The sequence below is a fragment of the Vigna unguiculata genome, chromosome 5 (genome assembly GCF_037176805.1).
Source record: "Vigna unguiculata cultivar grain cowpea cultivar isolate G323 ecotype 2 chromosome 5, ASM3717680v1, whole genome shotgun sequence".
In the NCBI taxonomy this organism is placed as follows: domain Eukaryota; kingdom Viridiplantae; phylum Streptophyta; class Magnoliopsida; order Fabales; family Fabaceae; genus Vigna; species Vigna unguiculata.
This window is the reverse complement of record NC_140796.1, coordinates 16739957-16812045: the sequence shown is the minus strand read 5'-3', so window position 1 is coordinate 16812045 and position 72089 is coordinate 16739957. Positions and strand designations below refer to the sequence as shown.

Genomic DNA, 72089 nt, shown 5'->3' with positions numbered 1-72089 from the left:
TTCTTTATAAATTATGAGATTTTGTGCGTAATATATGTATTTGTATGTGTTATAAGATTGTGTGTACTATGAGACTTTGTACATAATATATGTTATATTATGTTTTGTACGTACTATATAAGTTTTTTACCTAAGATAAGATTGTATATTTAATTTATATAATGAATCCTTTTACTTATTTTTATTGCATTATTAACAATGTTGATGCACATATTTATTTTAATTGTTTGAAAGGTGGATATAATAAATTAGAGACTAGTCATAACATATCTGATCAAAGTGATATTTATAATAATATAATAAATATTAATTGTGTAATTAATTATATGTGATGTGATGATTTTTTACTCACATAAGCTTTCTTACATCTATATGATTAATTATGGTGAAATATTGGATTATATTTCTCGAATTGTCCATAACAATTGTAAAAAAAGGAACATAGTCTAATAGTTTTATCATTCTATAATTTATCATTTGATTATATGAGTCTAACTGAGTAAGACTTTAGTCCACAAACAAGTTTTATATTAATATATTCATTCGTTAAAAAGTGTGTTTGCTACAGTAAAACATGATAATATAATAGTTTTATCATTTGGTTATATGAGTCTCATTGAGTAAGATTTTAACCCATAAACAAGTTTTATGTCATTAGATTAATTTAATAACACATGTGTTTGTATCGATAAAACATAATAGTTTTATAATTTGGTTATATAAGTCTAATTGAGTAAGACTTTAGTCCATAGGCAAGTTTTGTCTGTGTCACTAGGTTCATTCATTAAGACTTGTGCTTGCATTTATAAAACATGATAGTTATGACGCTAATTGAATAAGCATTTAGTCCACAAGCAAGTTTTATGTCACTAGATTCATGCATTCTTATATGTTTGTATTGGTAAAACATGATGTTTGTTATAGTCTCAAACTATGATGATGAACATGTATTTTAAAAATTTGTAGTTTTTCAATATGTGAATATTTCTAATATCCATTATTGTATTTCCAAACTAAAAGGGGGATAATTATAAGTTTTGGAAGGAGAAATTTATTCTCCATTTGGGTTAGATGGACATTGATTATGCTATTAGAAAAATAGAATCATCGATATTATTGAGACCAACACTCTAGATGTTGTTGATCACTCTAGATGTTGTTCATCTCTATGAAGAGTGAGAGAGGTTAAATTGTCACCTTGTGACGTTAATAAAGATCATCTTTTTGCTCGTATTCAAGGTTTTGTTGATCAACATGACAATGTGAGAAATTTACTAAAGGTTATTGATGAACAATTCATCACATTTGTTAAATCTCTTTGCCAACACTACTATCATGTATTTTTTTTCATCATTAAAGTTCACTAGGATTGAAGGAGTGTGTGATCACATCATGCGCATAAGGGACATTATGGCTCAATTGAAGGCCTTAGAGGTTACCATGTCTGATTCCCTTATAGTACATTATATTTGTATATTTTACCTCATCAATATGCAACTTTTAAAAGTACTTATGACACATATAAGGATAAATAGTCTATTAATGAATTAGTGACCTTGTGTGTTTACGAAGAAGAAAGATTACTAATAGAGGAAGGAGAGATGGTAAACTTGACTACTTCTGTTAAGAATAAGAATAATCAGGTTAATTAGAAGGGAAAGATGTTTACTAAGTCAGTTATAAAGAAGAAGTCCAAGTGTTTCTCCTATCAAGAAAAGAAGGGACAAATGAAAAAGGATTTCCCCAAAGTTTAAGAATTGGCTAGAGAAGAAAGGTAATTATTTTGCTTTGTTTGTTATGAATCTAACATGACTAGTATTAATCATAACACATGGTGGATTAATTCTTAAACTACAATCCATGTTTGTAATACCATATATGGTATGCAAAACATAAGGAGACCAATGAGAAATGAATATTACTTCTATTCAAGAAGTAAGATGAGTTGATATGTGGAGGCATTGGGACATGCAATTTAGTTCTAAGTGGTGGTTCTATTTTGTGTTTAGAAAATGTCTTTGTTGTAAGATCCGAGAAATTTAATTAATTAATTAATTAATAAATGCGGGTAGTGAGAGACTTTATGACAATTAATGCTAGTTCACATGATGTGGAATAATATTAGTTTAAGTGGTTGAAAATACTTGATTGTGTTAAGAGAGTACTTATGTATGTCATTTGTGTGTTATTTTAACCTGATTATTCTTATTTTATATATATATATATATATGTATATATATATATATATACATATATGTATACATATGTATACATATATACATGTATATATGTACATATATATACATGTACATATATATATATATGTATACATATGTATACATATATGTATATATATATATATATATGCACGCGTAACAGCAGCAAACACGAAAGTCAGAAAAATAAAAAAAATGAAATGGAAAAATAAAAGCAAGATATAATGTTTAGTAAAAGGAGAAAGAGAAGAAGGGAATGCGTACGCATGAGGGAACAACGAAAGAGGGAAAAGAAAAGGGAGCAGTGACGCCGCTGAACCAGAGACCCGACGGAGCTGCGACGCGAAGTGATCGGAACTGCGACGTGGACGAGCGGAGCTACGGCGTCGAAGGTAATGAAGATCAAACTCAAATAGGCCAACGTTCGATTAGGGTTTTCCGTTTGGGATTTGGGTCTCGATCTCTGCTTACAATTGGATTTTCGATTTGAGTCGTTGGGGTTTTAATTTGGGCTTAAAATCTGAATGCCAACAACATATTTTTCTGTCATTTCATCCCGTTTTTTGAACTCGGTAACTCGTTCTCAAACTCACGAGTCTGGTACGAGTCAGCGAGTTAACTCCGAGTTTACTCCGAGTTTGACAAAGAACGAGTTTATATGCGAGTTAACTCGTCAACAGTGTCATGACTCGCAGACTCGTACGGGTTTACGAGTCAACCCGCGAGTTCGATAATCTTGGTTACAGGTATACGTTTACAAATGTGATAAGGTTTCATTCAGCATTAATTAATTAATTAAAATAAAATTAAAATTTAAAGTCCTTATTTGTAAAAAAAGAAAAAGGTAAACTTTTGTTTATTTGATTTTTCCTATTAGCAGAAGTTAAAACGCCTCTCTAAAACACGACGAAACAGAAACTGAGTTTTTCCTTTAAGCAGATCTAAGTCTAACCCAATTTTACAGTTTAAAGAGGCTTGCTTTGGCACTATTGAGGCCTCTGACTCTTTCGGATTCAATAGAAAACACGCAAAGTGCTCCCATCGAAGGGTTTTCAGTGTCTCAGTTTTGTTTCTCGTAGTTCGCAGGTAAGCGCTGAATCGATTTTCATTGTTCTGCTGTGGATCAAAATTGACTCCAATTGATAACGTGTTTTACTTTTCATGGATCATTTGATTTCGATTGATTCTTAAATGGTTATTGCCACGTCGTTGTTGAATGAATGAGAGTGATGTTAGAAGGATTTTTCCATTTTGGTGTTGGTTGTCATGTACCGAGGATTTCATGAACATGCTGTAATTGGTAGTTGTAGGTCCCCACTTGTGTGGGCATTTCCTCTATGCAATTAAGTGGGTTTTTGTTTTTTTAGCTAGTCACCTGTGAGTGTGTGTGTTTTTAAAGTGTAGGCTTAAATGGCATGCAATGTGGCTTGGGTGGGTTTTGGATCCCTGAAGGAACCTGGTGCTGCTTGAATTGCTTCTCGTGCAGTTCCATCTTTTAATAGGGGAACTTGCATTGTTCTTTGCATAATTTACTAGGAAAGTAGGGTTCTAGTCAAATTAAGGATTGACAAGAATCAGATATTCCTTCAATATAAATCTAATTTGTTTTTTTTTTCTGAAAGTTTCTGTTATTTTATTATAAACCTGTGTTTCTTTATGCTGAAGAGTGTGGATTGGTTCATTCGGTGATAATATTCGTGTAAAATATCGAGAGATGTGAGACTATGCATATGAATTTGTTGCTTAGTTTTGTTGATATAATGAAATTTAATTGATGACTATTGATCCTAATTTTTCATCATATGTACGCTTTGTTATCAATTTAGTGACACTGGTTTTTTATATTTTCATTTTTTCTCATTGACATGCAGGTGAACTTACTTGACCAGAGCTTGACAACTGGCAGAAAATTTTTTCGAAGTCTCTGTCTGGTGCGATGGTTTACATTACTGAGTGGGACAAATTTGTGGAGCAATCCATTCAGTTGTTCCGTGCTGATCCTGATTCTGTAATTCTATACCTTCAACTTTTTCTCGTTTCTTAAAGTAACAGAAGCCTGACAAACATCATTCAGATTTTTGTTTTATTTTACGATTATAAAAGCCTGTAATTGGTGTATTTGCTCTATTTTTCATGTTCAGTTGTGCAATACTCAATTGATTTTTTATAATTCAGTTTCTTGATTGTTCAAGTTATCCAATTTCTCCGTGTTGTTCTATTAAAACGTACTGAAAAATGAAATTTGTTCAATTGTATTTGGAGCAGACACGGTATGTCATGAAGTACAGGCACTGTGATGGCAAGTTGGTACTTAAGGTCACTGATAATCGACAGGTAGTAGTTCGTTTTTCTAGAACAAAACAAATATATATTCAATGTATTTTAATTTTTAAATGCCAGTCTTTTGTGAGTGTTTGAGATTGTAAATGTGGATTGACATGTAATCATAGTCTGATTCTTCTATATAAAATGTGTTATTGGGTTTAAAGTGTTCAGCCAAGTTTATCCGCTGAGAGATAGAGTTAACTCTTTTCCTCAATCCAAGATTACATGACAGTTTACTAGTTAACTAGAGAGTTTGACAATCTTGCAGTTCATGGTTGTCTATTTTTTCTGCCAACTTGATGAATGACATGATCCAATTATTTTTTTTCCTCCCTTATGAGTTGTGTGGCATGCTGAATTGCTTCCGTGGGTGAATTACTTTGGATTGTTACTCCAAGGTCGTATCACCCATTTTGATAAAAATGCCCTGCTTGCCTGCTGCACGACCCTTTCCTAATACTTGATCCCTCTACGCCTTTTCTTGTTCCTCTCTTCCCTTGTAGTTCTCTCTCTCTACTCTAACCCACTGGATCCTCTCTTTCCTGTTGTTTCGTGCTCTGTCCTCCTACCAAAGTTACTGTAAATGTTAAAAAGGTGGAGGTGCTTGTACAGTAAATTACACTAATCAGTCTTAAGGTTTTTGTGAAATTACACAAGCACCTTCTGCATTTTAAAACATTTACAGTAACTTCCTTATAGGGGTAGACGGTGTTATGTTTTTCAAACAATTAGGGGGGTTACTGTAATGCATAAAGAATGTTAGTATAATGTTTTTTAAACAATTAAGGGAATTGTGTAGGGATGGAAAAAATCGGGAATGTTTTTGTGTTTTCATAAAACTTAAGAGGTGGTTAGCGCAATTTACTCTACTATTTATTTTGTTGTTGATGTGATTTGAAGTTGAGGTTTGTATTCTAGTGCTTTATTTACTATCTGACTATATTACTATCTCACTTTATAACTTGTTTGGTTTTGATAGAGGATTAATGAACTGCTCTTCCTCTAGGGCTATAAACACCTTATTCTGATTTGCTTTAAGATTAAATTAGTTTTCTTGTTTTTTTTAGCATTAATAGTGAACAATGCCATTATATTCAATAGTGAGCATTAATGTCATGAACAATGTCTGATTGTGTTTCCAAATAATTTGGAATGAAGATTGAGTTTAAGGCTGATCAATGGCCTGACTGGACATTATGTTAATGTTTGTTGGATGTTCCTTTCTCCTCTGGCGTTATATAATTTAGATAATTTTTAGAGAAATGTTAGCAATACACTAAGGTATTCAACTTGGGATTCTATTCATACTTGGAAATGGGATACAAAATCGTAAATCATGGAACTGCAACACGATGCATAAGGTTCTATAAGATATATAAAATTCGTAGCAGCAGAAGTAGAGCAACCAAACAGAGAGTCTACAACCTCAAGCACACAATGAAGAGGCTCTGGTGAGGTGGTTCATGCAATACATTTTGGGGCCTGGTAAGAGATGACACATATGTTGAGATAGAGTTTGAAGAGGATGTAGTGATGTCAGGTCAATGAAGGTGTTTTCCTCTATTGCTAGTGGGTTATAGAGAGGTTGGTTTTGGGGCTTGGGTTTTATAGGCTTAGGTTTACAAAAGTCCAAAATGAAAAAGAAACTCGACCCAATTCTGAAAGTTGGCTCTCAAACTAGATCCACACAAACTTAAAAGCTTTCTGATTCCACTTTTTTACAATTCTACCTGTTCTGCTCCACATCGATTCTAAGCATGGACAAACTCGTTAAGGCATGATAGAGTTATACGATCATATGTGATTCTGTCTACCATGCAATGCACTAACAAATTATTTCATTACACTCTACAATTTGCTAAAAATTATTGGATCTTAACTCTCAATGACGAGTCTCATTAATTTTATAATGATACAAACCCATTTATAGGTGTACATCTAGCTGCTTAAGCTTTTAAGGGAATTGGTTCTTATTGGTATTGAAGCCTTTTCAGCCTGGTGGTCTAAAGTTAATCCCTTCTTTGCACCCTTTTATATTTATGTTGACTTGAGTTCAACGTGAAAAGGGCTTGTGCATTCTCTACACTTGTCCAATGGTCAATTGCATGAGTGGCATGTTGGAGATATCTAACCATTCAAAACCTTCCAGTAATTGAAATCACCAATCCATTAATAGCTTGGATATTGATAAAATTGTGAGGAGATTCACTACATTGGAAAGAACAATGTCGTTATGGAGTTCAACATGTTCTGTGTTGGGGGCCTAAATGAAAGAGGTATCAAGGAATCCTTGAATCTACTAGATTATCTTTAACTAAACCATTAAGAGGAATAAGGAAAGAGAAGAACAATAAGGCATTTAAAATCTATTACAACCAATAAAAACACTTCTGTAAGATAGCAATCCAAATCTAAAACAAATTCTAGTCTTCAAATGAAAATAGTCCTTGCTGTCTAAGGTAACATGCGTAGACTACATACCATATAAATGACTCCTCATGAGCAACAAATCCAGGAGAGGTTGCTCCATGTAGACTTAATAAAGATCACCATGTAACAAGACATTTTTGTCAAACTGAAATAATCTAGTACTGAATGGCTGTAATGGAAAAGAGAAGTCAAATAGTTGTCATTTTGGTAATAGGAGAGGAGGTGTCAATATATCTTCGCCATAGATTTGTGTGTAGCTTTTGGCAACCAGTCAAGTTTTATAGCAATCAATGGTACCATCTGGTATTGCTTTAAGAGTTTACAACCATTAACAGCCAACAATTGATTTGCTAGCTGGAAGAGGAACCAACTCCTAAGTACCACTACTTTGAAATGCACATATCTCCGTCAATCATTGGTTGTCTCCACTCTGGTTGGGATAAAGTTTCGCCTTGTGACTTAGGAAAATGAGTAGAAGATAATGAGAATACACAGGCATAATGTATGGTGGAAAGTTGATGATAACTAAGGTTTGTATGGTATGGAGAAGGGTTAATGATAGAATGTGTACCTTTTTGAATAACAATAGGTCAATCATTTTTAGAGGAGACCGGATCTAGTAGAGGAGAGGGTGTTGGGGAATGATTAGGCATGTCCACCACTATATCATTATCCATCAATGATGGATCCTCGTATTAGAATATCAACAAGTCATGAACAACATGGTACTCATGAAACAATGGTGGAGAAATATATTGTGTTATGGTACATACATTTACTAGTATTGAAATATAGAAAAGATTTTTGATCAATTCATTAACCAAGTCCAAGTACATCTAGAATAACCATCAATAAAGGTAACAATATTTAAAATCAAAAGGGGTAATAGTATGGGAAGGAGGCCAAATATCAGAGTGAATTCAAGGAAAAAGAGACAACTTGTTTATTAAGACGATCAAGAAAAGATTGATGAATGTTTTCTTAATTGACATGATTCACATTTCACAGTATATACATCGCCTTTTGCAATATTTTCAACTTGGGATGTCCTAATTGTTAATGAATCATCACTGGAGGGATCACCGGTGCACATAGCCATGGTGGTGGGGAGAGGTAGTAATAATGCTACAAGCTTGTGTTTGTGAACCATTGGTTGCAGTTATAAAAGGAAAATTGACAGCATAGTAAAGGAGGATAATTAGTACGTGATAAATTGTACGAGAGTCAATGACCCAAGGACCAAGGGAAGGAGATTGAGAGAGGCAAGTAAATGAATTACAGTGTGTGCCACCAAAGCAGTGTTACTACAGGATTGGCATATTGCATACCATAAAGGGTTTGAATGTTGGTGTAGATAAATCAACCAATAAGGTAGGAGCAACAGGTGACTTAATAGTATATGCTTGGGCAATATTGTGTGAATGAGGAGTGTTTCCCATTTAGCTTCCAATACCTATCAATTGTTCGTTCAATGCTACGACAATTTGCACTTTGGATGATTTTTAAAATTACCTGTGAGAGCGTCCATAATTATTACTATGATGCAAAGGCAGTGTTTTCACCTATAGACAAAGTATGGTCTCTGTTTATCTTCTGAGTATGGAGGAGCTTAGATGATGAGTCATAGTAGGATTTACTGGTGAACCCAAAATCTGATCACAGGTAGCAACATACTCTTAGGGCAAGCCATACATTCCCAAGGTCATGAATAATGTATTGTGGTTCTCAAGTTCGTTTTTCACTTCTGCAGATTGTGGAAGGAGCTTATTAGAATCATTTAAGGAAATTTGAGACCCAAGATAAGCAAACATAAGACCCTAAAAATTTATTAGACCAAGAAATGTTATGAGATTATTGGTATGGAGAGCATTAGCGTCACTCCAAATTGACGCACACATCTTGAGTGGACAAAAAATAGGTTTGAGTGAAGTGTGAATAGTGGATTTAATAACACTACAGAGCTCAGCATCAATCTTCATCCACTTTTCACTATTTTATGTAGGAAAAAATTCAGTTGTGGTAGTGAGATGGGATTTGTAGCCCAACTCTCTTAACCATAACCCAATTTAGAAGCCAAGTAGAATAGTTAGATGTGATTATCTTCTCAATACTAACAATGTGGTTAGAAAAGATGAGAGAATCTGTTTTGGAGAGTGGAAGGTAGATAGAACTACCAATCAAACTTCGATGGAGCCACCACCATAGGGGTAGGAGTGCATGGAGGAGGTGATCTGAGTGAAGGTTGGTCAGTTGTCAAGTGACGCTGTGTGCCAATTGGAGTTGTCTCTGCTGTGGGAGAAAAGTTGCGTGTGAGGGTGCATGGATGGGTGGTTTGCCTTGGTGTTTGTATGTTTGTGGATGAATTGGCAAGATGCGATCACAACCCAATGTTTGCTGGAAAAAGTGGTGGTTGTCAAAAGAAAATCCTTCCAAGACAAGTGGGTCTACCTGGCCAACACATTTCCGAAAAAGACACCAGATACTATTATAAACCTTAGAAAAGAGAGAAACATTGAGCTGAGACAACTTGGATGTTTCAATTATATCTATCTAGAAAAAGGAATGAATGCAATGAATAGAGGAAATTTGATATCCTCAAACAATAAATATGTGATACGATAATAAATAAATAAAAAATCCTAATAATACGTATATAATCTAGATATTGTTGATTATATAATATCAACTCCTTCTTTAACTACAACAATACACGTGAAGTTACCCATTAATGTTTCAGTTGGGATGCCCCTTTTAGTTGAGGTGGTACATAACTCTGCCAATAAAATTATCTATCAGACTCTATGAACAAGAATATAATATGCATAAAAGAAAATGATATATACTTATAAAATTCTCATGATTGTTGTTGGTGGTGAAAATTTAATTTAGCCGCAGTATGAGCTCTCATTTTAATTAGCAGAACAAAATCTGTTACATATATGACCGGTGTGAATTCAATGATTTGTAATAATTATATTCCTAGCAATTAGCATCATTTTCTATTGTTTTATGATTGACTGCCTCTTACATTATTAGCCTCGTAATCTTAATTTTTAATTGTGAATTGTTGTACTTTCTACAGTGTCTAAAATACAAGACAGACCAAGCACAAGAGGCTAAGAAGATGGAAAAACTGAACAATATGTTCTTTGCTTTGATGGCCCGTGGTCCTGATGGTACGTCTTACTGTAAGCTGTTAATGTGGTGATGCTTTAACTAAAAAGACTTCTGTGCAACATTCGTGTTCTCTTTAAATGGTCAAAGACTTTTGAGAACAAGAGACCACTCTGTACAAAATTCGTTTATGGTTTACATTGATTGTGTTTTGGATATTCTTTCTTGTCTGGTGCTGAGATTTCTTTTTACGTTCTCCACTACTTGTAATTCTGCAGTTGATCTATCAGAAGTCACTGGAAAAGAGCAAACGGATGCTCAACCAAGCAAGAAAGGAAGAGGAAGGAAGCAATAACTTGCTCATTGCGAGACATGATGGTTTTATGAGTCAGAGGACTTCCTAAGAATTTTAACAGTTATACTTTTTGTCGACCTAATGATTACTTCTTCAGATTCTATGATGAAAGTGGTTTGTATATTGAAGTTTTGAAGTCTGAATTTCTGATCTTTGGCAGTCTTGAGTATTACAGAATTTAGTCATGCCACCAAGATTCGCCGTGCATCGTTATCGTTATTGAATCCTTTTATATATCTGATAGGAACAATTGATTTTGAATCCGATGGTGCAGCCAAATCAGTGTCAGCAGTTCATCGTCAAACTCGAATTTTCTTACTAACTTCACAATTACAAAATATGGTTTTGTGCATCTAAATGAGATTGGTGGCCAAATTGTTAAAGCTACAACAGGCGTAAGGCTAGATTGCAGGATTCATAGTTCGGTCATAGGGAGTGAATATTGGATACCATCCCCAAGGAGTATGGAATTTTAGATCCCATTGATTACATGTTATAGGTATGCTACGATATGAGGCAAGTTTCTCTACTAGATTTTTAGTATTGTTTTTTTATTGAGCATTAAAAACATATTATTTTGATAATTTAAAAATATTTAATATATTTAATATATTTTGGTAATTTCAAAAACATATTATTTTAGTAATTTTAAAAAGAGAAATGATAGGTTGATAATCACATTTAATCACTTTTTTTATCACTTTTATAGGTTGCAAGTTAATTTATCTTGAGTTACAAGTTAATTTTAAGGTGGTAAAAAAAGTGGTCAAATGTGAATGTCAACTTATCATTTCTCTTTTAAAAATACAATAGAGAACAACACATTAAAATCTCAGCAAAACTCGGGAATCCAAATTCGGTTTGACTGTTTCTTCTTGCACCTCCTTTTTTTTTCTTCTTCTTCTTGCACTCCATGAATTTAATAAACCCCATTTTACACCTTTTAAAAAATTTAGTAAACCTAAATACTATCATGCAGCCTTTGGAAATGCGTTCTTTTTAGATATATTTCGGAATGTATATTCTGGAAGATTTTTTCGAATCTAAAACTACTTTTTGGAAGTCACCATTTCAAAAATATTTTTTAGTTATATTTCAAAATGAGTATTTTTGAAGGTGTTTTTGAATTTGAAAGTAACTTTCAATCAGAATGTATTTAAAAAGTTATATTCTCAAACAACTTATTTTGAAAAGTATATTTTTAGAATACATTGTTTCAAAATTCATTTTTAGTTATAGTGTTATATACATTGTAGAATGAGCATTTTAGAAGATAGTTTTGAATTTGAATATATCTTCTGAAATGTTCATTTTGGGATGTATTAAAAAAAAATGAATTTTGGAAGCATCAGGGCAATTTCTAAGTATTCAATCATTCTTTGACCACTGCCAAGTGATCAACCATGATGGTCACTCCATGCACTATTGTCAATCAAAGTCATCGAACCAGTGGATGGTGTTTTTAAAGGTTGTTCCATGAATCACTCTCTTGGTAATAGTGAACACAAGATTTTTTATGCATTTGTATTTTTTTATTCAATATTATAATGCATTGCAACCTTTATAGTTTAGCAAAACTAGAAAAAAAAAAAAGTCTCAATCCCACTATTTCCATGCAAGAAAATGTGGGTTGATAAAGGCCTGGATCATGAGCAAAATTTTAGCTCCATCTCCTAGAGAATAGATGTACAACATACTTGATTTATTGAAATAGAACAACTTACTACTTAAAATAGAAATTCAAAAATAATTATCTACTAACATTCCTTTCCTTAAACTAAAATGTTAACGTTTAGTTAAGATGCTTCAATCATGCCCAATATGCTTCTAAGCTTTAAGATTTGCTCCAATTTGAGTGGTTTGGTCATTATATCAACTAATTGATTTTGCGTGCTACAATAACTCAACTAAATGCTTCCGCTCTTTACAAGATCTTTTAAAAAATGTTATCTAACATTGATGTGTTTACTTCTTTCATGAAATATTGAATTCTTAGATAATTGAATAATCGAATTATTGTCACTTAAAACCAAAATGTTATTTTGATCTTTAAAACCGAAAGCCTCCATTATCCTTTTAATTCAAATGCATTGACATGCATAAGATGCTACAACTATATATTCAACTTCTATTGTAGATAATGTTACCACTGATTGCTTTTTAAAGGACCATGAAACTACTCCAAACCCTAAGAAAAACATAAATCCAAAAGTACTCTTCCTATCACCTATGTCTATAGTAAAGTCACGATTTATATAATATATTGTGCTCTCCCATTTCTTATATAAGCTAACTCCATACATCAATTCTGGTTGAGTTACAGTCAAGTAGACGAGGCTTCCAACTACTTGTTTGAATAAAGTAGCATCCACTTTGGCCCCTGCACCATTTCTAGATAGTCTTGTACCTAAAACAATTGGATTCTTGACTACATTGAATCCTTCTTGCCAAATCGAGACAATAAAAATTCCATGTGCATTTTGTAAAATTTCAACTCCAAGAAAATACCTCACCCTTCCTAGATCACACATGTCAAATTTTAACATCATAGAAATTTTAAAGTCATCACACATGTTTTCATCATTTCTAGTATAATATCATCTACATATAAGCTCACAATTAAAAGTTTACTTCCTTTTGTTGATTTTTTAAATAATGTGTGTTCACAAAAACATATTTCAAAATCACTACTAGGAAGTATGTTTCTATCTTGTTGTATAACATAATCATTGTTTAGCTTGTATATCTTCTCTTCTTTAACTATCTTCCTAGAACCAGTTGGTTGTTGCACATATACTTTATCTTTGAGTTCTCCATGAAGAAAGGCACTCTTCACATCAAGATTAAAAATACTTAAGCCATATTGAGCAACTATTAAGATTATTATACATATATGGTATGAAGTTGTCAACTAGTGCAAACACTTACGTGTAGTTCACTCCATATTGTTGCGCATACCCTTTAGCTACCAACCTTGCTTTAAACTTGCTAATTTTTTCATTTCCTTTGAGTTTGGTTTTGAATATCCATTTCCTTCCAATTGGCTTTACTCCTTTTGGCAAATCATTAAACTCCCATATTTTGTTCTTTTTTATTGCCTCCACCTCTCTCTCCATTGTATCTCTCCACGTCTTGCTTTAGATAACTTCTTCAAATGTCATTAGATCAATGATGGCCTTCCTCCAAGCTTGCTTGCATCCATGGTGGAAGATGATGAAGACATGAGGTTGAATGGCACAAAAGCTAATAGAATGATAGAGGATTGAGGTATTTTGGTTCAGTTTAGGCGAAGAAATCCTAAGAGAGGTGAGACCAACTCCTAGTGAAGGAAGCTATAGTAGTCTATAGAAGATTTTACTCTAAGGTGAGCTCAAATAAGAGGCATGTCATTTCTCAAATTCAAGCTCAAAAATACAATGGTAGAAACCTTTATTTATAGGTCAAGAAACCCTAAAAATGTTCACTGAAAAGGAGAGCAAAACACCATTCAAACTAGTATAGAAATTTGAAATTTGGACCAAAAGAAAGCATGCTTAAGGTGTGATTTTCCACTTAAGCACTCACATGCTCCACACCATGAGGCATTAATTGAGAGAGCCTTGCTCTCCAAATTTGTCTCAAATTAGGGTTTAAGAAACCCTAATCCCATGCACCATGCTCACTGGCCCAAAACTAGGCTCATTTCCTTTTAGGTCCAAACTAGACTACTAGACCCAAGCCCACACTATGGCTCAAATACAGGGTTCAAATATAATCCCATACTACTAGGCCCATAACACAAAGCCCAAAATATTACTACTCTAATATTTACAAAAAAATCTTATATTAGGTCTTTACATCTTCCTTAACTCATATGAATATTAACTTGGTCTTGCTAAACTCTAGTGAAGCCTAATCTTCTTGGATCCTTCTGGCCATGGCTAGGGTGTTTGCCATCATCTTCTATCACCAACATTGCACTTATATTATCATCATCTGATAAACCTTCTCCTGTTTCATAATTGTTAGTTTTGAAATGGTTGAAAAGCCAAGAAGGGGGGGGGGGTTGAATTGGCTAGTTAAAAATTTAGGCTATCTTTGCAAGCTAAAAACCACCTTTAATTGAATCAAATAAATCACCAAGTTAGGATACAAACAGTACTGAACTATACACTTTCAATCGATCAAAAACAGAGTTATTAGATTGATTTTACTAAACCGATTCTGTTATGGTATAATCAATCGATTGAAACTGAAAAACAGTCGACTGAAATATTGGAAAAAATGCAGAAATGCGAATTTGAATTTTAAACCAGAAACAATGCTCAAGAATGATCAAGATCAGTTCCAAATGATTATACAAACATGCTCAATGCTTCAGATGCTATGAAAACATGCAAGAACATGAAAAAGATGATTAAAGCACAAGTTCTTGAAACTTTAAAATGAAGATGCAAGAGAGAAAGGTTAGAGAAGAGAGGACACCACAAATTTTTATACTGGTTCACTCAAACCTGAGCTACATCCAGTTTGTCAAGGCAACCTTAGCTTGACTTTGCACTATTTCAAAAGTTTTACAAAGTATCCACCCTTACACTTTCAAAATATGCAAAAACACCACAAAAGACTCTTGAATCACACAAGAATCACACCAGCACAACAAGAACCCTCTTGCAGACCTGGAAAACCACCAGGCACACACACAAAGCTTGAGAAAGATCAAACCTTAGTGGTAGCACAACCTTGCCTACCACAAACCACTTTCTCCAAGCTTCAAACCAAGCCAAAAGCTTCAAGAATTGATCCAAGATCAATCTTCAACAGCTGCAACACTTATGATCACGAAGGAGAGAGTTTCCACAAGTTTCCAAAACCAAATCGTGCTCTAAAATGATCAACTTACCTCTCTTTCGAAAATCACAGCTTTTATAGTCAAACTGTTACGAAATTCAACAGGTTGATTTTCAAATCAATCGGTTGATTTCACTTGACTTAAGTGAAATCAGTCGATTAAAAACTAAATCAATTGATTGAATTTGTTGCAGTTTAAGACTACTGCAGCCAACCTTTTAACCTGTTGAAAAACCATTCAACAGATTAAAAACACAACAAAGACCAAACTACATCTAATTAATGCTTTAAGGTCTACAACATGAATTACAAACTACAAGTACACTTTCTTAATGATGTAACTACATGGAGAGCACACATTCCAGCCTTGATCACCATGGGGATCACCAAATCTCATTTCCTTCATCAATGTAGGCTTTATTCCAATGGTTATGGCTTCAAGATAGTTCAAAAGAGCTTCATTCAATCTTCATCAAATCTTCAAGAAGCAAACCACCTTGGCTTCTCATGTCAACAATAATCAGTCATCCAAATCAGTTCTCTCCTACACCTTTAAAGCCTCCTTTAACCAAAATTTCAAGTGTTGGAATATGAGACTTGTCATGGAGTTCACTTTCACTAGAGCTAGTTCCAATATTTCCTGAACTCAACATTTGTTCTACTGGTTGCAATTCGGGATGGTCCAGCCCGTTTAGGCCAACCCCACATTTGGTCCATAAAATGTAGGTTGAGCTAGTCCGTCATGCTTTAAAAATGCAGACTGAAAATGTTGGCTCGCCCTATATTGGTATTAGCCCGTGGGCTCGCGAGCTATCCCGTATTTTGTGGTTAGTAAAGACATTTTATGATTTTGTTCATGCATTTTGAAGATGCTGCATTTTTGAATAGATTGTAAACAATAACTTGGGGTTAGGGGTGCAATGAGCAAGAACTAAAACCATTTGAGTGAAATAAATTGGTTGTACCCAATTAAGAAAAATTGAAAATAAATATGATGAACAAAGTGTTTGTTCTTTGATGTAGGAGTAAGGTAACCCTACTATTATGAACGTGAAATAAATACAAACCGAAAAGAAAAGTTGGCTTTGTTGAAAGTTGAAATAGATAAATTGGTCATGGATTCAAGTGGTGCACTGTTATAAGTATTTTATTATATTCAACTATGCTACAACAAAGAAACCGGATTCGCTTATTGTTGCATGGAGAAGGAAGAAGATTGTTGTGTGGAGGAGAAATATGAAGTTGCCTACTACTACATGAAGAAAGACAAATGCCAACAACAAAAATTAGGGTTTAAGAGAATGCGGGCAAACAGGCCAACCCGCTTTGTCCTAGGCCTGTATGGGTTGAGGGTTATGTGGGTCAATAGGCTTAAAATCTCAACCCGTCCCCCACATTTGATTGTAGGCATGCGGGCCAGCGCACCCTTGCCATCCCTAATTTCTACTCCTTGTTGATCTAGATTTTCTACTTCATTATGCTCAAGTTGTTTCTCGATGTCACTCACATAATCATCATTCTTCTCCCAATTCCAATTATTTTGTTGTTTAAATATTACATCTTTGTTGATAATAATCCTTTTATTGACAGGATAAAAAAAATTGTATGCCTTTGATTCATCATTGACTCCAAGGAGGAAACATCTCTTACTCTTGTCATCCAACATGATCCACTGACGATCTAGAATGGACACGAATTAGACGTTTAAACACCCGAAAATAGTCAATAGATGGCTTCACTCCGCTCCATACTTCTTCAGGGGTTTTGTCTTACACTACTGTTGTGTGAATTTTGTTGAGAATGTGACCCCATCTTGTTGCCTCTGGCCAAAATATTTTTGGAACATGTCTTTTCATCAACATAGCCTGGACCATATTCATTACGATTATGTTTTTCCTCTCAACAACTCCATTCTAGTGAGGAGTATAAGTTGCAGTCAATTGTCTTTGTGTGCCATGAGTTTTACAAAATTCTTCAAACACATTGGAAGTAAATTCTCCCCCTTTATATGTTTGTAAAGAGATAAAGATTTCTCCAACCTCCTTTTCTACCAATGCTTTGAAACTTTTAAAACAGGAAAAAACTTTTGACTTCTCACTTAAAAAAATATATCCAAGTTTTATATGATAAATCATCAATAAAACTTAGGAAAAATTTCTTATTACTAGTTGATGTAGACTGAATAGGCCCGAATAGATCAACATGAACACATTATAGTTTCTTTGATGCTCTCCATAGTCTTTTCCATGACATTGCATTTCGGTGTTGTTTTCCAACTATGCAATGTGTGCACATATCTCAATCGGTTGTGATAGAAGGTAACTTGTCCACCATTTGTTTAGAGACAAATGTTTTTAAACCATCATAGCTTAAATGACCTAGTCGATTGTGCTACAATTGGGATCACACCCTAATTCCACCCGAAGACATGTTGTGTTTGTTGATGCCATACTGGATTTCAATACAAACATCATGCTACCACTCATATTCACTTTCCATAATCGGCCCTCTTTTAGGACGAACAACATTACACTTGTTGTTCTAAGTTGTTATAGTCAATCCCTTCTTTTGAAGTTGTCCTATAGTCAATAAGTTATTCTTGAGTTTAGAAACATAATATACATGTGAGATTATATATGTGATACCATTCACAACCATCTGAGCATCGCCTTTCCTAATCACAACAATGCATGTATCATTCCCATGTTTTACTTTGTGGTGAAATTTCTCTTCTAGTTGTGAGAACCAATTTTTATTACCACTCATGTGTTTATTGCATCTAGAGTTTAAAACCCACCCATTCTTCTTCCTCTCCTTGAGATCTACAAAAGCCATTAACTAGAGTTCATCCTTTTGTCCTACTACATCTTCTACTTCAACATAATTTGCTTCCTTTTCCCACATAGAACACTAATATTTAAAGTGCCCAAGTTTGTGACATTTAAAGCATTCAACATCAGCTTTGCTGAATGCTTGACTTTCCCTTCCTCTGTGTTGAGAAGACCCTATACTTCTTCTTCTTCGTCTGCCTCTCCTACTTCTCTCATCTATTACAATTTGCATGACATGTTCTTCTTCTGTAACAAGCACCATTCTCTGCTTGTGAACTAGTAGGCTACGAGTTTGTCTATTGTCATGGCATCCATGTTGTTGGATTCTTCAATAGAGCACACAACATAGTTAAACATTATTGTCATTAACCATAGGATTTGTTGCAGTTAGGACATTCACCTTCATGTTTTCATTGTATGCTTTCATACTTTTAGCAATCCTCAAGGTCCAAGCAATGCACGAGTTTATTGATTCTCCCTCCTTCATTTGCAGTAACTCAAAGTCCTTGCACAAGGCTTCTAACTGTGCTGTTTTAACCTGAGTTGAGCTCTGAAACTTTTGCTTCATTGAGTCCCATATGTTTTTGGACGTTTCATCATTTAGAATAGTGTCTAAAATTTCTCTATCAATTACTTGATAGAGATAATTCTTTATCTTCATATCCTTCAACTTTTATTCCTCTATTAACTTGAGTTCCGCTTCTGTTGTGCTGACTTTGTCTTTGACATTTGTAATTCCATGTTCTAGCAAATGCCAAAATTCCTTTGATCGAAGAAAGTTCTCCATCAACTTTCCCAATGATCATAGTATAGTATTGCCTATCAAATTTAGGAATTGTTGGTTGCACATACTTGATGGATTCTGCCATTGCTACAAGACGTTTCCAAACACTCACATTCAATTATGTTTCTCTCACTCTCACTTGATATGTAGTTCATACCCTTGCCATTTTTCTCTACTCTCACCTAGTTTTTTGTTCAAGTCCTTGTATCTGATTCCAAATTGTGAATACAACAAGATATTTTGTATATTTTGCATTTTGTTATTCAATACTGAAATGCATTTGAACATTATACTCTAGCAAAACCATAAAAAAATGTCTCAATCCCACTATTTTCACCCAGGAAAATGTGAGTTGATAACTACCTAGATCATGAGCTAAATTTTAGTTCACCTCTTAAATTCTCTCTCCTTTTCTCTTCTTTGCAACGTAAGTGGAGGCTCTTCTCAACATCTGCAACTCTCTTCTTCCCCACATCCGTAACCATCCCCTCGAGACATGTAATTTATTTTTAATTTGTAGTTTATCATGTTTAACTATAGGTTAATAATAGAACTTACACCCATTATTTTGCTAGAAATGCACTATCTTTGTTGCCTTTGTTGTTATGCACTACTTGAACCATTAATTTGTTGGTTGTGGTTGATTTTTTTTTTTTGCAGTTAATACCAGACGTCAACATCCGGTTGGCACTTGAATTTTTTTCCTCTTATGGAAGTGGGCAACCAGTATGGGGATGATTTTTTTTCTTTTTCAGATGTCAACAACTGGTGTGTTGCATTTTTCTAAGGATGTCGACATCCGTTGCCTTTTTTTTCCTATTTTCCCTTTGAACTGGATCACCACATCCAGTTATGGTTTTGAAATTAATTTTCTCTTACGATTGTCGATAGTCAAAATGTGTTATTAAGAAATTAGTTTGTTTTAAAAAAAAATAAAAAAACAAATTAATAACTCAATATTTTTAATACAAGAAAAACATATTACAAATGTTATATGACCATTTTAATTAGTTTATGTATGCATGCAACTATTCATGCATATTACTTTGTGGCCATTGGGGTTGAGAATTTTGCTGGTCCAAGAAACATCAACCAGTAGCTGTAAGGGTTCAAGCAAACAAATCCATTTTCTACATATGTTTAATACATGGGTATAAGAACATCAAGCAGAGGCTGTTTTTCAGAAGTCACTGTCATGGTGAGAAAGCCATTGAAAAACCACCAATTCATTGTGACTCCTCAACATAGAAAGGAGTAGCAACAACCGTAGGAATAATGATCCAAGGAGGCTCCATTATGGCAAATCATAGAGTAAAGTTTGATAACAAGGTGTTCATGGCGTGGGATCAAGACACCCGATGCAAAATCTGCGAGGCAATTACTAAATATTGGATATCGACATCCGACAAGCATATTAACCGGAAGTCAACATCTAGTTCACAACAAACATGACATTCGTTTTCTTATTACACCAGATGATAACATCCCACTTACGTACATACCGGGTGTCCACATCTGGTATTTATTATAATTAAAAAAAATTAAATGCATATCGGACGTCGACATCCAATATCTATAAACCGGATATCAACATCCGATATCTAGGTGTACCAGATGTCGACAACCGGTATTCGGCATTGACTGACAAATTTTATTGATTAAACGTATATGAAGAATGCACGAAGAACATAATGAACAACACATGATCTCAAGAATACAACACCTATAGCTATGCATGCAATGGAAAAAAATGTGCAGTGGAAATAAAACATATGCAATCAAATCGTGAAAAAATTTGGAGGTGTAGGGTTTTAGTTAAAAAACATGGGACGAACAATAATTTTTTTAATTATCCTCATCTAGTTTGGTTAGTAGGGACATAAATGTAATCAATGCACACACTTGAAAGTATAAGAGAACTATTTGGAGGTGCAGGAGAACCCCTAAATATGATGTTTCCATCTCACATCAACTCATTCATAGTCATTGGAGAGGCGGTGGTGATGGTTGCCTTAAACCCGTAAGGGCAACTTTGACATTTCATGTACTCAATGGAGGTGCAGGGAGAAAAAAATGGAACTGTAGAAAATAAAACTTTTGGATAAATAGGTTAATTTTGACACGTTCAACGTGTAAAGATTTTTATCAAATAGAATTATGCTAAAAGTGGATTTTAAATAACGCAGTTATCTAAAAAAAATTATAGTTTGTATAATTTTAATAAGTGTAAGCAATGTTTACACTTGACTGTAAATTATTTTGAAAGTTTAAATCCGCTTTTAGTTTCATTGTAAACATATAATTTTAATATCCTGTAAAATTTAAAACATTTGTTTTTTTTTTAAATTAAGCCATTTTAATCTATGATTAATATAAGGTCTAATTCACTACAAAAATATTTAATTTTACAAGAGATTAATTAGTTGAAGTTATAATAACCTCTAGTAAAATATAATATATAAGAGGTTTTAAAAATTAATATACTAGAGATTTTTTAAACAATTCATGAAAAATTTAAATTTTAATTAATTTTTTCATTTTCTTTTCTTTTGTAAGTTTTAATGTTTTAGAAACGTCTCGTCTAAAGAGGTGTCGTCGCGTGGTCGTGTTCTATTTAGCGGAGAAGATCTGTGGCATGGTCATGTTCTTCAATGGAGAAGATCGTTTAAAGGTCTTAGCAACCGTCCTCCACCACCGTTCTTCACTGTCTCATGAAACTTCTACAGGTAACGAAGATTGCTCTCCCTTGTTTCTAATTTCATTTTCATACTTCGTCTTCGATTTTTTGATTGCTTCCAATTTCGTCTTTCGATTTCCCGATTTCATCTTCCAGCATTTCAATCTCTGTTTCATTTTCATTTCATTTGCTACTGCATTCGATTTTTTCTTTCGATTTTGTCCTAATTTGGTTTCTCTTTTCGATTTTGTCACTGGCATGCGATTTTGCCACTGGCTTGCGATTTTGCCACCACCAAGTAACCGTGTCATAGCCATTGCAATTGGAGTGCGTTCGATTTTGTCACTGCGTCGCGCCATTGCTGTCAGGTTTTCTGCTCTTTCAGTATTTTCTGTTTCTGCTATTTGCATATTTCATTGCATATTTGACTGAGGGGTTCAATCTTAGTGACGATGATGCCCTGTTTGTTTCTTTAGTTTCTACTATTTGCATATTTCATTGCATATTTGACTGAGGGGTTTAACCTTGATGATGCCCTGTTTGTTTCTTCAGGGTGCTATTTGGTACATTTGTAAGTCAAAAATGACTTTTAGTTTTTTTTTTTAGATTTTTCTTTCTCAATTAGTGTGTAGAATTTGAATTTGACCAATTCATGTCTTCCGAGAAGTTTTCTTCTTTTTTGGTGGTCTTTATCTTTATCTCTTTTTTCTCGTGAAACTTACCAGTGAATACAAGACAATGTCATGGAAAATCAATCCTTTGGCCGCTGTCTAAACTTCATAGGTCTTGACTGGTAATTGTATATTAATTATTTTAAAAACCCAAAAAAGTAAAAAAAAAAAATCATTTCTTAAACTTAGCGAAACTTTATTAGATGTATTGTCTTGGATTAATAAAAGTATTCTATACTGAAAATAAATCATAACTTCATTTTTTACATATAGGCTTTTTGGTAATGGATTCTGCTGTCTTATAAAACCTGCATTTTCTAACGTATAGTTGCTACTGAACCTAGAATAAGAGTAGAGTCGCAGACATGTAGTGGTGTTTTTTGGTGGTGAAGAGATAAAACTTTATCAAAATGTTATTTAATGGTTTCCTTTCAGTTTTTTAAGGTAAATTTTGAGTTTTAGTTATTGGGGCTTCATTTAATAAATTTAGTTATAGACATGATTCCTCCAACTCGTGATTAGATGATAAAAAATTACATAAAAAACATAGGAATGGACTTTATTTAATTTCATGTTTAATAATTAGACAAAATTTGTAATAATAGCCTTTTCTTTATAGTTGATTATATATAAACATTCATATCTATTATATATTTCATAATTTTTTTGGTATTCTTGTATTAACATATTTTGAAAAAATAATATACTCCTTTTAATGATTAATATGATGTCAATAAAATATTTGTATCCCTATCAGGTAAAATTTGATTTTTGTCTTCTAAACATATATTGATTTGATTTGAAATAACTTTCTATTGATCTAGATTGTGTGTTTATAAGCTACCCCAACTAGTTTATGAAAATAGGACAGCTTAAAAATTATCATTTTTTTAAGTTTTCATTTTTTCATTACTGATTAATTTAAAACATATTTTATTTTTAGTTCAAAAATTTAAATAACACATTGTGTAATTTTATCCTTTTTCATTAACTAATATTTTCAATTCAATCAACTAGCCAACCATTTTTTAGTTTCCAAGCTACCTAACTTATGACATAATTACATCTAATATATGGTTTAAGGAAACCATTAGGCAAGTACTTCACTTAAATAATTGGTGTATTTGATGAATTTTCAGTGTGGTCATTCAGTTTAGAAAATTACCTCAGATTAAATTAAATGGTTTTGGTGTATTTAGTTGAAGCAGAAGGCATGCATGCGTTCATCTTAAAGGAAACCTCCTTGCCACTAAATTGTTGACGGGAACAATGTACAACTACATTTAACGGGAACGCATGCATGCGTTCAGTGAATTGAGACTGTATTTAATCGACTGCGTCGTGTTAATGATGAACCTCATATTGTTCCATCTAATGTAAGTACATTATTCCCACAAGTTGGAAAACTAGCTGGTTCTTTTGCTTATTTCACTCTATCGGCAAAGGAAAAGTTGCAAGCACATCGTCATGTGCTAACTAACTGCACGATAGTTGACCCGTTTCTGCAGTAAGTATTTATGCATTTTTGTATAATTAGTTTTTCCTTCAACATTACATTATATATTTTATATCTTTAACATAGGGAATTTAGAGACACTTTACGAAGACAACTAAGAAGCCGCACACGATCATCCTCTATGATAGACAAGAGGGTTCATAGGGAATTTGTAGAATGGTTTTCACGTCGTGTATGTATATTTTCTCCAATAATCTTTAACTTATATATATTATTAAAATATTAAGCATGTTTCTGAATATTAAGTATTTTGTTTTATTTTGTTTTAGATAAGGAATGAATCAATTGGTATCCATTCAATTGATTTAAAATTCTTAGCTATGGGTCCGATTGATTGTGCAAAGCGATACAGTGCCTACAATGTGAATGGGTTCAAATTTCGTATATTGGAGCGTGACCTTTGGCTTAAAACACAAAATAGTGGAGTGTTTGGTACATTTGGGACAAGGAGTTATGCAAGTAGCATTGATGATCAAATGCGGTTTGGAGCTGAGCCATATTACGGTCGATTGGTGGACATAATTGAGATTAATTGCCATGGACATTTCTCAGTTGTTTTATTCAAATGTATGTGGGCTAATACAACTTCTTCTAGAGGGATTATGACTGATGACTTTGGATTTACATTAGTAAGTTTTTCACGTTTGATCCACACTGGTGATAATGATGATGATGAGCCATACATTCACGCATCAGAAGCTCAAATGGTGTATTATGTAGAGGATGAGTTGGATAAAAATTGGTGCATACATGTACATTTAAAGCCTAGAGACATGTACAACATGGGTGAAGAAGATGTTGACAATTTTCATGAATCTGAACCATTTGAGCAACAAAACTTAGAATTACTATATCCAGATGAGGATGGAAATATACAACTAGCAAGGTAATTGTCACATAACACTCTTTGAATTTCAGTTTTTGTGTAATTGAATTTCAGTTTCTGTCTAGCAACAGTCTAGTAAGGTAATTGTCACATATACTACTAGCAACTAGCAAGGATGTTTTGGTTTGTGTAATTCAATTTCAATTTCTGCATTCCAGAATCAATTCTGATTCTGATTTCGTGTTTTGGATTAGGTAGCTTTAGGATTCGTGTTTTGGAAGTCGGGTTTTGCATTCCAGAATCAATTTTGATTCAATTCTCTATTCCATAATCCAATGCTATTTCTTTCAAAGCTATTTCTTCCTGCATTGAAGTAATTTTGTATTCCAATTCTTGAACTAGCTTCAATATATTAGAAAATGCAATATGTGATTCCCCCAGTTTAGAATCTAATATTGTACATTGGCCATGCAAGTCCATATTTCACATTCTTAACTTATCATTTGTTGTTTGAAGAGTTTTAGATTCTTCAATCAATTTTTCATTTGTAGCTTGTAATTCTAAGTTGGCTACTTTGTTGATCAAAGTGTGGGAGTCCTTTGTCCAATAATGAAACTTCATATCGTTTGGAAAATCAGCTGAGCAACTTGAAGAAATTTTGGATTGCAAATAAGCAACTTCAGTTTCCAGTTCTAGCTTGGAATGCCTTAGACAGGATTTCTCCTTCCCTGGCATATTGTCAGATTTCAGCTAGTTCGTCTCTGCAGATTCAACCTGTTTATTTTTAGTCTGTGGTGGAGGATGAGACATCAATTTTGCCTGTATATTTCCCAATTCCTGACAAGAAATGCTGAATATATTTTCCTTTACATTATCATCTCTGATTTTTCTCCCAACCAACTCATCTTGAGAATTAATCTTGTACTCAAAGCAAGTTGTTTTTGTTTCTAGCTATAGAGTATACAACACACTCCTGTTTCCACCCACCAACAACACCAAAGTGTCAAAAAAATTATTCTGCATAAACTGTTTCTGTGGTTGAATTTAACACCACACGATCCTCTTATCATAGTTGAATTATTGATGAAATTTTTTTCTAAGATTAACTAAGCAACATCTAATATTGGTCAAGTCACTTAAAAGCTGTTGTCCTTTATGTTCTTTCAAATATGCTCTAATAACAACTGTCCTTAATAATTTTATTTTTGATTTCTTATCTGGATTCCTGTAATTATATGGGTTGTTGATTGTTAAACTTTTAGTGGCTGTTTGTGTTTCTTATCTGTTCTGTACTTTTCATCAACGAATGAAAATAGTGTAATTAAATAATATCTCCTTTAGAATAACTATGCCTCCTTGTGTAAGTTTGTGTAGGAATTTTAAACTAAATGTTTAAGCAGGCCAAATACTAGTATGTTCTGAAATTTCGAAAATAATCTAAACAAGCGTGCGGACAAGTTTCTTGTATGTATCTTGTTGTTCATATGCATATCCTTAATATGCTGCGAGCCATGAATGTGTCTTAAGGAAACTTTAATTGAATAACTCGTTAAAAAAAATGTTTTACAAATAATTGTTTAAATTATATTTTTCTAACTTTAACATTAGGATCAATTAGTCCCTTGTATATAATATTTGAACATAGTTGAATAAGTATTTATTTTAAGAGTTAAATATATTTTTATTATTTAAATTATAACTAGATTTTAGAAATTGTTATTGTCTTTATACTTCATTCAAGATTAAGTAGTGGGAACAACAACAAAATATTCTACTTTTGGTGCTTCTTTCCCCCTTTGTTCCTTTTATCTTCTGTGTTCGTAAATGTTTGTAAATATTTGTGTAAGTTGGATGTTATATAACCTTTTTATAAGAAAAAGTTGTTTGATTATTACTGCCATGAGAATGAAAAGTCCATAAAATTAATTAGTACCACATGTCATAGCTAAATAATGACTAAAATAGAGAAGCTTCAACCATTTGGTTGACATCCTCCAGAACAACCTTCACCTCACTCTGTAGTTTAGCCATCATCACAGAAATGTCAGAATTAAAGACAAACCATTTTACTATGTTAGAGATACTCAAAAACCTTAATGTGGTGACTCAAAAAACAAAATCATTTGTTGAAACATTGGTATTGACCTTTGAGAGTACCATCCCCAAAGAGATGCACCTTGTCCCTTGGAGGGACAAAAGACCCCACTGAGAGAGGCACCCAGCAAAGTATCCAGCAAAAAGGTTTGCAGAGATGTAAGTGAAAGGGATGTTGGCTTCTTCTATTGCTTTCCTCACAGCCATTTTATCTACAAATGTTACTCTTCCTGGTTTTAATGCATCTCCCATTCTTGCTGGGTCTAGTCCAAATTCTGAAGGCAAGAAACGCTGCAAGGAACACACCAACAATGTATTATGATATTGTTTAGTATCAGCCAGAGAGTGGAAACAAAAATTACCAATGGAGCTACTAAGAGTGTGATTCCAGTAAAATGTAACTGGTGTAATAAATAAAGAAACAGTACATGTTTAAAAGTGTAAAGCTATGTACTTAATCCAGCATAGTTGAACTAATTCTTCCGATTTTCATCATATGAAGGTAAAATAAATAACCCTTTTATATGAATGCTGATCATGCTAAAAAACAGTGCTTTAACAAAAGTATCTAATGTTACTATATGAAGTGTATTTGTCTTGTGCAGTCGGTAAGGGAATCACTCCACATGCAAATGCTCGATTAAATTGAGTTATGAGCTTCAATCAATGTGTTATGAGTTTTGACTTTACATATTACTTGATACTAACATATGTGTTTGTCTTATTTTTTGAAGACCACCTGAAGATGAAGAAAACATCAACCAAGAGTAATAGTTCGGATGTACACACCACCCATAAGTCCTCTTCTACATGGGGGCAAGTAGTTGATCACAAGTCTTCTTCATGTCATCATCCATCTAATCCAGGTAGTATGTTGAATTTAAAATTGAGCTTTATTAAATCTTCAAGAGTTTTATTGGTTGTCAGGAGTCTTCAAGAATAAATTTGCAACCTCAATTAAGTCTAAGTCAGATACACAAGTGCATATATCATTTCCTGCACCTAAGTTTACTAATTCTAGACATCTTCAACGTCCATCTACAGCAGGTTAGATATCTCAACTCTCTTACTAATTTGTTTTCCATCTATATTCAACAAATTGATTCATTTTCCAAAACTAAACAGGTTCTTCATTTCCATTTCCCCATCCACCTCCAACTACACCTCAAAGAAGTGGTGAACATGCTCCCCCTCCACCTCCACCTTCACCTGCACCCCAACCAAGTACTGAACAAGATCCCCTTCCATCTGCACCTACACCTCAACCAAGTAATGAAAATGATCCCCCTCCACCTGCACCTGCACCTCAACCAATTAATGAACATGATCCCCTTCTATCTACACCTGCACCTCAGCCAAGTAATTTACGTTTTACATATTTATGCACACTTGTTTTTTTTTTTTTTTCATTCAACTAATTTACTTTCAGGAACCTTGAAAGTGAGGATATCTTCAACTAGTACATCATATGTATATTCTGAAAGTGAAGAGGAAGAAAGTGAGGAGTCTGAGTTGCAAGAAGATCAACAGAGGCTTGTAGCACGAAAAAGAGCATGGTTTGTTGATGTTATTGGTTTGCAACTACTTAAATTATGTGCTGGAACACAATTTTAATAACCCCATGTCAGATTGAAACTTTTGTATATATGTATGTTTTCAAGCATTAAGATTTTAGTTTTTCTAAATTTTCAAGCAGTAAGTTTTCAACCATCATAGTTTTTAATCTTTTCTGAATTTTTCTAATGTCTAGTATTTTTATGTATCAAATACTAGAAACTTTGTAACTTTGTACTACAACTGTAAGTTTTGATGTCTAGTATCTAAAGCAGTAAGTTTTAATTATTGTATTTTGATGTCTACACTGAAATCTTATTTTTAATCATGCAGATTTTTAGTTAAATCTACACTATTTAATTTGTTTTTCAAACTTTATAGATGATCATGGAAAGATAAATACAAAACAGCTACGAGCCAATGATGCATGGAATTTACCTACAAATGAAAGGATTGTTGTGCAATGGAATAATGAGGGTCAACCAATTGGAGATAGTGGAGCATTATTGAATAGGTTTTTAGGTAGTGTTTCAAGAAACTCCAATGCTTTTCCTATTAGCTATTCTAGTTGGAGGAAGATTCCTAAAGATTATAAAGAAGATATACTTAAAAACGCTATTCAGGTAAGGAATGTAAAAGTTGAATTTATAATTTAATTATACCATGATTGTTGTTAATTTTAATTGTTTCATGTTTTGAAGGTTAAGTTTGATGTCCATTCTGATGTTCATGTAAACTATGTTCTTAAATCACTTAACACAAAGTGGAGAGACCATCGACAAGAATTATGGCAACAAAGGAATGATGGTACACATACTAGAGATGAATTGATCACAATGGCTCCAAAAGGAACACATAGAGACCAATGGGCTTCTTTTATTGACTATCGTCTAAATTCAAAAACAAAGGTATAATTGAAACTTTTTTTCATCAACCTTATTCATTATTATTAATTTTTATACTTTGGTGATTAGGACCATGCCCTCAAAAATAAAAAACAATAGGGCAAAGCAAACCATTGCTCACACAGATGAATGTAAGAGCCTTGCAAGGAAAATAGATGAAATGGTGATAATATTACATATCTTCAAATTAAATTTATGTTTTAATTTTTTGAATTGTGTCATAAAATTTTTCTTCAACTCTATAGGAAAAAGAGTGTGGCCAAAAGGTTAGTAGAGGAGAGGTATGGATAGCCACCCACAAGCATGCTAATGGAACATTTGTTAGTGATGAAGCAAGGGAAATTGGTGTAAGTTTGATTCTAATAAACTCTATAATTATCATCCAAAATTCACGTTATTTTAATTAGTTTCTTCTTGTGTTCTGTATAGGAAAAAATTCAATCATATGAATCAAAATTATCAACATCCCAATCAAAAGATGTATCTAACACCAATTCCTTAGCTTTTGCTTTCGGAAGTCAAGAACATTGCGGACGTGTTAGGGGTTTAGGTTTGGGACCTTGTCCATCTAAAGTATTTGGCTTCAATGCACATTCATATAGTGGGGCGTCTTCGAGTTGTCCTTCTTATACACAGTTACAAAATCAGGTTAATAATTTCTTATTTTCAATTATTGCTTTTTTTAGTTTATCTCTTCTGTATAATGATATTTTATTGCCATGAATATAGTCTTTTTTGTTGTTATATTGGGAATACAGAACCCCACTTTTAAGTTGCACAGTAGCATCCCACATGGTTACCAAAAATGTGGTGAAAGGCATGCTTTCTATTGCTGTTAAATCACCTTAAATTGCTATTGTTGTCATTGTTGTTATTGCTATCATTATTAAGACATCATTATCCTTATTTGGGTGTATGTATCACATTGTGAATGTGAAGAGTGGTTAGTGAGTGCACCTATCATTGTTAGTTCTCTCTCCCTTGTGCCTTTTATTGATATACATAAGCCTCTTCTTAATTTAACCAAAAAGTCGAGCAGTTATATGCTATCATTTTGCTTTCGCTTTATGCCTGGACAAGGCGAATTCTTAATCAAAGATCTCTGAATTCCAGATAACTTAGCTGGATTAAGACAGTTCAGAGATGGCATTAGTCAAATTCCAGATATCCTTAACAAAAGGAACTCTTAGCAAAACTCCATTAGTCAAATTAAAGGGGCTTTCAGACTCTGTTTGGAAGAATCTGCAAGTGATGGCATCTCGTATCTTGGTTGAAGCTATTACGTTTCATGAGGGCTATTACGGTCGATTCTTAATACTGATTCATATGGGTATAGGTTGTACAGTATGGTATGGTTTCGCACCAGGCGATGGTATTAATATACCTACGGAAGGATTAGCACCCCTATTTAGTCCAATAGAAAATTATGAATCCTTCTTGACTAACCCAGATGTTCATGTTCAACCAGGCTTGTTGGTGTTAGCTTAGGACTAGCAGTTGCCATCTTATTTACCCTTGGTATTAATCCAAGCTGCGGAGAAGGAATAACATAATATGAAAAACAATCATATGAACAACAAATTATTCTATATTTCATCCTTTTATCGTAACAACTCGAGCAATTTGTGCTTTATCATGTGCCTAATTATTATAATCCTAGAATATATTTATTTACAAGACAGTATTCTAAAGACCATAATTTACAATTAGAACTATCTAAGGATATACGTTATGTACATGATTCTATGAAATCTGAGAATTTTATACCTAGTCTGACTCCTTACCAATTGTCTAGCATTCAACATCAAATTGAAAAAAGTTCTTACAAGGTAGGACCGCTAGAGTATATTGATTGTTTAGAAGAAGATATGAATCAACTTTTAGATTCTACACTACCTGATTATCCGGATATCCATATTCATGTATCAGAAAAACCTGATGAACGTCTAGTGATAATAAAAGCCTCCTACTAAATGTTAGTTCTCTTTCCCTTGTGCATATTTAATGTGAATGTTAAATAAATTTGAAATTTCAACCCTTTGAACAATGATTGAAAATAATATATGGTTTATTATCTCTCACAAAAAGCATACAGGCGCACTAGAATTTATTTAATTTCGATATGTACATGATGTATTGGATCACGCACAAACAAAAGAAGATATGAACACGATGTAATATGTTTCATTATTGATGATTTTGAGTTTGATTTAAGTTTGTATTATTGTTAGGCATGTTGTAAAATGCAGACAATTTGATTAATTTGATTAGTTATGTTCTCAAACAAGTTTCTTCATTAACATCGCAAGTCAATGAAATGAAGGCAATGATGACTTTCTTTATACAAAACTATCAAGGAGAATTGCTTCATGACTTTCCTGTGTTTCATTCATCATTGATAATATTTAAATTTTAAGTATATTAATATATATTTTATACTGTGAAGAATGTTACCAATTATTATTATTTTTAATGTTAGGTATCTGATCAGGGGAGTGTTCTCAATGGAGAAACAAATGACTCAAATCAAGATTGATACAGAAGAATCTTATTAGACTTTCATTTTATTTGACTTTATAACAAGTATAACAAAGATATTGCAATATTTCACTAGTTTGAACGTTTAAACTTTATTATTTACTTTGAACTTATAGACTATGTTTCTTTTTTTTATGAATGCTATATCTAGTTATAAACAAATATCTAAATGTTAGAATTTTTTCATATCATATGTTTTATGAATTATATGCACTGAAAAAGTATAATAAATAAAATTAAGGGAATTTGAAAAGTAAAAACATTAATAAATAATAAATTGTATTGTAGAGGTAAAAAATGAACTTTCAGTACTATTATACGGTATAAAGGATTTAAAACTACATACAAGAAATGGGTACTAGGGTTACAAAATCGCAGTGAATACCAAGGGTTCTAAAACCACTGGTAATTACTAGGGATTTTAAAACCTCAGATAAATACCAGGGATTACTAGGGGTTTCATACCGTCGATAATTACTAGGGGTTTTAAAATCGCCGGTAATTACTAGGGGTTTTGAAACCGCTGGTAATTATCAGGGTTTTGAAACTGTCGGTAATTACCAGGGGTTTAAAACTGCTGGTAATTACCAGGGGTTTAAAACCGCCGGTAATTACTAGGGGTTTGAAACTGTCGGTAAATACCGGGGGTTTCAAAACCGCCTGTAAGTACTGTTTTACCAGGGGTTAGTGAAAACTGTCGGTAATTCGTTAATGATGCTGATTTTTTTTAGGGGAAAAATAAACCGTCGGAAACTCCTTTAACGGGAGTTAAAATCCCCGGAAATGCCATAAATAACCTCTAGTAAAAATTATTTTTGTTATAATGATTATTAACAGAACAAATATTGACGTGTTCGTTAGTGATAATAGTATTTACTTATTTAAAGTATATTTGTACACTTTTTTATAAAAAAATTTAGAAGATTTTTTTTATCACTTAAAATTGTTTATCAATAATTAAACTAATTTTAGTTTATCACTAATTGTTTTTTTTTCTTTCCTGCGATTTAGAACAGGATAATAATAAAAGTATTTAATAATTAGATTAATATTGCTTAATTTAAGAATTTTGAAGGGTCATATGTTTTATTAAATTTTTACAAAGGTCAAAATTAAACATTTATAAAAGAATCAGAAGGAAATTTAAGTCTATATTACATTGCGTAGCTATAAACTTTAATGTGAGTAAACCATTCATACACTCACATTACACTTAATAAAAATATAATGTAGAAAATAAATTTAACAATATGATATCTACAATTACTTTTCTAGAAAACTGTTATGGTTTTTTTGGATTGCCGAATGGATGAACATGCTAGTTCTTATTATAATTTCTTTTTTTAATTTATCAAATAATTAATGTTTAAAAACTTTAACAGGATAAGTGAGCTTATCCATAAACCACAATTACAAATCCATTTAATTTTTACCTGTAGGCATTGTGGACCAATAAAAATAAAAAATTAAATTGTTCAATTTCAAATAACCAAATTGTTCAATTTCACATAACCAAATCTCAAGTGCTGCATCTTCCTCTTTTTTTTAGTTACTTACTGTTATTAATTTTAAATTAGTTTCTAATTTTAAATTAGAGATTAATTTATACACTATTTTTTTTTTTACTTAAAATCTTAATAGTTAATGTTAAACTAATTTAGATTCTAATTCAAAAGTTAATTATAATTTTTTTATTTATAACATAGATTATTTTAGATACTTTTTATTTTATAAGATAGTATGATTTTCTATACTTGATAATATGAAATTACAATTGGTCGTATAAGGCTAAAACATGTATAAACCAAAAATTTAAAATAGTACAAGAGCAAGTATTACCTAAATTCTTCTTCAAAAATAATTTTTTGATAAAATTGATAAAGTTATGAAATAGAGTAATTTTAGTTTTTATGGAAGTTAAAAAAGTAAAATAATAAAATTTTAGAGTTTTGTTTTGATTATTTGTGAAAATCTATCGTCCAAAACTTTGTTAAACTATTATTTCGCATTTCTCTTCTATCATTGTTTACTTTTCTTATGTTACTTCTCAGTTTAGACCATGACAAAGCACAAACACAAGTCCAGATTCAATGTATGTGTACGGAGACAACAATGAACACACTTTCTCCACAACCACAACCACAACATATATTTTCTCACATCACGTAAACTTCAATGATTTTTGGAGCATCCATTTTCGCAGAAAGAGATTGTGACGTAGGTGTTCAAAATTTTGCAGGATATCACGTAAAATCTTCTCTCTCTATCATTGATGATTGATCACAGTTGTAACAACCTTATTGGTTCAATGCTTTCCGTGAATATTATTATTAAGTTTTTGTGTGCACAAATACATAGTACAAAACAATCTTATTAATTGTAAAAAGGATAATGGTATTAGGTAGTGAAATTGAAACTAGTGAACAACTCCACGTATAACAGTAAAGTGTGCATTTTGGAAGTACTCAATCATTGTTCATCTCAGCACCAGAAACAGCCATGGGAGAGGTTGACCCTGCTTTCATCCAAGACCCAGAACACAGGCCAAAGCTCTCCCCTATCCAAGTACAAGGAATTCCCATAATCGATCTCTCTCCAATGACCCACCAAACAGTTTCAGATCCATCTTCCATTGAAAGGTTAGTGAAGGAGATAGGGAGTGCATGCAAAGAGTGGGGCTTCTTCCAAGTAATCAACCATGGTGTCTCCCTCACTCTAAGGGAAACCATTGACAAAGCTTCAAGGATGTTCTTTGCTCAGAGTTTGGAAGAGAAGAAGAAGGTTAGCAGAGATGAAGTTTCACTAATCGGTTACTATGACACAGAACTCACCAAAAACGTGAGGGACTGGAAAGAAGTGTATGATTTTCTAGCCAGAGATCCCACTTTCATTCCTGCGTCTTCTGATGAACACGATCATCGACTCATTCAATGGACTAATGCATCCCCTCAATACCCTTCAAACTTCAGGTAATTCATCTTCACTTTGTAATCAATAATCACACACTGTTAGATGAACAATTATTTAACAATGAGCATGCAGGGATATAATAGAAGAGTATATTGAAGAGATGGAAAAGTTGTCCTTTAAGTTGATGGAGCTGATAGCTCTGAGCTTAGGCCTTGAGGCAAAGAGGTTTGAGGAGTTTTTCGTGAAAGATCAAACCAGCTTTGTTCGATTCAACCACTATCCTCCATGCCCTTATCCTCACCTAGCCCTCGGTGTTGGTCGACACAAGGATGGTGGAGCCTTAACCATTCTTGCACAAGATGAGGTTGGAGGACTTGAAGTTAAACGCAAAGCAGATCAAGAATGGGTTCCAGTGAAACCTACACCAGATGCTTACATAATCAATGTTGGTGATATTGTTCAGGTGGGTTGCTCAAACTATATAAAGATACAAGATGTTGAAATTATACTGATTTATAATTCAGATGACAAAGTTCATAATCATGTCTAACACGATTTTATCAGAAAATTATACTAGTGAATAGTTATTGTTGAGTATTAATGAATGCAGGTTTGGAGCAATGATTTGTATGAGAGTGTGGAACACAGAGTGATGGTTAACTCTGAGAAAGAAAGGTTTTCTATTCCATTTTTCTTCAACCCTGCACATGACACAGAAGTGAAGCCTTTGGAGGAGATGACGAATGAAGAGAAGCCTTCCAAGTATAGGCCATACAAATGGGGGAAGTTTCTTGTTCACAGAAAGGGAAGCAATTTCAAGAAACAAAATGAGGAAAACATTCAGATTTATCATTATAAGATAGCATAAAGGATAACAGATTTAGCTTATGCATATAAAGAACATAGTATCTGATATGTTTGTGGGGCTAAATGTATTTGTTGCTAAATTTGGCAGTGTCCATTCTGTACCAAAATACTTTTAATATGTTTTATTTTCTGCTTTTGAATCATTCTTCCATAGTAATAACTAGTTTGAATTCAGCATATTAGACTTTTACTTGCTATTCTCATGATAATTGTGTAGATATTATTTTTTTTATCTGATTTCAGTTATATTGATCTTTAAATTTTTAAGACTTCAAAATGAATTAATGTAAGGTAGGTCCAATTTAAAGTCTTATGCTATCTTTTTTTATAATTTTTGAAAGTTACACACGCTCCACATTGCAAAACTCTATAACAAACTTATAAATAACATTATAAATCTGATTTCAAAAATTGAAACTATGTTGACGAAATATAATATATATGCTTATTGTTCAATATTATTCAAGATTTTCTTAATCAAATTTTAAAGACTTTTTATGTTAGTTAAAAATTGACATAATAGGTTGGTTAAAGAAGTATAACATAATAAATAATAGTTTCGATATCGATTCTTTTTCAAATTGACATAAAATATGTCGGCTAAAAATTGGCATAATAATATGTTGGATTGAGAAGAAACATAACAAAGCATAGTTGATTATATATTTGTAGCTTTTCAATTCTACATTGGTTGCTTTTCAAATTGACATAAAGTAAATAAAATTATTAGAACACGTTATTTGGAGATGATTTAATATATATATATATATATATATATATATATATATATATATATATATATATATATATATTCTTTAATTCTGTATTTCTTGAACTTTAATTTTTTATTTCTTGAACTCGTAAATCATAACTTATTTATTTCCTATAAAAATAGGTGCAAATAATTATTTTAGTCTAATAATAAGTTATGTATATTTAGGCCTACTTGGACTAAAAGGAAAAAAGTCAGTCAAGAGAAGACAAAGAATCACAAAAAGTATGAGACCACTAACGAAAGCCCAACAAAGGCCCATTCAATGTTCCACTAAGAAGAAGGCAACACCAGGTCAATGTGAGCCAAATATGGAAAGCATGAAGATGATATACTCTTAAGTAAATTTGATTATGAACAAAAAATTCAAATTGAATTCCATTAACTTCATTTAAAATGCACATCTAACTCATTTACAGCATCAGTAAAAATGAATTCCCTTTTGGATTAATAAGGAATTTGATGGATAATTTATCAAATTTCATTTGACTTCAAGAAACCATACAAATATGAATAAGGAATTCATCTTACAACTAAACTAAAAAAGAGAACTTAAGTATACCCTTCTCAAATTTGTATTATAACAGTAAAATGTCAAATTTTTAGGATTTTCAAAATTAATATTCAACCCAAATTTATAATGTGAATAAAAAATAAAATTGTAATTTGTCAATTTCATTTCGAAATAAAAACTGTTGTTTTTATTTATAATGTACAAAAATTATCTTAAACTTAATTAAAAGCATCAACTCAGATAGCGGTGGTAATGCAGGCTGGTCCGGCCTGGTCCGCACTTGGCTTGCAAAATGCTGGCCGGGTTGGTCCGTCTCTTATTTTCAACGCGAACTAAAAAGTTTGACCCGTCCTGCATAAGTGTGGGCCTGTGGTACAACCTGCCTATTTTTTTTAATTTATCATAAAGGTTTCAATGTTCAACAAATTGGGAAACTTTAATAAGTTTACAAAATTAAGCAAAAAATTTAGGGAGTTGGATGATAAATTGATAATTCAACATTTTCATCATATTCATATTCGTACTTTGACATACACGATGTATTCTTCAAATTTTAGTACATTGAAAAATACATAATACTTGTCTCTTCCAATCATACAAGAATTTAGAACGTTCATATAGAAGTCCAAAAGGAAAGTAACTAATATACACAAGTGCAAGTTTTTTTTTATTGTCCTGAATGTTTGCAAATAAGTTATAAAATTTTATTCATAAATTATGGCTTTCAAAAAATAAATTTGTGGGCCGCATAGGCCGATTCACGCGAGCTACGGGCTTCTACGAGTCGAACTTCTATAGGCCAGCGGACTCAATATCCTAGCTCGCCTCGCATTTTTTTGGCGGTCCTGTGGGTTGGCTCCGTGGGCCAAGTCTACATTGCCACCTTTAAACTCAAATACATTCATTCAAAAATTTAATTATGAATAAAAAAAAAATTCAAAGTGCATTCTATTAATTTCAATAGGATGCATGACCAACTCAATATTACAATATGATTAAAACTTAATCTAAAATATATTTTGTCCATTCCATTTGAGCGTGTGAAAGCATAAGAAGATGAATATACAATTAATCTTGAAAATAGATTAGGAAAAGTCAAATATACCATAAGAATTTACAATAAAAATTCTAACTACAATCCTTCAATTTTAATGAGGGTCCAATCTCAAATCAAATTACATTAAATAAAAATTAAAATTGCAACATGTGAATACCATACAAGGCTAGCAAACTATTGTTGTGTCCCATGATAAATGAAAAATTCATCTTGCTATTGAATTATAATGGACAACTCAAATGTATTAATCCAAAATTTACATCTCAAATGTATTGATCCGAAACTTACATGGTGAATAGAAAAATATTATTGCAATATACATTGTGAATACCAAATTCATATTGTTATACAAAACATTAGAAGATGAATATATAAATCATCTTGCTACTAAATTAAGAGGGACAACTCAAACATACCATCCAAAATTTGCACAATGAGTAAAAGGAATTTGTAAGTATTGAAATGGTTGAAATGCCAAAAAGAGGGAGGGAGTTGAATTGGCTAGTTAAAAAATATGTTGACTTTTAAAAGCCTAAAACAATTTTCAATTGAATCAAATCAACAACGAAGTTTGGATGCAAACACTCCTGGACTAGACACTTTCAATCAATCAAAGATAGAGATGGTCGATTGATTTCATTAACAGATACAATACTAATAGAATCAACAGATTAAATTACAAAAACAATCGATTGAAAAACTGGAAAAATTGCAGAAATGCAAATTTGTGATTTAAGCTAGGAACAACATGAAAGATTAAATAAGATTGATTCCTATGAGTTATACAAACATGAACAAAGCTTCAAATCATGCTAGAACACACAAGAATATAAGAAAGATGGTTCAATTCAAATTTCTTTAAACTTTAAAGTGCAATACAAAGTGAGAAGGGTTAGAGAGAAGAGCAATGCATAAGACTTTTATATTCATCACTCAAATCTGAGTTACATCCAGTTAGTCAAGGCAACTCGAGCCTGACTTTGCATTATTTCAAAAGATTTACAAAGTTTACAACATTACACTTTCAAAATATGCAAGAACACCACACAATGACTATTGAATCACACAAGAATCACACCAACACAGCAAGACACCTCTTGCAGACCTGGAAAACCACCAAACACAACCTAAAATCTTGAGAAAGACCGAACCTCAATGGTAGCACAACATTTATAATCAAACTGTTACAAAATTCAACAGGTTGATTTCACTTAATTTAATTGAAATCAGTCGATTTCAAATAAATCAACTGATTAAATATGTACCAGTTAAGACTACTACAACAAACATTTTAATCTTTTAAAAACCCATTCAATAGATTAAAAGACACCATTTAACCTGTTGAAAAACATTTCAACAGATTAAAAGACATAACTAAGCCATATACATCTAGTTAATGCTGAATGGTCTACAACATGAATACAATTCTTGAAGCTTGTTTTCTTCATCAATAATCCAGATAGAGAGCACGCACACAAGGCTTAATCAACACGTGAAACATCAAATCTCTACATCATCAATGTAAGCATGGTTCTAAAATGTTCCCAAGCAATGACTTCATTTACCTTTATCAAATCTTCAAGCACTAAATCATCCAGGTTATTTGTGCTAACTGAATTTTCAAAGCTATAAAAGTTGGTGACACAACTCAAGCCCTAAGACCTTGTGTTGATCCAATAAACCAAACTTTGGTGTGGTTGAAAATTGAAACAAAAAAATTGAGCATGAAGTTCAAAAGAATTGTGACAAAGGAAGCCAAGGTTACCAAGCTTGAAGATTCTAGGACAACGAGAAGAATGTGATAACAAGAAGACCACTAAAGCAAATAGGCTACAACAATAAGGATACTAAGGATACTACAACCTTAAAGAGGTTAGAATGACAACAAGGTCATGACAACCAAAATGATGTTAAGGCCAAGAGTGATTGCAATTATGGTGAGAGAATGAAGATAAAGATTAGGTTAAAATTTTTCTCCACCTACACTTGCCTTACTAAAGTAATAGACTCAAGGAGTGAAACCTAAAGAACTACACCAATGAAATAGAAAAAAAAATTAGAAGCTAATGCAGATGTATAATACCTATTCCCACGTTTTATTTTCCCATAAGGATTTCATCTTCTCATCCATTGCAACTTTCCATTTTGGATCAGTTAAGGCTTCCTGTACACTGTTAGGGATAACCACAATAGATAATTGTTTTAAAAATGATTGATTTGATTCTGACAAATGATGGGTCGGCACATACTTACTTATGGGATATTTAGCTTTATTAGATAAAATAGCTTCATATGTGGGTTTAGGATTACCTCTAGTGTGACATTGTGGCAATCGTTTTCTATTTGGTTCAACATCTAGAGTAGGATCATTTTCAGTAGACGATTGGTTTTGTATATCAGTAAGGGAATCAGATTCAGATACCTCAAATAGGGGTGAAATTGGATTCACAACTTTTGTGTTTGTCACTTCTTCATTTTCCTTATGTTCATTGACACTCTGATCCAAGCTTATACCACTTGTATCCAAGTTTTTGGCTTCTTGGATACCAATTATAGAGTAATCTTTCACATAATTATCATATTCATAATCTAGAGTATGAATTTCTTGATGACATTCCCCTAGAAATTCAGCCTTAGAGGAAAAATACATCATATCTTCTTGAAAAACCATATCCAGAGTTATGATCATTTTCTTACTTGGGGGATGATAACATTGGTAACCTTTTTTATGCACGACATAGCCAAGAAATACACACCGCGACGCTCTAGGGGCCAGCTTGTTACGTTCATTTGCATGAACGTGTACAAATGTTACACAACAAAAAACGCGAGGAGGTAAATTTGGAACAACAAGAGCATCTATTGCTTCAATAAGAGTCTGTAATGGTGTTTGAAAGTTATTTGAGTTAGAAGGAACCCAGTTGGTTAAATATGCAACCGAGGTAAGTGCTTCTCCCTAGTATGATCAAGGCATATTAGCTTGTATTGATGAAGATCGAACAACCTCTAATAAGTGACGATTTTTTTGCTTTGTAACCCTATTTTGTTGAGGTGTATTGGGACAAGAAGTTTGATGAATGATTCCATGCGTTTCAAGATATTGACGAAAATCAATACTTTGATATTCTCCACCATTGTCACTATGAAGAACCTGAATTTGTGCATTATATTGAGTTTGAATCATGTTATGAAACTTTTCAAATAATAATTTTACTTCACTCTTGGATTTCATCAAGCATACCCATGCCATTCTAGTGCAATCATCTATGAAAGTAACAAACCATCGTGATCGACCCAAAGTTAGAACTTTGGATGGACCCCAAACATCTGAGTGTATGAGCATAAACAAGATTTTACTTTTATTCAATGTCAATGGAAATGAAACACTGTGACTTTTTGCTAGTTCACAAACATGACAACGGAAGCTAGAAATATCACATTGTGTAAACAAACTAGGAATTAATTTCTTCAAATACCCAAAAGAAGCATGTCCCAAGCATTTATGCCATAACCAAATTTCAAATTTCTTCTTCTCCTCAAAACAATTCACTGTCAAAGCTTGTTGTATCTTGTTGATGCTTTTCTTCTCTAAGTCCAGGTAGTACAAATTCCCTTGCTTAATACCATAACTAATCGTCCGTCTGGTTTGAATGTTCTTAAACACACAAAATTTAGGCAAAAAAAATTACAACACAAGATAAAGTTGTAGTTAGTTTGGAAACATATAACAAGTTATAATTTAAATTTGGAACTACTAAAATAGAGTCTAAATTCAAAGAATCATTGAGGGTTAAGGATCCCTCACCAATAACTGGAGTTGTGTTACCATTGGCAGTGCAAACAAATTTTTGTGAAGACGGTTTAAGGGAAGAGACTTGTCTAGAATCAAATGTCATATGGTTGGTTGCACCAAAATTAATTATCCATGCATTATTCAAACTATGTTAAAAAATATTTAAAGCTTTACCAGTAATATTTGTAGTTGTTACCAATAGTTGAATCTTCAGAGTTTGATTCAATAGTAGTTGTAGTTGGGATTTTGTTGGACTTCTTCTTTCTTGAATCACAATTATGATCCCACCATTTAAGATACCCCACAATCTCAAAACAACGATCTTTTGTATGACCATTTTGGTTGCAATAGGTGCATTTATAAGTAGATTTATCACCCGTAGTGGTCTTAGCATCTTTATTTCGATGTTGCCAATTTTGAGTTGATTGGTTATGGGCTACCATTGCTGAATTGTCAATATTTTCAGGTTCCCTCTTTAAAGTTGCATGACGCAATGCCTCACGTTATACTAAAGCATAACATTCTTCTACATCAGGAACAATTTCTTTATGTAGAATTTCTCCACAAATTTGTTCAAAAGTGCCATCTAATCTAACAAGAAATATGTGTACTTGCAGGCGTTGAACAAAATATTGATATGCTTTTACATCATCTGGATCCTTCATGGCCACCTTGTCATGATGGTCTAATTCACAAAAAATCTCAATCGATTCACCATAATATTTTGATAGAGACTTACCACTTTGTATAGCAGAGAAAGCCTTTTGATTTAAGAAGAAAACTTGCAACTCATCACTTCTATCATAGAAGGCTTTCGATAAAGCACTCCATATTTCGTGAGTAGTGAGTAAGCGTATGTAACACTTCATTATTTCTGGGCTCATGGACATTAACAGCCAACATTTTACTTTTTAATTTTCAACATACCATTTGTCTTATCCTTCATCTGTTTTTGCAGGGGGCTTTATATGGCAGCTAAGATACGAGGTTTTTTCCCGCTCCGCAATATGCATCTCTATTAGTTGTGATCAAACATCATAGTTTGACTTTGTGAGTGTGATTCCAATATTAAAAATTCCCTCTGGTTGAACCACAATTGGGGTTGATTTTCAAGACATATTTTAAGAAGAAAAAAATAGGGGTTTTGAGTTCAGATCTTCTTTCAAAGTGAGACTCTTGATACCATATTACAAAACAGTAACAAAGGCATACTTGTAGGGTTTGAAATTCTCTTTATTTTTTTGATATCTCAAAACAACAAATGTACAATCAATATATAAGGATTTTCAATCCTAGACTTACATTCTCCTATTAATCTAGTGAGCTGTCTATGACTAATTTATAGGAAACATATTATTGACAAATCCTAAAAATAGAAGGGATTTATATGATTGACAATCACTCAATAATAATTTAACAGACCAACGATGTTTAAGGATTAACCTTATATGTGGTCGAGTATAACTCTTGATCTACTGTTCTGCAGAGCATGAGATGTCAGCATAAGTGAACAACTTATCGGGATTCAATATTGATGCAATTATCCAGATAATTGAGTCACAGTTTCAGTCTTTATATGAAATTGAATGATGAATTTTGTATGATTAATGTAAATTTTAATTATAATTGGTTCAATCATTCCATTAGCTTACCTTTTTATTTGTGTTTTGTTTTCTGGTATCTATGTTCTTTTGCAATGATCACTTTATTGGTGTAAGCGGTGTTTGTGTGCTTTGATATCTATAAATCATGGAATATTTTGTTTAATGAGTTAGACTATTAAATGGTGTGTAACAATATAATTTTATACAATATTATATATTACTTTGTTTATATTTTTATTGTTTAAATAATACAAATTTATAATTTTATACAATTTTATAGTATATATACAATTATAATTTTTTGCCTGTTTATTAAATAATATATTTTAAATGATTTTATAAAATAACTATTTACAATCTTATATAATATTTCATAATTTAAAATTTTATTTTCTATGGTTTATAGTTCAATAAAATTTTTTATTTTTTTAAATTATATAAATAAAAATAGTATATTTTAAATAATTTTATAGTTTCAATTAAAGAAATTTATAATTTTATACAATTTAATTAAATAAATCATGTAAAATTTATTTTATATTATATAAAATTAATAAAATTTTAAATTATGTAATTACGTTGTATTTAAATAATTTAAGTAGAAATATAAATGGTTGTATCATTGAATATAATAATTCTGAATTTTTTTAGAAACATTTTGTGCAAACCTTTTTCATTACTCTAACACCTTTCATATATATATATATATATATATATATATATATATATATATATATATATATAAATTATGGATTAATGAATTGATTTTATAAGTTTTTAATAATTTATTAAATAGTATATTTTAAATAATTTTATTGTTTAAATTACATAAATTAATCGGTTTTATTGTTTCACTTATATAAATTATTTAGAAATAGTATATTTTAAATAATTTTACTGGTTAAACTAGAAAATAATTTTTGTTAAGTAGTTTTATCATTTGAATTATGGAAATTTAAAAATGTTATATATAAAAAGTAAATAAGAAATTAACAAGGTCTCTATATAAATATTATTGTTCTTTTTATTATTTTCTTTTTTCAACTTTTATAACATGAAGTGCATACTTTTTATTGACCATCTGAAAATACCTCCAATTCCATTATATAAGTGTATTTCAACAATTATTTTATATATTTTTACCTTCTGATAAAAAACAAAACATACAACATTCTCTTTTGAAAACAATTATTCTCTTATTACTTTCACCATCTATAAAATAGTAATATATAGTCTTAGAACTTTAGAGTTTTATTAAATTTTGAACAATATACAAGATATGTTTTAAAATTTTAAATCCATTCCTATTATTATTAACTTGATTTTGTTGATTTCATTTTCGACCCTAATTTTTAAATTTTAATTTAAAATTGATTTTGAGAAAAATAAATACCCTTGGTCTATAAAAACTGCATTCTATTAATTTCATTAGGATGCACAATCAACTCATTGTTACAATATGATTAAAACTTAATATAAAATATATTTTGTCCATCTCATTTGAACTCATAAAAGCATAAGAAGATGAATATATAATTAATCTTGAAAATAGATTAGGAAAAGTCTAATATACAATAAGAATTTACAATAAAAATTTTAACTACAATTCTTCAAATTCAATATGGGTCTATGCTCAACTCAAATTACATTAAGTAAAAATAAAATTGCAATATATGAATACCATACAAGACTAAAATAACTATTGTTGTGTCCCATGATAAATGAAAAAATCATTTTGCAATTGAATTATAATGGACAACTTAAATGTATCAATCCAAAATTTACATTCTCAAATATATTAATATGAAATTTACACATTGTGAATATAAAAATCTTATTGTAATATACATTTTGAATAATTCATATGGTTATACAAAATATTAGAAAATGAATATATAAATCATCTTGATACTAAATTAAGAAGGACAATTCAAACATACCATCCAAAATTTGCACAATTAGTAAAAGGAATTTTTAAGGCTATAAAAGTTGGTGACCCAACTCTAGCCCTACGACCTTGTGTTGATCCAACAAACCAAAACTTTGGTGTGGTTGAAAATTGAAAAAAAAAATGAGCATGAAGTTCAAAAGAATTGTAACAAAGGAAACCAGAACTACCATGCTTGAAGATTCTTTAACAACTAGAAGAATACGATAACAAGAAGACCACCAAAGTAAATAGGCTACAACAATAAAGATACTACAACATTAAGGAGGTCAGAATAACAACAAGGTCATAACAACCAAAATGATGTTAAGAGCCAAGAGTGATTACAATTATTGTGAGAGAATGAAAATAAAGATTAGGTTAAAAATTTTCTCCACCTACACTTGCCTTACTAAAGTAATAAACTCAAGGAATGAAACCTAAATAACTACACCAATGAAATAGAAAAAAAAAATTAAAAGCTAGTGCAAATGTATAATACCTTAAATAGTTTTGTGAGAATCCTATCCATCAAATGATCCTTTGTACATATTTTATAGTCATCCACTCAGCAAAGAAAATCATCATCATAAAATTAATGGTGATTCAAGATTCAAGAAAGACTACAATGGTAAAGAGATCAATGCATACGAGTTCACTTTCAAAAAAATAAATAATTTATCGACCATCTGAAAATATCTTCAATCCTAGTATGTAATTATATTTAAACAATTATTTTATATATTTTTATAAAACCTTCTTTTGACAAAAAAAAATAATAATATATAACATTCTCTTTGATTTTTTTAATAAGAAATTATTCTCTTATTACTTTCACCATCTATAGAAATAGTAATAGTCTTAGGACTTTAGAGTTCTATTAAATTTGGAACAATATATACAAGATAGGTTTTATAATTTTAAATCCCTTTCTATTATTATTAATTTTATTTTTGTTGATTTTATTTTCAACCTTAATTTTTAAATTTTAATTTAAAATTAACCTTGAGGAAAACAAAAAGCCTTGGTCTAAAATTAGTAGTATTATTATTATTATGAATTATTTTTACTATATTAACTATATGGGATTTTAAATTAAAGTTAATTTTTATTTTTGTATTGATTTATTTTTCAATACATGCCACAATATGAACATATGTTATTTAATTATTACTTACTTAGGTTGTACTTAATAAATCATATCTCAATATCTTCAAAAGTTCAAAAAATTAGTTATTAGTATAATTTTAAAAGTGTTTTTAAATTTTGCCCAATACTAAAAGAAAAGCATAATGGTTGTAGACTTCAAAAGAAATTCTAAATCATCGAAGAAAAGTAACTTACTTTCCAGAACACTCAAATCAAAGCAAGAATCTAGAAGACGCATGTCATGTTGACACTATGTTAACATCATTTCTACGAAGGACTATGATCTTTTGATAAACGTTTTTTTGAAAAAGTTTAACAAAGTTTGTTTTTTAACACACACTAAACATTTTTCTTTTCTTTCTAAGTCATATCAAATCTTTATTTCATCCATTAAAGTATTACCATGTGTACTTTTGACAAAAGTTTGTTAATAAAACTTTGTCAAAACATAATTTCCCTTATGTTAAATACCAACATTATGAACTAAATTTTGATGTCTTTCTCCTGTTAAAGATTTTCTCCTCGTGCTTCTCACTATTTTAAAATTTGATTTACAGATCATAATTGATGTAGGTATTAAACTCCTGTGTGTTACTACATTTTGTTTAAATTACCTTCAAAATACAAAATGAACAAATAAACATAGGAAAATGTTATTTAGATATGAAAACCATCTAATACTGGGAATCACTTTTAGAACATTAATAATAAAATAATTAGGAGTCCATGGGAAAGAGTTTGAGAAGTTCTATTGAATAGTCTTTTTATACATAAAATAAAAGTACATCGAAAGAATGTTACCAACCGTTCCCATGTTTCATAATTCAAATTTGACTATTACTCTTTTGACGAGTGTACCATGATAAAATATCGAAATCATTACTTTAACGGAAAGGTCTTCAAAGTGGACCACCAAATTACCTTGTGTTTATGTTGTCATATTCTTTTTATTTTATTTTTTGTTGGGATGTGCTCAACAATAATTAAGTAGATTAGATCAATAAGATTACACAGACAATAAAGCATTAATAATGAATAAGATTAATAATAAGATTGTTGAGTACATACAATTCTAGTGTGTCCAAAAGAGAAAAAAAAAAGTAATTCCTATTATTTTAGTTATTGAATAAACTAATTATCACTTAAGATATCCATTACAAAAATTGTATAATACTCCTATAACTTTTTAATCTAAAACAGAAGTGTTAATTATTTGCTAATTTATTCAATTAACATTTCTTATTTAGAAGATTTAAGAAATATATAAACAATACGACAATACTTGTAAAATTCAGCCAGAACCTGCTGTGCCCACACGTGATATTCGTTCCCCCGAATATTCCACCCAGTGCTCAGACTACAACGATGTTCATTCGCCGCATTTCTGTGCATCAAGCATCTTTTTACCGAGTATTTAAATAGCCACATAAAATTATCCAATGTTCTTCTTATATCATAAAAAAAATTCTTTTAAGTCAAAGATATTACTTCTGTTTTATAAATCAAGTGTTGCTATTAGATTATTTTCATAAATTGAAAAATATAGATAGGAGAGTACACCAACTTTTTTTTTGGAGTTTTATATTTTGCATGTCAACTTATGACAACATTTTAAAGATATTAGTAGTCCATTATTTTCTTTTCAAGTATTAGATTTTTGCCAAATCTTATTTATTTATCATTCTCAAAATTTATAATGACCTATTACTTTCTTATTCATTGTTTTCTTACGCTACCTTTAATTAATTTATAATATATATATATATATATATATAAACATTTTAATATAAAAGGATAAGAATAATATAAAAAAAAAAAGCACTGCATACCTCAATTGAAGAGCAACATTAACAAAAAATAATTAACATCATCTTAAAAAATTAAACTCAAACTATATAGAGTGATGGTACTAAAATCGATAAACTCAATTTTCTAATTTAAATTTTAAACTGCAATCTTGCAAAATAGAATCCTTCCCTAATAGCAGAAACAAAACTATGACTACTTTATTAATAATCATCACTTAATAAACATTTCTACTTGGATCATCTTGTCCGAACAAAACGACACCTTCAGCTTCAAAATCGGTGTCGTCAAACCCCACCGACCTGCAACTAGTGCTATTCACAGCCATCTGAACCGGGTCTGCAGTTCGGCGACACGGACCGAACCACTTGTTCTGCATGTACCGGTTCTTCCTCCATGGCGGAACCGGAAGGCCCTTGCTCCTGAAACACCACATTAAAGCCTCGCACAGCTTCGAAACGGTGCGTTTCAGCTCCTCCTCACATCCAACAAAGATGCATGGAACAGCAGCAAGCACATCCGAGAACCGTCGTGTCGGCCGTACAATTTTAAACTGTGCATGGAAGTCAAGGTCCACAAAGTATCGCCATTTGGCAGCATCAGAATGGACCACGTCGATGAACTCATGGCTCCCGCCCAAGGCGTCTGGTGTGGTCTCACACACTGCCGCATTGTGTCGCCTGTCCCGGAGAAACGCCACCACCTTCTGACGGAACAGCGCAGCTTCTCGCTCCCTCAGAAACCCAAACTTCTCTGCAGCTTCAGAAACATGTGCGCTAAGTAAGTTCCGGTAAGTGTCCGCATTGTAAAGTGAGATGGCGAGGCCGGATGAGTCAGTCACAGAATCGGCCAAGTCTTTGACTGAGTCAACTCGGTCACTGTCGGATTCATCAAATGCTGAGTCCTCGCTGCTGCTGTTAGTGTCTTCTTCTTCAAAGAAACCATGGACGAGATTAGACAGGGAGAGGGAGTCGCTGTCATCGGAATATTGGGTGCTGGAGTTAAAATTCCACTGATCGGCGCTGACAAGTCGGGCTCGAGCCTGGTCGTCGAAGGGGTAAGTGACTCGCTTCTTTCTTGGGAAAGTGGGCATTTGGTGAGTTTGAGAGAAAAAGAGAGAATTTTTTGAAGTGGGTATTGGGGTGAGTGGTGAGAGAATGGTGATGGTTTTGAACAGAGGGGAAAAGAGAGATGCAATAATGGAAAATACAGAATTTTGTGGAGAATATTCGAGGGAACTAGTATTCGCTTTCGGAGGCGATTTTTAATTGAAAATTAATTTATAATATGCTTCATCGGCATATATCTGTTTAAGAATGAAGTACAATTGGTAACTAAGCAGTACACAGTTCAGGGAAAAAAGAAAAAGAAATTTTACATTTTTTTTATTTTATCTTTTATTAATAAAATAGTATAAATAAGTGTAACTGATATTAATAAATGTGTAACTTGTATTAATAAACCACTAAACCAGTGCTCTTTGGAAAAGATAAACATACCGAACTATATAAATATATTTGGTGAAGTTACTTTTGTAATATTTCTCGAAACCAGCCCAAATATTAATATTGTGATAAATTCTGTATCATTCAAAGACACAAATGCTCCCTAACTTAATTTTAAATGACAAATAAATAAATAAATAAATTGACAAAAACTATACACACTATTAAATATATAGGTGTCGCTAAGAAACTAAAGACGATAAAAAGGCTTATTAAGGAAAACAAATCTTCACGTTTTTCTTTTGGAGGTTATAATAAAAAGGAAGTGGGTTATGAATTAAGGAACTGAAGAAAATTTTTTCATTACTGCATTGTTTTGATAACCAAAATTAAATTATGATGTGTTTATACCGGTAGGACAAGCTAAACATAAGAGAGACAGTGATGAGTGGTTATTGGAAGGTATTTCTTGAGAATTTTGGTTTGATGCTGTTTAAAGTATTTATAAGTGAACTAAATTAACTCAATACGGATTCTCTTATGAATCGATTAGAAAATTAATATGTTTTTTAATTTGAATTATATGTTTTTTAATTTGAATTAGAGTGTATGTATATTTATGATTCTATTATCAACATGAATTTGATAAATAATTCACTTATATCATGGATTAATTTTATAAGTATTTTTAAATTATTGAATTCTCTTTTAATATGCATTTCATTCAAGAACTCGTGCATTTTTTTCCAACCGTCATATTTTTTGTATTTTTTTATTTAGAGATGTAATGGTGAATAAAGATAAAATAAAAATAAAAATGGAAAAGAAGATATAAAGAAGAGAACGAAAATGAAGGTTTGCAAGAATGTAAATTGTAGTAAAGTAAGTTATAAAGGATAAAGCAAGAACTGGTAAATGAAATCTATGAAAGCAGTAATCCAATTATTACATTCATCATTGGATTTGCCATTTTTGTGTTCGTGGCGTTCTCAGAGTGTTTTGAATTGTAACCATAATTTACCACCCTTATTTTACATTTGAATTACCTATTTATATTTTTCCCTTTTTCAAAGAATTAAACTAAAACTAAAATAAAAATTACATTAGGGAAATAACAATCCTTAAATTGTCTATGTTAGGCCAAGTGTGCCCATTCCTCCTACATTCTGCAACAATTATTATGAATAACCTTTCTCTCGATCTAACTTTATTTATTGTTTCGATCACACTTTTCTTTATCTCCACAACATTTTCTTTCGATTCCCCTTCGTAATCTTTAGTGCCTTAATACATTCTTCTTTTCCTTCATTATCTCACTCTCTTTAATCTCCTTGAGTTGATCCCTTTTTCTATCACTCTAATTCAATTCATTTCTTGATGCCCTTAACAGTTGCCCCCAAAGAGAATGTTACTTCATGACTTGTCATGGATAAGTATTCTATTGATGTTCAACTGAAGTCTTAAATCCCGTGACACATTTTGAAACACAACTCCCTCTCCATTCAGCTTGGACGTTCTGGATAACACCCACTTGAGTGTTTTTACATTTTTTGGAACAACTCACTCTCCCTCTATCTTTTTTTCACGTTTTCTCTACATTTGGATAACAACCCAACTTAGGGTTTTTCATCTCTCTGCAAATTCATGTTTATGGTTCAGTTGTTCACGTTTCTAGTTCATTTGCCCTCTTCTTTATGATGCATTTTCATTTTCTGTTGTATTGTAAGAACTATCTCATGACTAACTAAACCTTTGTGTTGATTTCTTGATGACAATGTAATGAAACCTTTAGATTCTTGTTCAGTGATTTATGTTTTGTGTTTTTGTTTTCTCTTCATCACTTTCAATTTGTGCTTAATGGAATGGACAAGAAATTGATGTATGCTTAATCTTAGTTTGGTGTTTAGCACCATGGCATCACCATTAAATGAAACTATTAAGAAAGAAGAAGGGTTTCAATGGGGAAAAGAACAACACGAGGCTTTTGATATTATCAAATACAAGCTTACACATGCATCTATCTTAACTTTACCAAATTTTGAAAAGTCTTTTGATATAGAGTGTGGTGCTTCTAATGTTGGCATAAGAGGTGTTCTCTTACAAGAAGGACATCCTATAGCGTATTTTCATGAAAAAGTTGAAGGGGTAGCATGAAACTATTCCTTTTGTGATAAAAAAAACTATATGCCCTAGTGAGAGCCTTGCATACTTGACAACATTATTTGCTTCCTAAAGAATTTGTAATTCATAGTGGTCATGAATCCTTTAAATACATTAAGAGCCAAGGCAAGCTCGATAAGAGACATGCTAAATGGGTAGAATTTATTGAACAATTTCTTTATGTTATTAAACATAAATAAGGCAAGGCAAACATTGTAGTTGATGCATTACCTAGGAGACATATATTATTATCTATGGTTGAAACTAAAATGTTTGGATTTTAAATGTTTAAGGAATTGTATGCTAATGACCATGATTTTGGAAAAAATCATAAAGATTATGCAAAAGGATTTTTTAAATATTTTTACAGCCATGTTGACTTTCTTTTTTTAAGGGAACTAAATTGTATGTGCCTAAAAGTTCAATGAGGAAATTATTTGCAAAAGAAGCTCGTAATGGGGGACTAATGGAATATTTTGGGATTCAAAAGACATTAGATATATTGCATGATCATTTCTTTTGACCTCACATGAAACATGATGTGCATTCCTTTTGTGATAGATGGCTTACTTGTTAGCATGCTAAATCTAAATCTATGCACCATGGAATATTTATGCCATTACCTATTCCTAACTCTCCTTGGACTGACATTTCTATGCATTTTGTTTTAGGTCTTCCAAGGTCCAAAGGAGGAAAAGATTTTGTTTTTGTTGTGGTTGACAAGTTCTCAAAGATTGCCCACTTCATTCCTTGCCACAAGAGTGATTATGCTAACCATGTGACCAACTTATTTTTCAAGGAAATGGTGAGACTACATGAAATTCCAAGGAGCATTGTATCGGACAAAGATGTTATGTGTGTTAGTCATTTTCGAAAAGTGTTGTGGGATAAGTTAGGTACAAAACTTCTCTTTTCTACAACTTGTCATCCTCAAACAAATGGACAAATCGAAGTGGTAATAGAACTCTATTTCAACTTCTTAGATGCGTTGTAAATAAGAATTTGAGAAGTTAGGAGGATTCGATACCTCATCTTGAGTTTGCTTATAATATATTAGTTCATTGTACTACTTAGATGTCTCCTTTTGAGGTAGTCTATGACTTTAATCTTTTAACTCCTTTAGATTTGTTGCCTTTACCTAATATTGATTCTATGGCTAACAAAGATGGTCTTGACAAAACTACTTTTGTCAGGAACTTGCATAAGGAAGTAAAGAACCAAATAGAAAAGAAGATGGAGAAGTTGGCTTCTAAGGCTAACAAAGGGAGGAAAAAAGATCAAGTTTGAACCCGCAGATTGGGTGAGGGTTCACTTTAGGAAGAAAAACTTTCCTTCCAAGAGGAAATTTAAACCCTTACCTAGAGGAGATGGTCCATTTCAAGTTCTTAAGAAAATTAATTATAATGCCTACATTTCAAGTTCCAATAGTATCAATATTAATGACTTATCTCCATTTGATGTAGGGACGAATTTGAGGACAAATTCACTTCAAGAAGGAGGGTATGATAGAGGACTATCCCTTATCTCTATTTGATCTTCAATATTTGACTCTTATAAAAATATAACATAATGCTATTAAAATTGTATTATGATATGCAAAAATATTGAGAAGAATTTGAGAATAAATGAAATAACAAATTAATAAAAGACTTTAAAATAATTATAGTAAAACAGGCTAATTCCACTACTTTCAAAATATATTCATCATCGGTTATCTAAAGATTGTTGCTAAATTAATTATTATTGTAAATTTACAAATCAATCTATAAAGTCTCAATTCATCTATTGGTGTTCTCACTTTTAACCAAAGTACAATCTAAATTAAAAGTAAGAACTTTTAGATTATCCATAGTAAATTCAACCAAAGTACAATCTCAATTAATTTTACTATGCCTAATCATGCTTATTCCTTTGTTTCCTCACCAAATAAAGCTTAATTAATCAAAGTTTCTTGACTAATTTTAGTTATAGTAATTACCTTTAACAAAAGTAAAATCTCAATTATTGGTAAAAACTCATTCAATCACATGAAAATTTCTAAATAAAATCAAAGTAAAGTCTAAATTAAATTTAAAACCCTGTAACTCATATGATTATCATGCATATAGATTTAAACACTTCGCTAATTACGTAGTATGTAAAATCATTACTTTTTATTTGATTAAGAAACAAATGACATAGATAAATTAAAACCTCAACAATAATAGTTGTAATCGAAATCGCAACGGGACGACGAAAAAAAAGAAGTTTAAAAAGAGATTTGGAGTTGTCACCATAGTTATTTCTGGAAAACTATGGAAAACCATAAAGATAAAGTAAGTTTGCGAAAACCAAATTTTCGGATCTCGGAGTCAATTATGTGTAGGGAAGGTGTTAGCGTCCTATAGCGCCCGCACAAGGACGATACCTTTAATTAAACATGCAAGTTGATGTGGTTTTCAAAAATGTTAATTTTCTCCAAAAATAATAAGACAAATAATACTAAAAAGAAACAAAAATATTTTTTGGTTTTTTAGGTTCGACAAGGATTGACCTACGTATTCTCATTTAAAATGAGAAATCAGGGATACATAGTTCTTTCAAAGAAGACAAATTGTTTGAAATTGTTTAGATTTTTAGATTTTTAAAATTTTATATTTTTTTTGTATTTTGGAATTACTTGAAAATATGTGTCACACGACGCGAGTGGCCAGACAGACACTAAAAGAGAATGTTTTTTTTTTCCTTTTTTAGATTTTTCTATTTATTTGTAGTTTTTTATAATTTTCAAATAATTTTAGGTTTTTTAGAAAATATTAAAAAGGTGAAAGAGAAGGATAAAATTGGAAAACATAAATATGAGTGCAAGAGTGATGAGTAAGGTGCATGAAGTAAATGAGGTAAAACAAAAATTGGTTGTGCAATCAATAAAAATGGTGGTGTAGTGGGCAAATATTGTAAGGTGTGTGTGGTAAATGTGAAGGTGCAACAGGTAAACGCAAAAACAAGCCCAAGAACAAAAATAAAGACATAGGGGGTACGTGGTTAACAATCATGAGGGTGTATGAAGTAAATGATTGTCTAACCCAAAAATAAGACGTGTAGTGTATGTATCAACTTGAGAGGTGCGACAAACAATTAACATAATCCACATATGGGGTGTAGAAAAAAAAGGGGTGCACGAATGGGAGGTGGGCTGAGACTTGATTAGCCCAATGTGAGATGTGGTATGTGGAAACAAAATGAATCTAAACTTTAACTACTAAACTAGCTCTCTCTCTCACACCAAGGACCCTCTTACTCGTTTCCTCACCAATGGCAGCCATTTCTTCTTTGTCTCAAGCCATCAAGTAAAATAAAACACAATTTATAATACAATAACAACTTCAAATCTATGACCCTTATTAGAATCCTAACTCCTCAACCCCATTTTAATACCCTCTTCTAGCCGCATCTTGATTCTACACCCTTTGATGATTACATTGATCGATCTTTGCTGCCACGAGTGTCTACTCACCCCTCCGACTACATGCCACAACCTAATAGTCCACACGCGGGAATAAATTTGTCACAGCCACAATCCACAACACCAAGTGGAGTTCCCCAATACGAACCACGATCCGTATTTTTCCCAAGACTACCAAACTTGTCGGATAACACCAAGGAGGACAATCTTCCGGAACCCATCCGTACGAGTCATGATCTTGCACACTCCACTAGACTTCCAAAACCACCATGCTACAACCTCGAGTGGCCACATGTTACCCCAATACAAGTTGCCCCTTGTAACTGGGCCACCAGCAAAGCATCGCATCAAGACCTCCATCCAAAGCTATGTAGAACCCTCTACGCAATCCATATTTGCACTTAGAACCGCCTAGCGCCTGTACTATGTCACTAGGTGAATTCGAGCTCCAAACTGGTTGGTGGGCATCCCTTGCCTCTAGGCGCTAAGTGTCTTCTAGTGCTCCTATCAGTCCAATTCTGCTTGGCGGAACCATCCTTCCGCCAGGCGCCATGCGAGTCTAGTGGCCTCTGCCACTATTTTGGGTCCTTACTACTTAATGACTTGTCATGCATCGCCAAACGCCATACCAGTAGAACAATGCTACTAGTTTTTGGCACTTTGGAACAAGTTCTAATGAACCTCAAATACAAGACACATTTTTCCTATTATCAATCAACTTAACCAGTCATAATCATATGGTTGAATCACAATTAACACATCAATTTACCAACATTTCACAAATTAGAATCATGCTTTTCCTCAATTAGTTATGAATTCACCCTAAACTTATTCTTCTACCAAATGTAGCATACTTCACTTATTTTCAACCAACATTACAATTTACATTTCATGACAGTAACCAGCAGGCCATGAACCACATCACAATTAAGGCAAAACGTAGATTTTACATGCATATAATCCCATTCATCACATAATCATACATAATTTAATTTTATATCACATGTGCACGATTCTTTCTTTACCTTCTGCCCATTTAATACATATTATGCATAAAAATTACCCAATAAACCTACAAGAACGTGAATCACAGAACAAAAAGCATATATACTATTGTCCTTATGTGTCGTCTGACGGTTATTCATGCGCTGCCAAGCGGTGCATACAATTCTGGGTTTTGCCTAGATTTTACTGCACCTGTATGAACTTTAAAACCCCAAATCAATAATTCCAGCATGCATTTTGACATAATGTTTGACATAATGTTAAGGTTCCACATTGCATAGGGTTCATGCTTATTCAATGTAGAATTATTTCCATGAAACATGTAAGATCCGCAGATTTTAATTAATTAAATAAATAATTAATTAATAAATGCGGGTAGGTAGTGCATTTATGAGAGGTTGGGTTCGAGAGTACTTTAATTGTGTGAGAGGACTTGGGTTCGAGTCCTAAGTATGCCAATTGTGTGTTATTTTAGTGATTATTGTTTTAATAATATGTTGGGCCACATTTTTGTATGAGATAATGCTTGAATTGTATGTGTTAGCAAGAAACATAAGTTGGCCTGGTGATTTTGCTTTGATTTGGCATTGGGAAGGTCATGTGTTCGAACCTTGGTAAGTCAAAATTTAACTCTTTTTGTTAAAAGATTAGTTGTGGGGCAGCTAAAGGGCTGAGAAATAATCAAGTAATGGCCCTTGAATAGCAATAAAATCCAAAGTTTAATCACATTCTCGTTTTTTTTTCATTAACCAAGTATTAAGACCTATAAAAGGCAACTTTTGAGAAGAGAATAGGGTTTGCAAGACTGTTTTTCTGAGAGCTTTAGAGGGAAGGCGAAATTTGAGAGTGAAAAGAGAATTGGGAGTGAAGTAGAGAGGAGAAACGAAAGTGGTGATAAGGTCAGTCCTTGGAGATCAAAGGAACCTTTCAATTTCAAGTTTTAAACCGAGAAATTTCAGGTTAGGGGAGCTGAACCCAAATTTTCGTCTAACTATTGTATGCTTGTGATTCTGATATATTTTGTACCATGAATTCGTGCTATAGGGGGTGAGACTTGGGGTTTATGAGTTTGGTACTGTTTTATTGAGCCAGGCTCGCCTACGCGAGAGTGGCAAAGATGAAATCCTTGTGTTGCGCGATCATCTCGTGCAGGCGAGGGAGTCTGGTCCTGAGCGACATGTCATCTCGCTTAGGCGAGTGTGCCTCGCTCAGGTGAGGATACGAGCATGTTGAAGGGTGCTATTAGGGACATCTCACTTAGGCGAGAGTCTCTCGCCTAGGCGAGATTTCAAGGGTGGTTTGTGCTGTTTGGTTGAACACGTCGCTTGGACGAGATGATTTATGAATCTGGGCGAGCAAGGGTCTCACCCAAGCGAGGATGAGCTCGCTTAAGCGAGAGTACGTGTACTGCAGAGCTTCTAGAGGCTCGCCCAAGCTAGTGGATCTAGCTTAAGCGAGATAGGCTGGACTGGCGGAACAAAGGCTTTTGGCCTAAGTGAGCAGGGGGTTATTGAACGTTCAAGATTTGAGTAATTATTGTATTGATAGAAGGGGATGGAAATTGTAAGGCGTGGTTTATAAGGCTTCTAAGGTAATCCTAATGGTGAGTTTGCTGGTGTTCCATGGGTTGTGGCCCGGAACGTATCCTTGGGTTGTAGCCCATGATAGGGGTTAAGCACGTGGCATTCTATGGGTGGTGGCCCGAAATGACCTTCATTGAATTGTGGCTCGAGATAGCGGATAAACACGAGGAACCCTGAGTTGTGGCTCGGGTTGGCGAGTGTGCCGGTGTGAGTGTGCTGGTTGTGGCCAATACGGATGGGTCCAAATGGATTGCCATCCTTAGTGAGTCACTGACGAGTTTGGTAGTCCTGGGACGTTACGGACTCTGTTCGTATTTGGGAACTCCACCTGGCGTTACGGTGTGTGATCCGTAGCATGGTTTCTGCACGTTCTTTATCGGTTGTGGCCGATAGGTGTGGCAACAAGGCACATTGAGATACTTAAAAGAAGATGTAGAACACTGCTAACATGGTTATGGCCTTGTGGAAGAACTGGAACGAGGTTCCCTGATATACTTTACTATACATGGTGGTGGCCATGTGGAGGGAAGGTAACGAGTCTTCCACGAGGTGTATCGATGTACATGGTGGCCATGTGATGAGAATGGAGCAAGCGTTGTGGGAAATGAAAGGATATTATATATGGTTGTGGCCATGCGGTATAAAGGAAGAGTTGTGTTATTGATATAATGTTTTATCTATTATACATGTGTATGTGTGTTTGGAACATGTTTATGTGTTTCTTCTATTAGCTCGCCCTATTTGCTTGTGTTTGGCGATGATCGTGTACGCGGTACACGTGAGCAGGTGATGATGCAGGTGGAGCTGGTGAGGCTTAGCTGTGGAAAGGGGATGACCATGGGACTTTATTACTATGTTTTCTTGGTTTTGGATTTTTAAATGATATGTAAACTTATGAGAGATTCTGGAACATTATTTCACGTTATAAGCTATGAGACAATGTTTTATTATACAATGATAAAAGTTTTAAATTTCCCTGTGTTTTGGGAAATGAGGTATTATTAATTATTGTGTAATTAATCTTTATTTTATTTTATTTAAATTCGTAATATCCTGACAGGATGTTACAAAACATATCATAATCATAAGCAAATATCACGTTTTTTCATCGCCAATCCCAACATGAACCCTAATTTCCCAATCATGCATGATTCATACAATTTTCATCAATTATAACATTCTCACATATTTATTCATTCTGTCAATCATGCCATAATACTCAGAGATTCATTTTAGGTATCACAAACATCACATAAACACAAGAAACAAGAAAGTTGGCAAGCCAGTTCGTGTCACCTGGCGGACAACACACAATCGCCAAGCGATGCATAGAAAACCCAAAAAACATTGGTTCTAGAGACATGAGTCGTCTGGCGGACCTTTAACGCAGTCAAGCAGTTTTTTCGAAAAAATTCCAAAAACGTGAACTTACGCAATTTTGGTAGAATCAAGAAGTCTCATGCATTTCATACATCACATACTCATAAAATTAAAAGCAAAACATGGAGTGGAACTCCCCTAACTTGGATTCCTTGCTCAGCTTGATAAATCCTTGAGTTCCCCCTTAATCAACACTAGCTGCCTTTGGTCTTCCATAATTCCACTCTTTCTCTAACTCACCAACTCAGTTGCTACTCTGAATTTTCACTCCTCATAGTGCACCCTAGTGATAGACTCCAAAAACCCTTTCTTTCACCCTTAATTGGTTTCTTAATCATGTCTTAATTAGGGTTACTGAGCATAATTATCAATAAATGGCTGTTTTGGTACCAATTTTCCAGCCTTCCTAGTTGCCCACTAACTGCTAGGGTTTGTTTGACCCTTCACATTCACGCCAAAAAGAATTTTGGCAAAAAAAAGCTTAATTCATGTCTACCAAGGTTCGAACACACAACCATCCAATTATAAAGCCAATGCATAACCATTCAACCAATTCATGTTTCATGATAATTCCTATACATATATGATTATATTATCACTCATCATGCTCAAACATATTATAAAAAAACTACACAATTAAAATAATACACAAATTATAATATATAAGACTCGAACCCAAGTACTCTCAACCATGTGAGCTAGTTCTATTCCACATCATAAACTCTAGATTAAATGTCATAAAGGTTCCTATTACTCGCATTTATTAAATAATTATTCATTTCATTATTTAAATTCCTTGGGTCTTACAAAAAGAGCCGTCGACTCTCGCGTCACTATTTCGACTTCATTCCTTTATGCTCGTGCGTGCTCCTTTGATCTCATCTTCCCACGAACACAAGCCACTCCTTCCAACCCCGACATCATTGTATGCTTCCCAGCCCATCACAACCACTAGCAACGGTGCCATTGGCAACTAGAAGCGTCGTCGACCTCCGAAGCACTCCCAACATCTCATTTTACTTCTCGCACGAACCACACCATGTTTCGAATCCGCACCATCGAGCTTTATTGTCGTGCCCCCACTTGTGATCGGAGCCACCATCACTCGGTCCATTCGAACTCTGACTCATCGTCACATTCTTTCTTCCCTCTTTTGATTAGAGTGTGCAATTTTGTGTAGGTGGAACGTGCTTTGTTTTGTTGTGTTTTTACTGGTGCAAGGGTGTGTTGTGAGTTGAGGGCAGATAAAGATAAGTTAATGGAGAAAAAGAGGTTCTGAAAATGGCCACTGTTTTGGGTGCATGAATGTTTATGTGTGAATGGAGGGAGATGAATGGAAAAAAATGATGAAGGTTGTCAAGGATGGAAGTGAGGGCGTGATATTGATTATGGGAATGAGATTAAGAGTGAGGTGGTTGAATGATGCGTGATTGGGTGATGATACTTGTTGTGCTTGGGACTTGTTTCTTTTAGGTCTTGTTTCTTTGCATTTTTTCCAAGTGCGAGATATAGGTCAACGTGTGGACTGTTTCATTGGGGAAGAAGAATTGAGAATACGAAGCTTTTGTAGTCGAACGTGGTTAGTGTTGGAGGTTGAATGGCGAAAGTGTTGATGTCGGCAACAGAATGTGTGAGAAATGTGATGTGCATATATTAATGATGGTGACTACGGATTATGTTTTCAAACACTCAAGCAACAACAACAACTTGCACATTATCATTATCATGAATCAACAACAAATAGAGCATGGCAAGCACAACATGACATCATTCATTCAAAGACCAGACAATTTCACATTCATATAAACATTCAAGAATTGAATAGTGCTTACCTCTTGTAGCCTCCTTGTGCTTGCAATGCTTGTTGTTGGGCGATTCTTCTCCCCTAATCTCAGTTGCTTTCATCCTCTCCTCCCCTTGTTGCTCTCCCATTTTGTTCTATTGTTCTGATTTTTTGAAAACTACCAACACTTTCCCTTTTCATTTATTCTCTACTTCAATTTTTTGAAAAAACCCAGAAAGCACAAGGTAGGTTTTCCTTTTTCCATTCCAACACCAACGTTGCCATGGTGCAGCCTTGACAATCCCCAATATTTCCCTTCTCATGCCACGATTTGTAAAGGGGGCAAAAAAAGAAGATTGACAAATTTTCCTTACATGAAAGAGGAAGCCCAACAAAGGTGCAACAACAACTTCAAACACTCACTTCAATTTCCAATTTTCATTTCATTTTTTTAATACATATTATTATAGGTTAACTATGTTTTTAGTCCCTTTTCTAAAGTTTTGTCTAATTAGGTTCTTATCCTTTCAAAATTCATGAAATCAGTCCTCAATATTTAACGGCGTTAGTGTTATCTTTGACGTGGCAAACAACGATCTCTGTCATCATTTCATCTGTAACACGTGACGAATTAATTAATTTAAAAATTTAAATTAAATTTCCATCTCATGTTATTTCTCAAACATTTTCTTCTTTCTCATGTTACAACACCCATATTAACTTTTCACGTTCTCCATTTCCAACACCACCATCCTTTATGACCTGACTTTCATCTCCTCCCTTCCATTTCTCATCCACAATTCTGACTTTTTTTTAATAAAAAATATCCATTACAAAACAAACATATTTATCTCCTTCCTCAACAACAAGCTCATATCTTTCTCCTCCTAACCCACACATCAACTAAATTCATCTTCCATCATCACCACCCCCTCACACCACAACAGAAAACACCATTCTTCCTCCATCATCACAGTAGAAAATTCATCTCCCCTTTCAAAAATCAACATTATTAATTAATTTGAAACATCTTTTCGTAGAAAATATCCATTAGACTATACATATATTCAATAGAACAAAAAATTCACAACTAACAACAAAAAATTACATTCAAAACTTAAACCATATCCCATAAACATAAATTGTTGAAAGCATCAATTACCCAGACACAATTAGAAAATGAATCTGCAATTGAACCTAGGGCTTTTACAAAACATCACCCTGCCCAAAGAATTCACGTCAAAACCTGTCTCAGCCGATCAATTCACTGAAACTGAAATTCTAGGAAACAGTAACTGTTAGGCAAATCATGATGACGAAGAAGGCACGGAAGAAGGAGTAGGAGGTGTAAGACCGTCGAGGGGGTAGGGGTTAGGGTAAGGAGGGGAGTAGCAACATATGGATATATATGCGATGGTGGGCGATGGAAAGTGCAACGATTGGAGGTTTGGGGAAGAAAATATGCTTTGCGTTAGTGGCATTTCCATATGGCAGCGTCAACATGGCCTTGGATGGTCGAAGCGGGGGTGGAGAGGCGAACCGTGGAGGGCGTTATTGGTCTATGGTGGTATTGGCGAGGTTTTGGAGTTCCCAATCTAGGGCTTGGAAGAGAAAGAGAAGAGGAGAAAAGGGAGATCCGAGCAGCGGTGACGATGAGGCTTTCGATTACAAACATCTCTGGTCAAGTGGACGGAGTGCGAATGAAGAAGAAGTACATGTAATGCCCGATTGTGTGCAATTGTAGAAGAAAAGGGGTAATGCTTTTGTGATGTGATCTAAGTGGAGGTAGGAGAAGAGGCGTCTAGTAGAGAGATTTGGGGAAAGAAGCCAAGTTTGAGAAAGAAGAAGAATATGAGGTGGAAATTTAATTTTAATTTTTAAATTAATTAACTTGCCACATGTTATAAATGAAATGATGATGGAGATCACCGTTTGCCACATAAAAGAAAACATTAACATCGTTAGTTATTGAGGACTGATTTTATGAATTTTGAAAGGATAAGGACCTAATTTGACCAAATTTTAGAAGATGGACTAAAACCAAAATCGCCTAATAGTTTAGGGACCTAAAACATAGTTAACCCTATTATTATTAATTTTAAAGAATAAAAAACAAAAAAAGATATTAAAAAAGGAAATAAAATAAGATAAGATGAAAATTCAAATTAAAAATAAAATAAGATAAAATGAATATAAAATAAAATGAAAATAATAAAATAAAAGTAAAACAAGTTTATATATATATATATATATATATATATATATAAAACAAGATAAAATTAAGTTGAATTAAGATAAAAAGTAAAAATAAAAATATATATTTATACTCAATTCAATGTTCACTTTTTGTATTATATTTTCTTCTTCTTCTTCTTTTTTCATTATCTTTTAATTCATTTTTTTATTATCCGGACAAAATTGTGTGCTAAAAATAATAAAAAGACAAAAAAATTATTTCATTCTAACATCGGAATCCATAATGAAATTATAGTGGTACCAACCCTAAAAGCTTAGCCTTCCATGGATTGGATGAAATACATGATGAATAATGAAGTACAGAAAAAGTTAAAAAAAATGATGGAACAAAAACAAGATATGTGGTGAATGGTACCTTGCCAAAACCAGCGAGTTGCTAATAAGTCCATATGCTTCCCCTAGGTGTCTTTATATAGGACTTGATTAGACTTGATCTTTATCTTTTCTATTGCTAAAACCATTTATATGTTGATATAATATCTTTCAAATAATTAACAGATTTTATCAGTTTTAAAAACATCTGGAAGATATTCTCAGTTGATATTATTTGATTAATTATCTAAAAATATCTAAATAATTATCAACAACTAAATCATGCCCAAAATTGCAATTAAGCCCCTGCGATCTTGTGGTCCAAATTTGCAGAGAAATCCAAAAGGATAAATATTTGCATTTCAACCCTCTTTTTGACCAGACTTTAAATCCTTAACCAGCTTTGATATGCAATGTGGGATTGACACATGATAGCTCTCTCTCTCTCTCTCTCTTTTTCTCTCCATTAGGGTTTCTACAACAAAGGTTTTCATGAAGGAAGTTCAGTGCATTGCCGACAATGGCCATGGTATGAGGTTGTGGTTGTTGGCGGTGTATGATGTTGGAGAGATGAAGGTTGAAGATGATGATGAGGGACATGGCACAATATGATAGGCTTAGATGTGTGCTTAGGTTTCTACCATGTGGCATCATATGGTTGGCCATAATTTGTGAGTGGCAAGAGGGGTGGAAGCTAGTAATTTAGGATGTGTAAAAGTAGGTTTTAAGTGACCCATTTGAGAAAGGTGGAATGTATGAGTAAAAACTAGGGGTATATTTAGCTCTTGATTTATTTCTTTCCAAAATTTACTGATTTTGTTCATATTTTTTTATCTTGGAATAATTTAATTTCACACCTTTAATGACCCAAATCCAAGAATATTTTATGCAACTAAAATTCAATTAAAAATTCGAAATTAAAGATCAAATGAGGGCAAAAACATGTACTCATTAGTCAGAAAAAATAGAAGAAGTCACATTGGCGGCTTCATCATATCCATCATCAGCTTCCCCTTTAACAGACGTCCTCGGTCAAAGTTACATTAACAATTATCATCGTAGGCGCTATGCCATCAATGTCTATCAGTTGGCCTTCGAAGACATTCTTATTGACATCAAAGCCTGTGTCTTTAGAAGAGATCTAATAGAGGAGCTTGGCATGCCTTAGCGCTTTGTTGAAGCCATTCGTATGCTCGATAAGGATGAACAATTGAAACAAAATCAACTCGGCCTTCACTTCCTCTCGGGCTTTTTTCTCATCAACAACCGTAGCCTTCAGGACTTCAATCTTTTTCTTCAACTTCTTCTCGGAGTTAAAGCACCTAGTCTTTTAGGTCTTTCGCCTTTCCTCACTTTCATCCCTTTCTAGGGTCTTCTTCTCCTTAGCCCAAGCCTTATGATTAGCCTCATACTTCTTCTTCATGTTTGCCAACTCATCGGCCACCTTGGCCTTGCCCTCATCGATAATCTCCTTCTTTAGTAAGTTGGTTATTCTCTGCCCATGCACAAGTGTATGATTGTGAAACTGCAGAAAGGTACACATAAGGGTGGCCAACGCAGCCTCCTAAACCAGCTTCATCTCATCATTTGTAAGGCTTATCTGGATGCCTTTGCGCATGTTGAGTCGAGTACTTTCCAGCATACAAAAGTCGTTAGCCTTACTCCCAGAATTGCCAGCCTAGGCGTCGAACTCAACCCTCAGTCTCTTCTTGTCCTTCCCTATACCTCGCCCATTAGCAGGTTGGATCTTCTTGGCAGCAGTCTAAGGCCAATGAGTGTCCACCACAAGGCCTGTCAGGTTGGGCACCACATTGACCACCCCCATTTTCTTGGATTCAACAACCATCTTATTCCTCAAACTGAAGAAGACATCATTGGTTCCAATCTTAGCTTCGTGTTGGGCCATGAAACCTGTAAATATCAAACAACCTTCAAATTAGCTAAAAAATACCTAAGTTACACAAAGTTTAAACCTTACCAAGCAAATGGTAACCAACTGAGGAGATAGGTAGGCGCTAAAAATATTTTTAGTAGGCAACTTGTGAGAGAGCTCGTCAAGGATACTTAAGGTCCTCTTATCCTCGTCGAACATGATTTCCCTTAGTTACTCCTTATATCTAAAAGGGTTGTCAGTCCAATAAAAGGGAAACTTGGGTCAATTATCCTCATCCTAAAAGTAAGACCAACTAGTGTGGTTCACTCAACACTAAAGAAACCGTTGTTAAACTTCTTAAATGACAAAGAGTATGCATTGAGTAAGCACGAACCCGACTTACTCACCAAGGATAACCACGTGATAGGTGTCCTTGAACGAGTAAGATAAAAATGAAAGAAACACTCAGATGACGATGACAAGTTAAAAGCTCTGCATATCAATCTAAACACCTAGAGACAAGCCCAACTATTTGGATAAAGTTGCATCAGCGCAACATTAAGAAGATGAAGAACACTCATGGTAAACTCGTCGAAAGGTAGCCAGATGTGAAGTTGAAAAAAAAGGACATTTACATATAAAAGAAATCCTCCTCGTACCCCTATCGGCTATGATACACATTGTCTATAGCACACACCCTCCTAAAAGACATAGTATCCTCTACCTTCTCACTCTCAAACATATATATACTTTTCACCCAAGAGTTTTGGAGGGACGAACACCTAAAGTTAGAAAAATACTTTCTAACTAAGGGATCCACCCACTCATAGCCTTCCCTCAAAAGCAAATCATCCTTGGCAATCTCCTTAGCAGGATTTTCCTAATTCTCTATGATTACGTCTTAAATTACCCCTCAAGCCTTTAATGATGATGCACTAGAGGATGACGAAGCCCGACTACTATCACTACCCAAACCATCACCAGAACCTATATTTGAACCACTGCGAGACATACCTTGTTACTTATCGGTTCTAAGAAATTGAAATTTATTTTTGAAAGATATCGACAACAGAGAAAACTCTTAAAGACCAAAGTGCTTAAATGAGGCAAATAAACCCCTTATTTATAGAAAATGTTGATAACCCTTCTTCTTCCAACCCCCTCATCTTCAACCGTTAGAGCTATTGACATCTAACAGCCAAAGGTTGCAACTTTCCACATTCTTAGCGTCGCTTTGTTCCCTATGCAACTTGACAACTATTTAGCCATCAGATCTAGTCAGACTTGGCACACCATCATTCAAACCTCTTCGTCACTATGCTCCTCGAGGCTAGAGGTTACTATACCTATAGGACATGACCAAAGAAACACAAATTTTCTTTGCACATGACGACACTAGATACCGACACCATAGTGGCAGAATGAAGACTTGAGTATAGAAATATCGAGCCTGAGGAGATAGTGTTACCATACACGTTTGAGTACATTGGGCCACCCATGTCTACATATACTCGACTCTTATGGTATGAGCATGCATCATGACTTGACCACTTCATATTGGCCAACCATGACCAACATAAAAAAGAGCGTTGACTAAGTTGACTAATTTAAAGATTATGATTAGGTATGATTAGTTACAAGGATCAGGCTTATCCAGGTAAAAAGTTCATAAACATGGTATAAATAACACAATATACATAATATACGAGGTAACTTATTACATTATTAACTATCACATTTATTGTTGCCTAAAGCACTTACTAATTTGAGATGATGAGTACTTAAACATCCGAGTCTAAAGTGTGCAATAAGAGCTAGAAGTTGAAGTCTTTGCAAAATATATCAGACTTTGCGAGAACAATCTAATTACAGCTATTTATGGTGATCATCAATCTAAGTTTTCTAATTATTATTACTTATAAGTTTCCTATGAGCATGTTTTACTCCAAACAATAAAAGTGGTAGTGCAAGTAGAGAGAAAAATATTCTTCAATTGCATATTTTTCCTCGTCTAAACAGAAAATTAAATACCATCTGCAAGCCACTACTGACTTATTGAGAACTTGGTCAAGACTTTTTAAGTGGAAAATTTTCCACAACTTGCAAAACAAGTAAAAATGACAAAGATTTCCTTTTCAACTTCAATGGCGTAACTCTAAAGGGAACCGATGCACATTCATGAATAAAAAGTCCGAAAGTCTAACATTGAGAACACCCAAATCCTACCACAACCAGCACATGCTTTTGAACAAAGAAAGCTGACATATATATATATCCAATACATTATGTGATCCACAAGCAACAAAGCAAACAAACCAAAGAACCTAGTACTGTCTAAAAGCAACAAAGTTTTATTTTCTAAAACGAAATAAGATATTCACTATCATGTAGCAGAGGATCAGGAACCAAAGTACATGATAAACATTTGTGACTAAACTCGTTTCCCCTGTGAAGTGAAACAAGACTTTCTGTATATTTTGCAGCCCTTATGGAATCATATTTTCCATAAACCTGAAGATCCCTTGTATTCTCCGAATCATAAAGCACCAATCTTTCGTTGTTGTCCTTCCAAAGAAACCGATTGCCCCCATAAAACCCCACGAGCTTGTAAATCACTTGAACGGGTCCAACACTGTACAGCTTCACCCACGACCCTTCGTTCCAATAATCTCTCATCACCCACACGTCGAAGCACTTTTCTGTGCCCCTCACGGGGTAAACAACAACACCAATTGAAGCAGATTCCTCAAAGGGTACCAAAGTTGCAAACTTGTCGTCTGAAGAGTCACGTATTCTTGGCACTTTTATCTTCCTGAAGGAGTCATTGACCATGTCAAATGCTAGAACAACGTCTTCTGAGACACCTGAGTCTTCAACAAAACCCCACCAGTGGCAACAGTTGTTGGCATAAGTGTAGACCCGAGAAGAACCCCAAACTTCAATTGGGAGTGGGAGAGCAGCATCATCAAGTTTTCCCCAAGAGTTTGAGTTAAGGCTATACAACTCCGCTGTCCAATACCCAAGTTGTCTTTCATCTGTTTCCTTCAACCATAGGTCTTTGATGACAACAACTTTGTAGTCATTGGTTGTCGGGTCGAATCCAAAGCCTGCATAATCTGTGAAGGAATAAGTCCCATGAGGACTTGTGAAATGGGATTCAGGCAAAGCCTTGAACTGTCCCAACGATGGGTTCATCAACACATTAGGATTTCCTTCAAGGAAGTATATGCCATTGCAAGGACCCATGATTTCGGTCCAGTATTTATAATCAGAGTTGTGCTCATAGGGAGGGTTCAAAACATTGGAGGAAACGAGTTCTTTGGGGTCATTCACGTTCCAAGAAAGAACAGAAATGTATGTTTTGAGGCCAGAAAAAAAGGGTCTTCGAATGACCAAGAGATGTTCCTCTTGGCCCTGAAGATTGTTGTAGATAAGAGGGTAATTGGAAACAAAATGAGAATCGGTTATGAGATCTAACCAGGATTTGCAAACGCACTTGCATAGCAGCAACACCTTCGCTGGTAACCTTGAGAACACGTTCGACACCAATTCTCGTGGCAAATGCTCCATCACCACTTGCAAATGCAATGGGAATTCTGAATCGGAGTTTTTCTTCTATATTCTCACCCAAAACATATTCAATATGCAAGTAGACAGTGACCAAAACGAAGTGTAGTCTAGCTTTATTTGTCTTCATCTCAAAACGAATATGCGGGTCAAATTTGGCCGTCAATAAAATATCTTCAATTATAAGATCGAAATTTGATAGATATTTTTGTGGATTTAGCTAGATATTTTTCCTATTATTTTTATTGCTTTATTTCATTGTTTTAGCCGTGTCAATTACTCTGCAATTTCCAATCGAAATCGGTAGTTTTAACAGGGCTTAATTTGCTATTAGTAATAAGTATTCTAACTTTTAGCGATGTCTCGCCATGATTTATTTGTATCTTCTAGTTTCCGACTCAAGAACATTTTAAATATTTTTTTGAATAAACATTTAATTAAATATATTAAAATTTATGAAGAATTTTAAATTTAATTAAGTTTTTTATCTATGTATTATTATTTTTTCGTTTTGAAATTAAAGACAGAAGGAAAATTCACCTTTATATATAAGAAAGGAAAGGGAAAAAGTCTATTTTGGATTTGACAATACCTTTTAGTAATAGTACTTCTATGGATTATTCATAGTCAAAAGCACTGGTCGATATTTTTAGAGACTTTGAGCATATCCATATTTAAAATAGTGCCTTTAAGTTTCAACAGGAAACTATTTCATTAATGAATACAAATCACTATTACTTTGATAACATATTTATTTATGTATTCATAAAAGAAAAACTTAAAATTTAAAAAAGGTTTATCTAGATTTGATTGAAAGGGGAAGATTTATTTTGAAAAGACAAATTTTGAAAGTTTATGAAAAGGAAGATTTTTAAAAAATGAACAAAATTGTAATTTGAAACAGTGTTTTTAATTTTTATAAAAGAATAAAGAAAGATTCAAAATTTGGAAAGAATTGCAAAAGGAAATAAATTAAATTCTAAGAGACTTTTTTTCTAGTTTTATGTATAGATAAAAAAAAAAGATATTTGTAAGGATATTTTTATGAAAGTAATAACTTGAAAATTATTTTTTATTTTTTAAAATTAAACCTACAAAATGGAAAATTAACAAAGTTTAATCCATATGTAATGACATATTTTTAGCTAAGGGACTACAACAAGAGTAATGGTTAGGAGAATCCAAGAAGACTAGGACTCCTTTGAATATAGTAGACGCAAATTGAAGTTCACATGAGTTATGAAGGATGTGAAGACCTAGTCTAGAATTCTTTGATTATAAATATTAAAATAAGTTTAATTTTTAGTCACCTATTTTGAGCTAAGTAGTATAGGATTTTCTTATGGACCATGTATTTGGGTCTTGATGGGTTTTAGGCCTAAAAGGAGATAGGTCTTGATTTGGGCTTGGACGTGAGATGCATAAAGTTAAGGTTTTCGATCCTAATATGTGCAAGATTAGAGACCAAGCTAGGTTTAGCTCACCTTTATTTGCATAATGGCATGGGAGGTCCTAAGTATGTCACAGTTGTTGAATGCTCTCTTTTAGTTTCAAAACTCAATTTTCTAGACTTGAATTTGCCATCTCTTTTTGGAGACCACTTGCTCTCCTTTGGTCCTATAAATAGAGGAGTCTACCTCTTATAAAAACCATTCATGAATATAGTAGAGAAACTCTGTTGAGATGACTCCAGACTCCGTTTCTTTTATGAATCATCCAAGGCTAGAGCTCATCTTTAGATTTCCTTTAGCCACCCTTCCTTGAAAGTTAGCCTAATCTCTCTTGAGAGCACTTCTACATCAATAAGACTCGGGAAAAATTAAATAAATAATAAATATTTATTAATAAATGTGAGGGTGAGAATCCCTAACATATTTAATATGGAGAGAGATGACAAGGAACAATACTAGCTCAAGTAGTTGAGAGTACTTAAATGTGTTAAGAGGACTTGGGTTTGACTCTTGTTGATGCCATTGTGTGTAATTTAATTACTTTATTGTTTTGCATGTATGCTTGATCATAGAGCAGGAAGATAAAATCATAGATAAGTATGAATTACCAAGAAACATGAATTGGCTTGTTGGTTGTGCATTGGCTTGGTAATGGGTTGGTGTTGTGTTTGAACCTTGCCTAGACCATAATCATAGTATTTTATTTTTGCTTTGGTGACGAATGTGGGTAGTGAAGAGTTGGAGGTAAGTTCTACAAATCTGGACACACACAAACAAAGGAGTTATGAAACTTAATTAGACTTTAAGGACATAATTAAGTAGAGGATTGTGATTAATTTTGTTTTATTTTAATAAATTATTTTTAGGGTTGAAAAGTTAGGAGAACTAAATTCATTTTCATGTGGCTGCAACAAAACCCTAAAGAGTGGAGTTAGGAGAGTGTTAGATGTAAGACCCGAGAAATTTAAATAATTAAATTAATAATTATTTAATAAATGCGGGTAGTAGAAGCCTTTATGGCATTTAATGTTAATTATTGTGACGTGGAAAAGTAATAGCTCAAATGATTGAGAGTACTTTAATTGTGTGAGAGGAATTGGGTTCAAGTCCTATGTATGCTATTTTGTGTGTTGTTTGAGTTATATTAATTTTAATATGCATGATTATGTTGGGTGATAACATAATTATAGAATTAGAGGAATTAACACAAACATGACTTGGTTGAATTGGTTATGCCTTGACCTTGGAATTGTAGGCGTGTGTGTTCAAATCTTGTTTAGAACGAAATTAATCCCTTTATTTTTGCTAATATTGTGGCATTGCATGTGAAAGGGCATAGAAAGGTAGCCAAGAGGGGCTGAAAAATCACTAAATAATGGGCCTTGTAGCAATCAAACCACCATTAAGCCTAACTTTGTTTTTTTTCATTAATCACAATTAGGGGTCATATAAAAAGGTAAAATAAAGCAATTAGAAGGGTTTTGGAGACTAAAAAATTGTGAGAGTGGGGAGAAGCACGAACTTTGAAGGAAAAAGGTGAGTTGGGGATTGTGAGCGAAATTGCACTTGGTTTTGGGAGAGCAAAGGAAGGCCTTAGGTACCACACAACCAAAGTTGAGCAATCATTAGAAGCAAGGATTTCCAGGTTAGGGGAGCTCCTTTCCATGCATTTATATTATTATTGAGAAATTTGGTGCATTCTATAATATGCAATGATTTGTGTAACCCTGCAATGTAATTTTGTTGATAATATTATGTGAATTG

General features: G+C 33.2%; 4 protein-coding genes and 2 pseudogenes across 7 annotated transcripts; 3 read left to right on the top strand and 3 right to left on the bottom strand.

Annotated features, from left to right (window-relative positions):
• The first annotated feature begins 2453 nt into the window (after positions 1–2453).
• On the top strand, positions 2454–10701 carry LOC114185908 (Signal recognition particle, SRP9/SRP14 subunit). 2 transcript variants are annotated; one of them, XM_028073858.2, is made up of 6 exons: positions 2454–2608; positions 3181–3302; positions 4088–4224; positions 4482–4550; positions 10054–10147; positions 10364–10701. In XM_028073858.2, the coding sequence occupies exons 3-6, from the start codon at positions 4153–4155 to the stop codon at positions 10438–10440; spliced, it is 312 nt and encodes a 103-aa protein (XP_027929659.1). In that variant the 5' UTR covers positions 2454–2608; positions 3181–3302; positions 4088–4152; the 3' UTR covers positions 10441–10701. The 2 variants fall into 2 exon arrangements, with proteins under 2 accessions (XP_027929659.1, XP_027929660.1); XM_028073859.2 differs by lacking the exon at positions 3181–3302 and having other exon boundaries at positions 2458–2608.
• A 16713-nt stretch (positions 10702–27414) lies between these two features.
• LOC114184411 (uncharacterized) lies at positions 27415–31857 on the top strand (annotated as a pseudogene). Its single transcript, XR_014995068.1, has 10 exons — positions 27415–27535; positions 27597–27716; positions 27795–28028; positions 28099–28242; positions 28605–28846; positions 28925–29131; positions 29198–29291; positions 29374–29475; positions 29558–29776; positions 31608–31857. The product of XR_014995068.1 is annotated as an uncharacterized LOC114184411 (transcript).
• Positions 31858–34044: 2187 nt separating this feature from the next.
• On the top strand, positions 34045–35586 carry LOC114183108 (protein LATERAL BRANCHING OXIDOREDUCTASE 1-like). The gene is made up of 3 exons (XM_028069980.2): positions 34045–34635; positions 34709–35039; positions 35187–35586. The coding sequence occupies exons 1-3, from the start codon at positions 34166–34168 to the stop codon at positions 35442–35444; spliced, it is 1059 nt and encodes a 352-aa protein (XP_027925781.1). The 5' UTR covers positions 34045–34165; the 3' UTR covers positions 35445–35586.
• A 4283-nt stretch (positions 35587–39869) lies between these two features.
• LOC146886153 (uncharacterized) lies at positions 39870–42697 on the bottom strand (annotated as a pseudogene).
• A 5388-nt stretch (positions 42698–48085) lies between these two features.
• LOC114182924 (uncharacterized) lies at positions 48086–49274 on the bottom strand. The gene has a single exon (XM_028069725.2). The coding sequence runs from the start codon at positions 49156–49158 to the stop codon at positions 48283–48285; it is 876 nt and encodes a 291-aa protein (XP_027925526.1). The 5' UTR covers positions 49159–49274; the 3' UTR covers positions 48086–48282.
• An 18275-nt stretch (positions 49275–67549) lies between these two features.
• LOC114185477 (F-box protein CPR1-like) lies at positions 67550–69019 on the bottom strand. 2 transcript variants are annotated; one of them, XM_085673987.1, is made up of 2 exons: positions 68786–69019; positions 67550–68481 (listed from the first exon to the last, which is right to left on the bottom strand). In XM_085673987.1, exons 1-2 carry the CDS (start codon positions 69002–69004, stop codon positions 67666–67668), a joined length of 1035 nt encoding a protein of 344 aa, XP_085530113.1. In that variant the 5' UTR covers positions 69005–69019; the 3' UTR covers positions 67550–67665. The 2 variants fall into 2 exon arrangements, with proteins under 2 accessions (XP_085530113.1, XP_027929014.1); XM_028073213.2 differs by having other exon boundaries at positions 67550–68987.
• Positions 69020–72089: the final 3070 nt, after the last annotated feature.

What these genes read in the sequence shown, in the direction of transcription:
- LOC114185908 (XM_028073858.2), top strand. Translation starts at nt 4,153, where the DNA reads ATGGTTTACATTACTGAGTGGGACAAATTTGTGGAGCAATCCATTCAG. An exon ending in TCCGTGCTGATCCTGATTCT is followed by an intron (nt 4,225 to 4,481) that starts GTAATTCTATAC and finishes TATTTGGAGCAG; the next exon opens with ACACGGTATGTCATGAAGTA. An exon ending in GATGGCCCGTGGTCCTGATG is followed by an intron (nt 10,148 to 10,363) that starts GTACGTCTTACT and finishes GTAATTCTGCAG; the next exon opens with TTGATCTATCAGAAGTCACT.
- LOC114183108 (XM_028069980.2), top strand. Translation starts at nt 34,166, where the DNA reads ATGGGAGAGGTTGACCCTGCTTTCATCCAAGACCCAGAACACAGGCCA. An exon ending in CAATACCCTTCAAACTTCAG is followed by an intron (nt 34,636 to 34,708) that starts GTAATTCATCTT and finishes ATGAGCATGCAG; the next exon opens with GGATATAATAGAAGAGTATA. An exon ending in ATGTTGGTGATATTGTTCAG is followed by an intron (nt 35,040 to 35,186) that starts GTGGGTTGCTCA and finishes TAATGAATGCAG; the next exon opens with GTTTGGAGCAATGATTTGTA.
- LOC114182924 (XM_028069725.2), bottom strand. Translation starts at nt 49,158, where the DNA reads ATGCCCACTTTCCCAAGAAAGAAGCGAGTCACTTACCCCTTCGACGAC.
- LOC114185477 (XM_028073213.2), bottom strand. Translation starts at nt 68,877, where the DNA reads ATGGAGCATTTGCCACGAGAATTGGTGTCGAACGTGTTCTCAAGGTTA.